This window comes from Cuculus canorus, chromosome 1 (assembly GCF_017976375.1).
Source record: "Cuculus canorus isolate bCucCan1 chromosome 1, bCucCan1.pri, whole genome shotgun sequence".
NCBI classification, from domain to species: domain Eukaryota; kingdom Metazoa; phylum Chordata; class Aves; order Cuculiformes; family Cuculidae; genus Cuculus; species Cuculus canorus.
The window spans coordinates 188,342,519-188,414,607 of NC_071401.1; the positions used below are offsets into that span (position 1 = coordinate 188,342,519).

The 72,089-nt window shown below is 38.4% G+C and overlaps 1 long non-coding RNA gene across 1 annotated transcript; it reads left to right on the forward strand.

Moving 5' to 3' along the window:
* The first annotated feature begins 48,040 nt into the window (after nucleotides 1-48,040).
* LOC128851014 (uncharacterized) lies at nucleotides 48,041-58,565 on the forward strand. The gene is made up of 3 exons (XR_008448303.1): nucleotides 48,041-48,215; nucleotides 56,561-56,696; nucleotides 58,323-58,565. It is a non-coding gene; the product is annotated as an uncharacterized LOC128851014 (long non-coding RNA).
* The last annotated feature ends 13,524 nt before the right edge of the window (nucleotides 58,566-72,089 follow it).

Consider the following 72,089-nt stretch of genomic DNA (forward strand, 5'->3'; position numbering starts at 1 on the left):
CTCAGTCCCTTCATCCCCCAGCCTATATTGATATAGGGGATTGTACCGACGTAGCTGCAGGACCTTGCATTTGGCTTTGTTGTACCTCATGAGTTTTACATGGGTCCACCTCTCAAACATGTCCAGGTCACTCTGGATGGCATCCCATCTGTCAGGCATGTCAAGCGCACCACTCTGCTTAGTGTAATTTGCAAACTTACTGAAGGTGCACTTGGTCCCACTGTCTATGTCATTGTGAAGATATTAAACTGAACCAAAATTTGATTCTTGGCATAAATTACCAAGTGTGATAATAATTTACTGTTATAAGGGACAGCCTTCTTCACATTTCTAAGAGTTTGTTTTCGCTGAAACTCAGATGAAAGAACAGTTCCTATAAAGGAGTTTAAAAGTATGGTTTACTGTTCCCCAGTCCAAATGTTTACGCAACAATCTGCATACAAGGATTGCCTATTCCTGCTGCCTCTGGCTCAAACGGTCTCTCTGTTTCTACCCCAAGTACATGGCAAGAGTATAGATCAGCTGACTGTGCTTGAATGAGCCCTGGGTCGGGCTAGAAGTAGCTGACTCACTGGATATTACTAACATTGACATTAACTTGTATCTCATAACTCCTGCTCTCTCATTCCAGCTTTGTCCAAGGAAGCAGAACTTGTGGAAAATATAAACTGGTATGTGAAAGTCCTACGGTTTAGCAGTGTAGTAAAGGTTTTGCAAAATCTGGCCAAGACTTCATACACAGGTGCTGCTATTTTAGCTAGGAGAAGAGCACAGCTGAACAATCTACGTACAAGTTTCTGACTTACATTTCTTCTTGGCTATACAGATTTGCAGTCAGAAGAAGGAAAAGCCACTTAATCTTAAGCAGATAAAAGAGATTATTCATGCTGTTAAATTATTTGCCCACTCGTTTGAGTGTGACTTCTTCACATATCGTATGTAAGAGTGCTTTCTGCAGAGCATCACATCTAAAGAATTTAAGTCATCTTTCAGTCAAGAGATACTAGAAAATTTTGTCTTTGGCACCTTTTAAGAAGGCCTAAAATTATCTGTGATGAATTTGGATGTAAGAAACAACAGATGTTTTGCCTCTGAACAACGAATTCTAGAGACAGCCCCATGCTGTGAATACCAAATCAGGTTTGATAGGTTAATGGAGGAAGGTTCATTTCCACTGAACTCACTGGAAACTGTGTGTGGACTTTTTTCTACAGACTACTAGATTTTTGATCAAAATGTACTGCAGTGGCCTATTTTCTCCATACAAACGCCTCATCTCCTCAATGTGATTCCCATTACAGGGACTGAATATTTTGCCATTATAATCTCTATATGCAGGTCCTCTCTAATGTACAGGACTGCTGCTGTTTCATCCATGGATTTCTCCTGTACTTAGTGGAACCAGGGTCCAAATGACAACCCTAGATATGTAACTCAGCCACCAGCTTTCACAACACTTTTCAGCTGCTTTCATACCCTTTAGACCAAACCACCATCTAAAAGCCTGATAATAACTTCATCATTTATCAATTTAATGAATTGAAAATCGTGGAAAAGCATTTAAACATGACAATGACAAAACAGGATTGGAGCATAGTAAAGTCTTTGTTCTTACAGAAATCACTTTGGCTTCTTTAAGTACCTGAAATATTTGAAACTGCAGCTTGGCTTTTTACCACACAAGCTAGCAGCCTTGTCATCTGCCCAGCACTGGCCTAATGCTGACTACAGGGGACAAATCCTGACTGACTCTTCACCAATGAATCATTGTTTCATTAGGGGATTTCCTCTGAGTTATCCCACTCCAAGCCATCATGAAAAGGACTTTCTATTCCTTCAATATTATAAAAAAGAATCAAGCCAAAATAGAATTAAATGATGCATAGTCACTACAGCATAGTAAGTCTTCCTGGTTCTTGAATATCAGTATCAGTTTTGCTAACTACAATACTTTCATTTATAGCTTTGGTCTTTTGTAAAGGAATAAAAGTATTTCAGAGCATTCAGTTAGTGTAATAGTTTTACAGGTCTTTTTAACCACTTCAGAAGTTGTCCGTTTATATAAGCTGCTAATTGTTCTCCCTTTAAGCAACAACACTGCTCTCAGAGGTGCGCTGTTAATCGATCCTGCTAAAGACATGAATATTTCCACTAAATGCCAATCTAGAAGAAGTAATTAGATCAACACTGGTAAGGGTGGCAGTCTGTTGCCAGGCAGAAGCAAGGCAAGAAATTACCGTGCTTATGTTAAAAACAATTAGGAATGAACAATGTCGACAGCAGGAACTGTGGCAAAGAGAGACAAGATGAATGTTGTGACTGATGTGCAGTATAAGGAAAGGTAAGGTCAGTGATTTTCAGATAAAAGGAAAGAAGAGCAAAAGGTAATCTGATGGAACAAACCACCTAGATTCCAAAAATCTCTAAAAAAACCCTTATGCACCACTAAGACGGAAGAATGTAGTGTTTTCAAATGCCTTTATTATTATTATAGATGGTAAATTATATGGGGAAGGTCTGTAGTTTATTATGCTTATATAATATTTAAAATAACATAGCTGCTGATGCTCTGCAATGTAATGCAGTACAGCTTGGAAACGTGTGGCATGTATTGATGGAATAACACACCTTTGCTAAAAAGCCTTCTATAAAGGCAATTTTCTAGTTCTGGCTAAGTAAAGGTTATTCAAGGCAACCCTAGCAGATCCTTTCTCACTCATGCCTCTGTCAGCCCAGGTTTCTCTGCATTTTTCTCTGCTGCAGAATAACAACATGCCCACTGAGAATTTGAATTGTTTTTCCTATGCGTGTGACTCCTAAACAATAAGGCAAGCTGAATGTTAGATTCTTGAAGTTTTCAAAAAAAATATTCAATTCTGGTTCTGTAAGTGTTGGCAGCTAACAACGTGACAAGAGCTCTACAGCACTGCTTATGCTGAATGCAGTGTCCCAGCATGATCTTAATGTGATGAATGGGACTATGTGCACTATAATGTAATATCTAATAGTAAAATCAAATGTTACATATATATAATCAAAATATATTACCTAACAATAGAGCATTAGGAGTTGGCTTTTGGCTTTGTTGTTAGAGTTCTTTTTTTTTTTTTTTTTCTCAAGGGAAGTGTCAGATTTGTTCATGTTTGAAAAGCTGATTTAGAATAAGAGGTCAGTTCATGCTGAATTTCCAAACAATAAAAAGCTAAAAGGATTGTAAACAACTAAAGGCCCAGGGTTAGCAAAAATGACTGGTTCCAGGGAAGCTAGTGTGCTGGCAGGAATCCATGAGTTACCTAACAGATGAATAATCCATAGCAGGGATGCCCAGCAGAGTAGAGCTGCTTGGAAAACTGTTGCATTATGAAAGCAAATTGGAAAATGGTTAGTAAACTGTAATTTGCTGACTTATGCTAAATGTAGTGCTCTCACAAAACAACAAATATTATCGCAGCGTTTGTGCAACCTGGGGTTTATTTTCCTACAATTTTAGCACAGAAGTTTTCATTTTGGTTTCTTACTTTTTACTATGCAAATACAAAGATGTTCTCACTCTGTCTGACACATCCAGCCTTCAAAAATGCAAAGGTCTGCCTCTTCTTTACAACCTTTCTTTTTTGTTTTTAATTGTAAAGAGCAGGAATAAACGCATACCCAAGTAAAAATGCATTTCCCAATTCATTCATAGATTCCAGTGAACAAAGTGTCTTGAACCTGATTTTCACTTTATATCAAAATGACAAAGTATCTGTCAAAAGTCTTTTAAAGGCTATCTCTACTTTATCAAGGACATGCAAAAGCCTTTAGCAAAACAGCAAAACAAGAAACAATATCTAATGCCAGCTCTTCTGCTGATGAAAATTGTTTTAAATTAGCAACTACTTATATTCCAAGTGATTTGTAATATGGTAGGTACTAGTAGTATATGTGACAAGACCTTTATTTCTTGACTGTCCAGAAGGAATTTCAGGCTGATTACCTAAGTGCAATAATCAACAATTGCAATTATTCAGAGATATTCTAGTCTCTGTGGTCTGGACACCCCTTGCAAGTCTTTCCTATAGAGTTTAGAGCATAATGAAAGTCTCCATGAGGCTCGGATGGCCATTCCTTAACCATCTGTCAACTTTCCTCTACCTTGCTTCAGGTGCTCCTACAAAAGAAAGATTCGTTTAGGAAGGATGCTGTGCCCATTAAGAAAGGGCAATGACATCTGGCTGCAAAGCAACAGGAAATTTTTTTTGTGTGTAACTCAGTTCTGACTATATGTAAGAAAACTATGACGTTCAGGAAAACTGCTGATTCAAATCACCAACCAGACATTTAATAATTCTAGTAAGTAGCGCTGAAGGTTAATACCACAGGGGATATTCAGGGACTCCTCTGATTGCTAATATGTTCATACTCACTTCCAAGTTTGTTACAGCTGGGATGTGTAACTTAGAGCAACTAAATTAAGTCTTGACTGATAAAACTGAAAATATAATGAAAAGAAATAGAAGTTGTTTTACATTTTTAAACGTTTCAGTCAAAGTATCTCCTTTATCTTCTATTTCTACATTAAACTCTCCAATATTGCACTTTTTAGGGAGTTTTTCTATTTTCCAATGTTCAAATCCTATGACTATACACAGGTAGCCTTCAAATCAGGCAACGTTTGGTCTTTATAATGTGAGCTCGCTAATTATGCTACAGAAACTGGTTTTCATTAAGAGTACATTCCAACTTATTAGCAGGGTAATCAAATGAAAAGTTACATCAAGTTTGTCCAACTTACTTTCAAACCACAGAAACAGCTTCCCAAATTATACTGCCGTCATCCCACAGTTCAGAACATTTGTTAATACAGTGATAAACAAATTGCAGCCGTGCTGCAGCACCCCTAGGTATGAACTAGGACGTCTGGGAGAGACATTGCCTCATATTCTATTTAGACAAAACCTTCTGTAATCAACAGCAACAGCTTCAGCTGTTTTGGTCAGAATAGATGCAATCATTTTAACCACACTTAGCCTGGATCAGATATTTGAGCTAGCTTTTAGTCAACAAACACAAGATTACATACTTAGCTAGTGTAAACTGAATTCAATGAAGCTACATCAGTTTATATCAGGTGGGGATTTAGCCTAAGCTTTTATTTTCTCTTAAATCAAAGTTTGACCAAAGGCAAACTGAAAACCTGGTCACATAGACTTGGAGCTTGTTGACATTCTTTGTAGGTCTTCTTTATTGTGACCACTATATTATCTAAATACGAGACAGAGCAAAATGCCTCTGTGTTTATTGACTGTACTTGCCAGCAGTGTGGCTGCACAGATACCAGGCTAGTGAGTCTGTCTGTCTATAGGCAAAACAACGTGTATCTTGCAATAACGTTCACACAGGGAAATAAAAGGGAAGTGAACATGGTATGCAATCCCATGACACAGTAGATGAGCTTTAAAAGATAAAGAAATTATGCTCATTTTCTTTGGAGAACAAAAGGTTATCAGTTTTGCAAATGGTATTATATAGAAGTTATTCAGTGAAGATAATTTGTTTATAGAGAGAGTCTTATTAAAACCTCAAAGGCAAAAAATATCTGGAGAGAGGGGACATTTCATTGTGACCAACATATTACTCAGTAAAAGCCAGAATGAAATATACAAATTCCCTCTAAAAATCACTGCAGCTGTTTACCAAAGCACACTGATATGTAGACGTACTCTCTGGTTGATACCAGCAAGAGATTACTGGCAGCCCACGTCACTATCATTAAGACAGGCCAGCTGAGCAGCCTAGAACAGCAACCAGGGGTGTGGTAATGTATTTTGGAGCAAAGTGGTTTAGTAACTGATGGTAGAAACTGAAAATGACGTTAAACCACATTTAATTAATCTGCCAATTTTGACAAAGCCATTACAACAAGAGTTTGACTGTGCCCTCGCCAAGGAGGAGTAGCAGTTTGATGCTTCTCCTTGTAACTTTCAATGGATTTGCTGACCTTGGGATCAGTGGCCACTCTCCAAACCATGAAAAAAAATCTGTCATCCCAGAGAAACAGGGTGAGAAAGTGTTACAGCTTTATTTTAGACTACAATAACCAAGGAAATAAGCAGGGAAAGAGTATCACACCTGTTCCCTGTTTGAGAAGAACGCAAACTTTGTATCCTTCCATCCTCAGCACTGTGAGCATAAAGGCATTTGCATTATGATAGTCAGTTTGATTATCTTTAAAGAGTATTCCAAGCTTAAAGTTCTTACACAGTGAAAAATTACCACTCTTGATTTTTTTTAATGAAAAAATGTGCTTTTAACCATAGTACTCTCCCACAGTGAAAATTGCCGACAGTACATTTTGGAATAGAACCACATTTTCACAGCATTTTTATCTATTTTCACACTTCGGTTTTCATGTCATTTTGGATTTTTCATTTGGTTTCTTTCAACTGTTTTGCATACACACATGCACAGGCTTGTGTGCATGCACACATGTCTATCGGGATCTTTAAGAAACTTTAGAAACTCCGTTAATCAGAGAAAGTAGCAGTATATGCTATGCCATGAAAACCTGAACTGGCATATGTTAGTGTTATTTAGGAAGCTGTTTTGAAAACAAAATTAACTTCAGAACAAGAATGAGAACTAGTGGTCTTAAAATCCTACAGATCAAGAATAAGAACTATTGGTCTTAAAATCCTCCACTCAGGTTAATTCAGTTCCAGTAGGGAGAAGCTCATACATGGCTTCAGTCCCTTTAACAGTAAAAATAGCCATTCCTTGTATAAGTCACATTTCAGTAGATTTAAATGAACTACAGACAGAAGACAAAAGCTTTGTCTTGTAAAACTCATTCGTTCAACATGAATGTTGTTTCATTAGTGCACCACGAATTTCTGTTGAAAGGTTTAAGAGACTCATACATGGGTCTTGTTTTTTTTCCTAAGAGACTCAAAGTATCTAATGATTCAATGTCTCCTGTCTTATCAGATGAATACTAGCATCACTCTTTACTACCTCTCCTCTCAGGAGCAGTTCTTCAGGGCAACACAGGTGCAGCACCATGTAATGCTCCGAAATTTCCATGCTGAATTTCTCTCTTGACCCCAATTCCTCTTGTGATAAGCTAGACAAGTTACCACAATAATGCAAATCAAGCATCATTCTCCTAAATTCTTCTCAAAGTGCGTGCACTGCAGAGCAAAGTTGGGTCCCACTAGCTCTGCTGCGAGATCTCAGGAAATCCTGTGATCTTCATTGCTGCAGAAAACTTCACTGATTTCTTCCTTATAACAGTTGAGGGGGTTGAATTATTGAACTGTCCTTGGGCAAGGACACCTACCCTGCTGACTACTCTGCCTGCCCCGGGCATAGAAACTGTGGTTCAAGTACTCACATGCAGCTCAAGAGCCAGTGAAGATACAGTCACTAGCCAGAACTGGTGTGTGGTATGAAGCCAAAGCATGCTTTTGTAGCAGGAATTTGAGAGAGAAAGAGCACCACAACCCTGTGTATTTCCCAGACTTATGTTTTGAGGACCTCAGGCAGCCCCTTGACCCATTACTTTTCTTGCACATGAGTTGTGCATGTAGCCTGTGTTTCAGCTGTCTCTTCTGTAACAGAGATAAACAGATTTCTGCAATTATGCCAAATGAAGAACGGACGGCATACCAACTAGATATAATACAATCCAATTTTCTGTCCCCAGCAAAACAGTACATTGCACCTCCCCACACACTTCAGCTGACATTAGGCAATATCACCTCAGTATTTGTAGTATTGCCTAGGAATTCCCTGTAGGCCAGAAATAGCACAGCAATGCTAGCTGCTTATCAAAAGAAAAGTGGTAAGGTTGGAAAGTCGACCTCTATTATAGAGAGCAGCAGATTGCGGTCTGCAAGCAGAGAGCCATGTGTCACCAGCACTCATCACATAGGTCTATAACAATACAAGCCCCAACACAAGGAGTTAAAAGAAGAGTCTAAGGACAGGCTGTTGCAGCTGCTTGCCCCCCCGCAATGTTTGCTGTCACAGACTGGACCAAGTGGTCACATGAACCGGACCATGGAAGGAATGTGTGATGCCTGGGACTTAGAAGTGTCACTTCATGTGACTCCCTCACAGATGGTGTTTGACAGTGGTTAACAGAGCCGTCTCCCTAACTGACCCCCGAGCACAAAGGTGTTCTCAGCAGATGCTATACTCAATCTGTTTTTCAGAGTGAATCTTTTGAATGTCTAAGGTGGTTGTTTGATGCTAAACAGCAGATATGCAGGCTGTGTTGAGGTCTGCTACAGGGAACCCCAAGCTACCACTAAGTGAGCTCATTAATTTAGTGAAGGCAACATTTTGGCCTTGAAATGCAGCATAACCGTGTTAGGAAGGTCTTGCACCAAAGTATATCAATCTGGTCAGACTATCATGGTCATAAAATCATGGAAAATAAGAACAGAATGGACCTCAAGAGGTCATTGAGCTCATCTCTCTGCCCACAGGCAGCATCAATTTTGTCCAAATAATAACTGATATTTTTCTACTCTATTTCTAAAAGTATTCAGTGATGGACATCCCATAACTTCCCTGAGCAATCTATTACACCATTAATCTATTCCTGATATCCTAAAAATTTCTTCAGCTTATTGTTTTTTGTCCCAGACATGACAGGCTTGGCAATGTTTATTTTCCAGTTTATTCCTTGATCTTCTATAGCAGGCTTTAATAAATTTGACAATGATTGTGTCCCACTAGCTTTCTCCAGAAAAGCACCACCACGTGCTTCAACTTCTCCCTCTATGCCAGACTCTTTTAGTCAACAATCTGGTCATTGTTGCCACTTTCTTCACGCTGTTTCTGGTTCCAAGGAGAGTTCTATGCAGACATGCCCTTAAGGTTTCTCTTAGGAAACATATCATGGATTTATTTACTCTGGTTTGAAGAAAGATAAGCAGAGGTGAGCTGGTGAGTGCTTGTCAAAAGTTTCCAGCTGGAGTACATAAAACTTATGATGCACTGTCACTGAGTTTTGTCTGCACTGTCTGCAGTTTTGTCAACTAATGCAATTTAAACGACCTGTGCAGGAGAATGACAGCTGCCACAAGGGATAGAGCTGAGACTACTCATCTGAGCACTTACGCAGATTCTCAGTAACACTTCATCATGAATAGCCTGCACTATCACATCTGTTTTCCTCCCAGACAACCAGTTTTAAGGCTCACTTGATGATGACCATAGAAGTGTCTGTCCCATCTATGCTAGGTCCATTCAGTGATACTGAACAGACAACTGTGCAGAATCTGTTTTGGAGATTAGATGTTTATTTGGGTTTCTTTTAATAATTTTCATCAACCATGTTCACAACTATTTCAAGGTTACCTTTTGATCACTGGAAACGATCCTGTTTCTTTAAGTTGGAGGAAAAGAACAACTAAGTGACTAAGTGACTAATTCTTTGTTCTGAAAACACCTCACGCAGCATCAAGTCAGAAGTGGTATTATGTGTTTTATAAGCCTGAGCTGGCCAAGCAAGGTAATCAGGTATGGATTATTCACAGTAAATCCCCAATTCAAAAGAATGGCAAATAATTTTTTTTAAGACTAGAAGGCACTTCTTAGCGTCTTTCTTATTTGACCAATGTACACATTCAGGACATATTCCAAGAAGGCAGACAGCTTGGACTGAGCCACATATACTCAAGAAGGAAGAAAGTCTCAGGAAAATGCCCACTTGTGTGTCTCACATTCATGTATGTGAGAATCACACTAGGTTTACTGCCTAGAAGATAAATCTTAGTGAGCACGGAAGTGGATGTTACATTTATCTACAAATGAATTTGCTTCATTAGAAACATTATTTAGATGAATGGATCAGAATTGTGTTATGTGTCAAGGTCAAATTCCTAGATTTACCTGGAGCAATAACTATAATTTATGTGATAGCAATACCACAATGCAGACCTAACAAAAAACTTCACAGTATCCTAACAGTACAGTCCTAAACACATGTATAACATTAGGGTCTGAGAATAATACATCTTGTCCTTAGAAAAAAATTCTTCCAATTCCATTCTTATCTCAACTTATCTCCTCTCCGTTAAAGGCATATCCAAACACTTTTTGCCACATTGTTATTTATGTTATAGTTAAACCCCTTAATATTTTCTTAAAAGGAGTGTTCTTGTTCAGTTCAGTATGTAGTCAGGTGACTTCTCTCAGAACGAATTGTTGTACATTGTAGCACAACTATCTAAATATTTGTGCTATTCTCACTTTTGATACTTGTTTCATTTCTTATGATTTATATATCTTCACTGAAAATATATGAAAAATTTCTGACAAAATCACTTGCTTCAACAGCATCTTTACAATGCTTTTGTTTTTCAGAAAATAAATTTACTTCAAATAAGCATACTGTTAAAGGTGAAAGCTCTACCTCTTGTCTCACTTTTTTTCTGAACTATTAATCACCTGTGAAATCATCTGATTTCAGACAGAGATATGACTAATTTAATAATCAACACCACTGAGAAATGGACTTGTGATAAAAAAATAATTCTTACTGGGGAAATAGTAAGTATAGATAAGTGAAAACTGTGCAATGATAAGGAAGACTAGAGAGAGAATAGCCTCCAGCAAGCATCATCCAGAGAGCAGCACATGAGTCCAGGCATGTTGTATGTCTGCAGGCACACAGCTTCTCAGCCCACACTGACTTTGTACTTAAACCAAGCTGTAAGAAGTGATCTGCTGTCTAGAGACCACCCCAAGTGGTATGCCAACTCTGCACACAATAAATACAGTTCTGTGATCAGCTTAAACATTGCAGTTCTTGAATAGTAGTTAACTCAGTAGTGCTCCTGTATTAGTTTGAAAAGCATCAGCAGGAAAATTAAAATTAAATTATCTAGTATCTCAGTGGTTCATAAGATGTGATCTGGAACCATGATGGGGTGTGAGGGAGCCTGTGGAGCGCTGTTAACCAGCAACAGTCACAAATTGGTTGATTAGAAGTGTGTCAGTAGATGTACAGAGTAAGAAACAAAGAGAGTTGGTCCAACAAGTGGAAATTATTGTCATAAGAATATGAAAAGCTTCTTCCAAAAACCCTTTTCACCTGTAGCAAGCATGTAAAACAAGAAATGGAATAGCTTTCCAAAATTTCTCCAAAGATTAGAAGCTTTGGTTTTGTTGTAACAAAAGCATGGGAACGAACATTTGTTTTCTTTCTATTTCTAGAGCTACCCTAATGCTTGGGAGGGAATGGAATAAAACCCATGTAAGACATCTGCAGTTGGTTTTGTTTCTGGTGGACATGAGTTCAAATTATGGTAGTTTGGATTTGAACGGAACAAATTACCATCTCTGTTTGAACAAATCTCTCTTCTCTTACACCAAAACGCATCCTTTCTATGTACATGATTGAGATGTCTAACCGTACTACAGAAAAATAAGCAGGCAGAGAATTTACTAGGCACATATTTTACAGCTAAAACAAAAATCTGCAGAAGGAAAAGTAATCTCATATTTTGAAGAAAGAAGTAAGGCATTTAAAAGAGGTAAAGGATTTAACTAGCCCCAAGATTTTTTTAAAAAATGTATAAGGCAAAGAAAGGGAGGTCAGTGTTAAAAGCTAATAATTGCCCTGCTGGTGTCAAAGATCTACCTTGCCTACCACTCTCACGATGGCCACTGAGGTTATGCCTCTAAGAGTGAATAAAAGAAGCCAAGGCTTGTGTTTTCAGCCTTGTAGACAAATGACATAGCACAACTTCTGTCAGAAGAGCTAAAATCTCTGGACTCGGGGCTCTGCTCTGGCTCCATTTAGTCTCCTAGAATAACTGTAGTCTAATGGATTGTTACAGAAAGAATATAGGAAATGGATCAATGGAAATGATCTTTTTTCTGATATAGAATCCCAGCCTCTGCAATTCATCACCATTGGGACTTCCTGAGCCAGAATCTCTAGCTAAAATTTAATAACAAACATGAACTCTTCTCTATGTCTTTTTCAGCTTTGTTGTATGAAAAGGTACTTTCTTTTATTTGTTTCAAGTCTGGTACCTAATAAATACATTGGTTACCTTCTTAATTCTTATGCTATAAGAAAAACTGAATAGTTCTTTTTTACTTATTTTTCTGTAGTTTTTTTTTTTTTACAGGTTTCATTGTTTCGCCTCAATCATCTTTTCCAGTCCTATCTATTTAATTTCTGCTTGTGTAGAAATTGTTCTGTAACACAGTGTATCCTTGTCACCCTTCTCTGTGCTCTCTGGTTCTAGTACAGCCTTTTAGAAACAGGTTACCCAGAACCACATTTATTGTTCATGTATGGGTGTACAATGAATTTAAATATCCATTTGACTTTTTGAATTCCTCATTCCTTCTGCAATAACTAATTTAATTGCCACTTTTTTCTAGCAGAAGACACAGCAACCAAACATTTCAGGGACTGAAAACCAAAGTTTTCAGGGACTTTAAGGTTGCTATCAAGAGCAGTAATAGCTAATTTAGAGTCTATCACTGTGAATGAACAGCAAAGGTTATTTTTTCTGAGTGCATGACTTTCCATCTATAGATATTGATTTCATCTGTCATTTCATTGCTCAATATCATGAGACTTTTCTGTCACTCCTCACATCCAGCTGATGCTTTCACTATCCTGATTAATTCTATATCATTACACAAAAAAATCACCTCTCATCTCACCACCTTTCCATAGCATTTATGAATCCAGATCCCTGGAGTGCTGACGGTCTCTTGCTGTGAAAAATGATTATTCACACAACTTTTTATTCCCTATCTTTCACCAAATAATCTGGAAGATTTACCCTTTTACTCCAAGGCAATTCAGTTTCATTAATGTTGTTTATCTCTCTTGTAAACATTTAAGATCATAACTTTGAATCAACATTATCCAAATAATGCTGACTCCTTCAGAGAATTGCCATAGTTTTGCAAAGTACAGCTTTCTGCTACAAAAGTTGTGTTGATTGTTGCCGAATGTATCATCTTTACTCTTTTGTCTACTAATTATTTGTTATTATAATGCCTATCAATTTTCCTGATACACACATCAGACTTACTGATCTGCCGGAGCAAGGAAGAGCCTTTTTTAACAGCTACTTGCCTTTTTGCCATTTTTCACTATTTTGGTATCAAGTTGCTACATATTAGTCTCTTCTATTATCAGATCGCACTTATACAACCCTCAGGTTTCTTACCTATAAAGAAAATCTGCGGTATAGGTAGCTCCTAAGTCTTTCCTATAATAACCACTAATATATATTAAAAAAAATTGTAATACTTCATCAGTGGGCTACTACTAGGTTATTTGTCTACTAGTCCTATTCACCAATGAACCCTACATTTATCATCTAAAATTTTTAAATACTGCTCTTGTTACATGTGTTTTAATGGATAGGGCATGTTCTCCAAGCTTCTAAGGTGGTGTAAAAATATAAGAATTTTACCCTTTTATCTAGCTATTCCTTATAACTAGTTTTCTAATTGTAATGAAATTTTATTATTTAATCATAAATATTGCATGAGTGTGGTGAGACATATTTGGTATGTTTTTATTTTACTGTTAGTGTGATTTTTTTCACACAAAGATGCGAAATTTGAGTATTCTCTGTCCACTGTTGCATGGTGTCTCTTGGGTATCTGTTATCTTGAATCAGATACTGTGCGTTAAATCACAAGATATAAATATAGAAATATCCTTATTTTGAAGTTCTTTTGACTAATAATTGCAGTGCGCAGTCAGTTACAGTGGTGTTTATAGTGAGTAAAATTTATCAAATGTGACTTTGAGTTTGTTTTTAATCCAAACACATCAATTGAGCTCTGCTTTGGATGTTGGTGTTCTTTATTAGAACTTGGTTTCTCTCTTCTTTAGTTCTCTGTCACTTAAATAGGAACAATAGCACATATTTGGATTGCATCGGTGTTAAGGAGACAAATATTATAAATTATGAGATGTAATTGGGAGACGCAACAATAACAGAATTCATGGAAGCACTCCATATAAAAAGATTTAAACTTTCAAAACCATCTGGTTTGTGCATATGGTGCCGTACTGAATATTGTACAATGATCAGCGTTAATATTCATAAGTTGTACCTCTACATCTTTGCTAATCTTCAGTATTTCAGTAATATGCAAGTTGTGTTAGCCTTTATTATAACATTGTGCGAATACTTACTATTATAGAAAAATAAACATACTAAGAATGGAAAAAAAGGCAAAAATACACACAAGATATACTGCATGTTTTGTTCATTCTGGTTTTTTTTCCATATCATGAATTTATGATGCACCCTTACCTGAACTGCTATGAAAGAATTTTTAATGGGTTGAATTTTGTAGCCATATTGGCAAAAGTTTGTATTGAGAAGCAATTTGCAGGAGGGGGGGCACTGCAGGTCATATCAGGAGAGGGATTTCAGGTGAAGTGATTTGTTTAGTAGACAGTGCAAATGGAAGACAGAAAAATTAATGAAGAGAAAACTGGATATGCAATCACTGGTGCGGCAGTGAGGATAAGAACGACTAAGCAGATGAAAAGAATGGTCACATAGGAAAAGGATGAACGCTGTGGCGACCTCAAGGCAAGGCACTGATTAGATGCACCAGTGAAGCATAAGCCATCGAGAAATGAAAGTGAATTGAGTGAAATGGAGGAGCCAGACAGACCACAATGATCTTTCCAGTGAGGTGAATTGGGGTAAAGCAGAAAGATCTCATCACCTGCCTCACTAGTGAACAGGGCTGAGAAGCCCGCGGTGACAAAGCAGTGGTTCATTGTAAGAGGCAGAAAGTTGCAGCTGTGAGGCTTAGATCTTGCAGAACCACCCTATACTCAGATGACCAACATAGCTATGAATCAGGTGATTTCATAAAATGTAAAAAATTATTGTCACGCAAAATCCATTATTGTATGTCCTGATGTGAAGTGAGCAATGTCATAACACAGTGAAGTATCTGATTTAGGAGACTAAATTAAAAACAAAAACTCTTTTATTATAAGAAGAGTGTAATGTAAGAATCAAACAAAAATGTGTCGTACTTCTGTATGTCAAAAAGGAACATCCAAAGGTAGTTTTTAGATGGTTCATCATTTCAATATCCTATTGCACAGGACTGGAGATAGTTTCATAATATACTGAATTAGGTTCCAACATCTACAAATTCTTTTGTCTTATTTTAATAACACACTGTAAGTTGCTGCTAAATCACAATTTTTATCAGTCATTAAGATGAAAGTGTTTTATGGGCAACAGGAAACGAATAAACATATAAGGAAAAGAGATGCTCCTGAGTTGTTCTTAGCATTCTTTAATAGTCTGAAAATAGTAGGCTTATGTTTGTAGTAAAAATCAGGTACTGTGTAAAATTTATTTGAATTCTTTAATCGTTCTCAGAAAGTGACTTAATATTTAGTTATAAGAAGTCTTGAATAATTTTTTGTTATATGTTTTCTCTCTCCTACCTTCTGAAGAAATATACCAGAGACATTAAAATCTCACCTCATTTCACAGAGCTACAATGTCAACAACTTCACCCGACCTATTTGTATAATTCCCTATTATTTTCAGTAAGATACATGGGCATTTGGAGACTGCATCTCATTCCAACAAACTCTGTTAATGCTAGTAGCTGGGAAAAAAGGGACACCTTGAGTAATAAGACTATAAAAAGTAGGATGGACAGATCTTCATGTGACAACAAGAGTTACAGGAAGGCGCAAATTCTGGTAAGAAAGTCCATGTTGAAGCTCTTGAGAAGCTGATGGGCAGGAGCTCAAGCCACAGATGCCAAAAACTGAAAATGGCCAATAAAGTTTCATGTCAGACAGCAGTGAGAGAAAGGAAATGAGCATATCAAAATGCTCCAGGAAAAACAAGAAATAGAAAACATGGGTTAAAATGGACAGGTGCCCCTTTGTTGAAACCAGAGAGAGTGAGCATACCTTCTTTTTTACTTCTTGGGGGAAATGATTTGCATTCTTCTGTTAGGTTTATTGGGAAACAGAAAAAACAGAGGGTGCAGCATCTCTGCCTCATCAGAACTGCCCAGTGAAATATGTGAATTCACAGGCACAGGGCAGAGTAGCAACTCTGATATTATGCAACTTCCTTTCCAGTAACACTGCTACCTCTAGTCTGTAACCCAGAAGTCACTTTAATAACAGCCTCATCTGTCTGATTTGACCTAAATCTACTTATAGTCAAAGGGAGTATTTTTTTCCCCTTTGGCTTTCTCTGTGGTCAACTACGTTACTTCCATAATAACAGTCTTTATCAAGATCCTGATTTTGATCCAGATTTTCTGCCACAGTCGTGCAGTTCTTGGCTTATGTGGGTTTATTTCACATCCTCAACATTAATTAAATGCAGAGGAGTGGTTTTTTTCACATTAATTTTCTTTTCTGAGATTTGTTCCTTTCTTTTTTTTTTTTCTCTGTAATTGCAGCAGGATTAACTGCATTGTTAGTGTTAGGGTTCTGAATACAAATAAGAGGGATTTTCCCTTTCTCTTTCCTGACTACATTTCTATTACTGCAATCACAAGTATTGTTAACAACATTAAAGCCCACAGCAGATGTGAACCAGGCTATAGTGAGAGAATATTTTGATTCCACAAAAAGGTTCCATGCTGAAACATAATGTTCTTGCTTCCCAGCTATTATGGGGCAAACTAGCATACATTTTTGAAAGTTAATTTCTAATTTTCTAGATGCCTGCTGACAATTTGTTTCCATCCTACGTTGATATAGTAAGCAATGAGATGAGATTTTGCAAAGATTACTACTGGGCTCATTATTATTGCACTAGTAGATGTGGAAAACAAAATACCAAAACTCAGCTGATGATGACATAGTTATACAACAAAACCTGCTGCCCAGAACTCAGAGCCTGAAACGGGACCCTAGAGGAGACCTGAAGCTTACACCTTACAACTTAAATAACTCCAACTTATCTTTTATGCTGTGGTCTTAGTTTTATTGCAAAATTCGATTTACGTTAAGAGCTGAAGGGCTACGCAGTCTTTAACCTCTCATTTCGCCCAGTGTTTGGAATACAATCAAGCTGGGAGTGACAACTGAAAACTACTGCCATCTGATGGCTGCAAGGGAACCCCTGCAAAACAAGCTGCCTGCAGGAAGGTGAAACCTACAAGGCAGTTATTGCCACTGCACAAACCAGTTCCCTTTCCAATGTGCACAGAGGAGGATATCAGCAAGTGGATGGTCAGAGCAGCTGAGCTTTCCTCGCAGCACAGGCACTGGACTGACAATCCTTATCGCCACATGCACCTTGTGTGGCATCTCCTCTCCTTGCTGCTCACTCCTTCAGCTATTATGCAGGCAAAGAATAAAACAGAGGCCTGGCTTTTCAACACCACAGGGAATTACAGAAATATTTGCACTTCTAGAGAGATTTTCCTTCACCTGTGGATACAAATAGAACTACTGGTTCGAGGACAGAAGAAAGGAGATTCTCTTTCCCTGGGAGATTTCCTACAAAATGTGGAGGTTGGCTCAGCCCCTCCTGTTGCTACAGGTGATTTACTACATATGGCCTAGAACTGTATTTGAATTTCAAGTTGACAAAGTCTTTGAAGTTTTATATCATATGTAGTATTTTGGTTCAACTACATTGCAGTTCTTATCCAGTCTTAACCTTTCACTCACCAGAAAATTCATCTGAAATGTATTTCAACCTTTCAAGGTTAACCATAACTAACCAGCAGCTAATAAAGACTAGGGAGAATTAAAATAAAAAGTGTTAGAAATCCATTCAAAATATGTAAAAATGCATGAAAGAATTGCATGAAATTTTATGCAAGGTTAAAGCATAAAAAGCATTCTGTAATATCTTCTCTACCACAAGTGGGTATATGCTAAGCATATTCAGTAGCTCTGAAATGCTGTTTCCTTTTCTGATTACAGAAGAGAGCTTTCTAGGGATGTCTATGGAATAATACAAGATGGTCTGAGAAGATGCCAAATTATAGTGGAAATTTGATTGTTCCCAGTGCGAGTAGAAGCACTTGAGATCCTAGTTGCTTAGAGAAACAGACATCAGATGCTGGCAGAAATGTTTTCTTTATTCCTTCAGATAATTCTGTAACCCTAGAGATTTTACTCTAGGCCAATCCTTTTAAACAACATTCAAACCTAACTGAGTCCAGGACCTCTGTGAAGGAGTATTTCCATGACCACAAGTAACCTATTTACTGTGTTTTGAGGAGATACTTCCCCACTTTCAGGCAGACCTGAGCCAGCTGAATGTATGCACACTCCTCAATCCACTGCAAAGCACACGGACACTGATGGGTCTTTTCCCAGTTTTGACAGCATGCTTTTAGCAAATTCTTAGTTATCTTATTAAAAGCATGGGTTTACAATAATGTTTTCCTTCATGTAGGACAAGAGACCCCGATTAATTAGAAGTGGTTGTGAAGGACACAAATATATTTATAGGAAGCAGTGGAAAATCTGAGAATAAAAACGTCTGATTTCCAGCTCAGTAAAATTTCTTTAACTGGAGCATTCTGTAATAAAAATTAACTTTCTAATTCTACATTTACCTACCACCACTCATTTCTCTCCTCACCCCAGGACGTACTCCATAACCTCAAACTTGGAAAAAAACTACAATAGATATCCAAATACATGAGCTAAAAGGCTAAAGGAAATTTAATGACAGTTGCTGGAAAAGAGGGAGAAAAGGCATGATCCTCACAAACAGTAGCATTAAACCTCTGATGAAGTAATTAATAACATTTTAAAAGCTCTCCCACTCACAGTACATTTGTTTCTGTAATTGTGATGCACTAGGAAATTCAGTGTTCAATTGCCCTGAAACTCATTCGCAATCCCTTGGTAGCAACTAAGTGTATCCCATACATTCCCAATGACAGAGAACATTTTTAACCTACATTTCCATATTAATCCGATAATGCTTCCATACTGTTTCAGCGAAAATGCTGCTTGCTCTGCAAGGTCGATCTCAAGAGAGCATCTCAGAAGTGACAACAACATAATGTACTCTCTGTCCCTTTGCCCCACTTCTCTTGTTCTCACCATTCCAGCATATCCAAACAAATGACTTGCTCAGTCCCAAGAATCAGAGACTGAATTATGCAAATTCCAGGGCTTTTTATTAAGTGTTTATAAAGTGAAGTTTATTAGGAAAAAACTTCTTCCAAGTGAATTATTATTGCTGAATTTGGTTTGTTTTGTTTTTTTTTTTATCCCTTGCAAGTTTTACCGGGATGATTTCTTTTTTATCAAGATTCTTCAGAACAGAAGGCAACAGGATACCTGTGGTTGCTGATCAGTGAAAACAGCCTTTTGAAGAGGTTTCTTACTGTTTTCAGAACTTCTACTAAGGAAGAAATCTTTACTTGGTTCTCTATTGAACCTGTGAGTTAATTTTAGAGCTGTTGTCCTGGAAGTCTCTCAATACTGGAGTTCATTTACAACAAATGTATAACTAAGAAAAAAAATCCCATTCTTCTTTGGGAATGTTGGGAATTACATTGTGCACTGAATGGATCCCCTAGCAGCATTTATATGACCTAGGACAGGAGAAGTCAGTGACTTTATCACTGAAAAGAGGACATGCCTAGGTTGCTGAACTATTACTCTGTGACCTGTATAATGGGAGAGGCATGGCACCAGAGAGTAGGCCAAATGCCTTTTTTTTTTCATTTAGAAAGCTTCAGCACTTCAGCATCTAGACAGTACTCATGATATCAGATAACTACTTTTCTTTAATATGCCTACCCCTCCAGGGCAGAAGTTCTCAATTCCTTGGTCCATGGAGTAAACTAAGACATGTCTCTGTTTTCAGCTCCTGGTGTTTTGTGCACACTGCTTCCTACCCCAGATTTCTAACTGTAGTATATATGTTTTGATTTATTTGCCTAATAGCCAAATTATTAAAACTTCTATTTGCTACTGTGCTGTACTATGTCTGCTCACAACTGTTTCATGCTCAGCTTCACTGGATGTTTTCTTTGGCTTTTAGTGAACCTCAGACAGACTGATGGGAGCCCTCAACTTTGGGAGCCCTCCAGGGACCGGGAAGGAGAGTAAGTGCTGAAAACCCTGGCCACTGCCCCAAAATCAATGCATTATATACTATAGTAGATAAATTCTGAATGTTTTCTTGTAAAGATTTTGTCACAGTATTTGTCTACTACAGTCAAAAAGCTATTCAGATAGATCATCTGCACGATATATGACGGGATGTCAAATAAGTGTGATAACAGATATTAGACTGTACCCAAAGACTCATTCCTTTCAGAAAAAAATATTTGTTTGTATATTGAACTACAAATTGTGAGATGAAAATATTTCTAGGGAGAAAAATATACTGTTCTTGTCACACAATCATGTACTATACCATGACTACCAAAGATGAGATACGTTATTCAGGTGTTCAGGTTCATTGAAAAAAGAGTCCACGAAAGGAAGAGTTGAAAACCTTTCACTGTTACTTATGCAAATAAGGAAAAGTCCATGTAAATGAAGTACTTCTTCTATACTTTCTTTTTTCTTTTCTTTTTTTTCTTTTTTTCTTTTCTATACTCTATATATCTACTCCTATGTATATAAATATAAATGAGAGCAGAATAAAGCACAAGAAATCACCTTCCCCAATTGAAGATGGTTTGGAAGGTCTGTGAGCTCTTTATCTTCTTTGCGTACACTCAAGATTTTAATGCCACAAGGCGTACATTAAACTAAGGATTCTTGTACATGCAATTATAACATTTTAAAGGTTTGTTCAGCAGCTGTCAAAAAAAAAGTATCAGCCACTCTGGGCAATTAAATTTCGTAGCTCCAAACAACAGAAGGAGCATTCTCCATTAGCACAAGCAGTAGGGAAGCAGATACTATCTGAACTTGGAAATTATTCTTGTTAATGGAAAACTGGGAGGCCATTGTCACTTGCCAAATAAAATTATTACTTATAAAATGAATATTAATTAATCTTATGTACTAGAAGGACAAAGAGTTGCTGAAACTGTAACTACTTTTCTTAGCTGTGTTGCGTATCTGAAAAATTATTTAGGTTTTCAGGAACAAGGACTTTCCTTTTGTCACTTTTTGTACCATTTTCAGTACAGCTGAGCTGTAGTACCTGTGGATAAGCCCTGACATCTATTATAGGATTGATTCTTTTCCTGATATAATGACAGAAAATCTAGTAGGGCTATTGTGTTTTCTCAGTTCTCATTTTCACAACAGAATAGGAACCTCAACTACCTCTTGGAAAATATCTCAGGCATACACAAAAGATATGACATGCACAGTCTGAGTCACAAGTAAGGTGACATCTTGAAATTAGAGGTACCATAAAAATAAATAAATGTAAAGGATCTCAGCCAGTGCTCAATGATGGGGTGGAGATGAGGAGAGGAGAGACAGAAGAAAGAAATAGGCGCAGAAGGGCTTTTCTAACTGGCTGCCCATAAATCATGAACGACAAAGTTCAGTAATGGCAAAAAACTACACAAGTAAGAACAACAGATGCCCCAAACCCAGAGTGATACTGGGAGTCTTGAGCTTCAAGAACTGCTCTGGAGAAGAGGATCTACACAGATGGGGCTGCTTAACACATTTATACTTTTTCCTCTAAAATTTTTCTTTAGCATTGTTGTTCATAGACTGAAACTATACCCTGCAATATATAAGGAGGAACCAGACTATCTAATGTTAATACACCTGTGTCTCCCCATTGCTTCTGCAAGAAACTAGGGTGTGTCTGCTCTGAGCAAAAAGAGCTTGGTTCACTCATCAGCCTCCTAACCTTAAATTCCAGAGCAATTCCAGGTCCTTAATCAGCTACCTATGGGACTTTATCTGAATATACCCCTTTGTTCCCACTCCTAGAACACCTTCAGATTAATGTGCTTTCAGTTAATACCCACAATGCACTCTGGCACCTCCTGCTCATGACCGGAGTAGAGGGAGAAACACTCTCTATTGTACTATTTCATATCTTAATCATACAATTGATACTTTTTTCCATCTGCCATGCTCTGGGCATAAAAATCAAGCCCAGAATACTTAATTTCTTACAAGAGAGTTCCTTTTTGTATTTCCTATATAATTTCAGGCTAATAAGTATTCTGCAAAACATACTGGTCTATTCTCTGTGTGCTGTCTTAGGATTTGCATACATAAGTCTTATCTCTGTTAATGGTGCTGGCGAGGATGGACGTAAATCCCCACACAGTGAGATGAAATAATGGGACTTTTAAGGCTTATTTGTTTCACACTGGAAAACATGTTATAGTTATTGTGATAATCCCTACAGTTCTGACTTGGTATTAAAGAAACAGATATTCTGTATATTGCAGTGTAACTTCATTTAATGATTACTGTAAAATCTGGAAAACCATTGTTATCAAAAAAATTATGTATTTTAAGTGCTTCTTATCCATTATAATGTATATTTTCACTGGTAATTATTACTCCCTTTTTACTGCATATATACAACATGCTTTTCTTTATATTATTTTTCACACAGTCTAGATACAGTGTATGCCATTTTAGGTTAATAAAATTAGATGCCTGTAAGTATTCTTCAGAGAAGCCAGTGACAATATTAATCATTCCTTCAAATTGTTCTTCCAGCCAAAGTAATGTTCTTCCAATAAAATGTACAAGATGTTCTTACTGAACATTTCATTAACTAGTTCCCTTAATGTTCTTTGGAGTATGTTTACTATGGCATCTGTGTATATATAAAATATTTAGAAATTTGGTTTAAATTCTTCATATGTTGTTCTTGATGTGTAGTTTTTCCATATTTTGTCACTGGTGCAAAGTCTTACATATATATATAATATATGATAGAAATGAAGCATTCTTTTGAATTTCTACTATAATCTTCCCATGTTTTTTTCTATTTGAGCAGCTGAAAAATGTGGGTCAAGGGTAAATCTTAGCCTAGTGGCAGTGAACAGTGAAAGCTGAACCTATCTGATCTAGTAGGTGTCAGTAATCACATGAGCTGAAATTGCTATGGATCAGATGTCAATACTATTTGAATATTTGGAGAATCAGTGAAGTTAACTTGCTGCTAGCTGATAAAAATTTCTTAACTACAGTGGTTAATTTTTAATTCAGGGAAGAGGTTTAAAGGTATAGCAAGTTATTAAACTCTGTTTTTCTTTTTAAAGTAAAAGACTTTACTGGTTTTCAGTTGCTGATGACAGCAAATCAATACCTTAGGGTATGTTCCTATATTCATGGATTGAGCAAATGCACTTTCTTGAACTTTAACCTGCAGGCTGCCTAACTTCACTAGGAAGTGTGGTTAATAGGGTTTAGGAAAAAAATTGCAGCATGAAAACATTTTCTTTTCTGAAAAACAGAGGGGTGTTACCCCTTGCCCTTCGTTAAGATAGTTGTTCAAATATTTAAGTTTCTGCATGGATTCAAAGAGCTTAACTAGGAGATGACTCAGTATCAAGTGTGCCCCCATCCATGTCACACCATCCCAAACAAATACATTTGCAGCACTCAGAAACAAAGGTAAATTTCAAAGTTATACTTTTGCAAAGATGTGAGCTCCAAACTGGGAAAAGTTTGGAGAAAAGGCCAGAGAATCTTCAAGAAGCAAGGAAAAAAAGCCAAACATTCAGTCAGAAAAAGTGCAGAGGATCTTTGCAATTGGGGGGGAGAAAGAAACATCTGAACTCAGTGCTAAAGGGAGAAGAGGGTGTCTCTCAGAGCACCATTTCTGCCAGTGCCTGGTGTTGGAAGGCACACAGCCACAGACGCACCCACAGGGCGCTTGTACCCCCGTCAGGCAGTTCTACTTGCCAGTTGTCCTCACATCTGTGACAACTCATCAGCAAGATGGGACATCTGCCCGAGTAGGTCACCCTGCATTTTCATAACTGGGGCAGGTCCCAGGGAAAAGGATGCTGCAGGTCTGAGATGCTGCAGGTTTTGGGGAATGCTGAGGGTTGTCCATGCTCACACCCTCCCACTGGAGTGCAGAAGTGTGGGACACCACCAGAAGCTTGGCTTGGTCAAAAAAACCCAGGAAAACAGGGAATTTTTCCAGATCAGGCAGGATTTAAGGAATTTACCCAAATGATCATGGAGTTTGGATGTGACATGAGTGCCTGTCTCATCAGGCAGGGTTGTTTGGAGCAACCTTGAGCGCTGTGCAGTATCCATTAAGGGAAGCTGCAGGAAGCAGGGAGGAAGAATCTAACATCAGTGCAGATAGGAACCAGCAGTGGTTGTGCTGTGGATTGTCATCTAGGATGTAAGTAAAGTGAAGGTAGTTCCGTTGTAAGGAGAGATTTCATAGGATTGGATTTAATCTGCATGATCTGATTTGCATAGGTGGTGAAATCCTGCTACTCTTTTTGGCTTCAATATTTAGATCAGGGATATTATATTATACTATATGACAAGCTATGGATTGAAAAAAAGAATTTGCACCAACCGTTTTCCAGAAGTCCCCTTTGATGCAAATGCTTATTTTGATACATCTACACACATACAAAAAAAAAAAATCTCCATAGAAACCTCATGAACCTTATGTCTCAAATAACTTCTTTAAAGGGCTTATCTTGAGAGTTATTGAGGACACTCAGCTCTCACTGCCTCCTAAAATAGCAGTAACTCTAGAAACGACAGTGCTATTTTCCTCTGTGCATTGACAAAAGTATAGCTATTCAGCTCAGATTAATGTAAAGACTTCAATATTTTAATAAACTGAAAAATGAATCCCTTTACATATCCAAATCTTCTTTAGTTTATTTAGTATATTTTTTCATCTGAGCATATTCTGATAATGCACAGGGGAACTGAAGCAATTTTCCACTGAATTAAACATCAGATATTGGTCTCAGACAGACAACTACTTCTCTGTAGTCAGTGGAATCAGGTACTTGCAGACAAATATTTATTTTGCCTGGTTCAGATACTTTCTTTACACAAACTATCAAGGAGGCCTCAGAGAGTAGCACAGATGAGATACCTAACTTCTGGATGACAAAAGTTGGGTGTTTCTTGTGTTAGTCATCTGTTAAAGCCATAGCCTCTGTGATCCTGGCTAAAACCAACAAGAGGCATCCAACTGATGCTGTCCAATTCCTATAAAAATCTAGTAAACAAAAGCTCTTTGTAAATGATGTGTAAAATAGTCTTCAAATGCCAGTAGTAAATACTTGCTGTGAGTAAATAGGTTTCTTTACAAATCTATATTATGAGATCTTTTCTTGATTGTGAGAAAATTAAGCAGCTTATTCAAATCTTTTGTATATCTTTGTTTACTGTTTGTGACTATACACTCCTGGAAATCAGCAGGAATTTAGGTGCTTCCTGACTACAAGGTAATCTAATACATAATGTAACACAGGATACAATGCTATGATGTATCAAAAAGTGAAGTGCTGAGCGCCTTTGATTCCTCTTGGCTTAAGTAGAGCACAACTGAATATTGATGGAGTTCTGAGTCCTCCAAGCCTCCAAGTTCTCGCAGGCCGTCCAGCACTCACATCTGGAGTGTTGCCTACATGAGAAATGACTGGAAATTCTGGGAAGGTATTTGTTTCTTTAGAGACTGAGAAGAACTGTCATCATAAAACTTTTATCTCTCCAAATGCCATATCATGCTTTGGCCATTAACTTTACAGCATCCCATGTTTCTCCTGCTATCATACTAAATACTATTAGCACAAAATGTCTTGATGAAATGCAATACCACTCACAGTAAGTTAAAACCAAAAACTTCAGTTGCCATTTTTAATTCTGTTAGTGAGTGCCCTCTGTTAATACTGAAACCAGGTGACTATCATCAAGCTCCTCAGCTACTCAGAGTTTAACCTTTCAAACAGAAGATTTTCCTTAGTCTGAGAGCAGACTGAGTAACTGAAGTCAAATCTCACAATGTAAACTGCTTGCACAGAGGGTAGACTGAACAAAAAGGGTGGTGTTTGCAGCACTGGAGAATTGGTACGAAAGAAAAGATAACCTGGGTTTTATTGGCTGGAACAGCTTCTCCCTGCATCTTGGAGACTGAGAATTGTTCTGGAGTACTGTGCCTGAAATAGTAAGCTGTACAATAAGTTCTGAAGAACCCTTAAGTGACTAGATTGGGTAATAAGCAACGTCCCCAATGCTTTGGGACAGCAGCCTGTATATCTGTGAGGCTCTGTGCCATGTAGATGTACTGGCAAAGGTCAGCTTTAGTTTTAGTTTTAGATCGGTGCTCCATATCCAGAACAATGTGCAAACATACCTAAAGGTTTACAAAAAGTTCACTGGACAAATGAGGTCATCTCGTCATGACCTTGCTCAAAGCAAAGCTAATTTCAAAGCTTTAAACAGGTTGTTCAGAGCTACATCTGGTGGATTTTTTTAAGAAGATCCTAAGGATGGAGATTATACAGACTCTCTGGACAGTGTGTTCCAGTGCATGATGACTCTTACCGTGAAATTTCCATTTTGAAATAATTAACTTATAAAAAGGAAGAAGAAAAAGTTTTCACTGGTCACCTCTACAAAATAAAACTTCCCCTTTGAATCAACTCCATTGCCTGCTCCTGAAAATCTATGCTATTTAATCCTGAAGCAGCTAAAAGCAATGTAATACGCAGTATCAAGGGATAAACAACAAGATTTGTAGATAGAATTAGGTACAGAGTTGAAGACTATATCAGATTTACTTCTGAGCAAGGATTTACCTTGGACTCAGTCCTGAAGTCATTACTCAGGAATGCTTTCCCTAGTGTCCCTAGTGACAAAGTCCCAAAACAACTAGTATCAAGCTGCCTGCAAGGCAAGCAGATCTGGTGTGCTCTGCTGCCATGAGCTCTAAGAAGAGAGAAATAAAACAGATGTCTGCTCAGAATTAGAGGGCACTGGAGAAGTAAGTTGGTGATGAGCATACGGGGGCTTACCCCCGTAATATCCAAGCTACATCAGAGCACATGATCATTTAACGCTGCCCTTATTTTAAAGGATGTAATAAAAGGTACTTTCAATTAGGTAGAGGTTATTTAAATTAACTTGTGATTTGATCATCTGAGAATTTCCAAGGATCTCATTGACAGGCCCATTTCAAGAAAGTATTGACTGCTGGCTGTTTGGAATTACCCAGCCCTTTATAGTTCTTGAGAGTTATACATGCAAAACCACTGTTCACTTTATTTACAAAGATGATTTAGTTTGTAAGCATAAGAATAGCCATCGGTTTGGAAAAAAATGGCTCTCTCTGTGTAGTAATGCCCTCTATGAGTAGCTTCAGGCATCATCTCCCACAAACAGCCATTCTTTTGACCCAGAGGATAGCCACTTTCCCTAATCACCCATAACTCCAGTTAATATGTAACATAACATGTGTAACAAGGGACGAAAGCATAGAGGGGAAAGGCCAGTTCTGCTTCAGAAAAGCTTTGATGATGCAGTTTCCACAACCTACTCTACTGTTTTGCTACTGTATATAAACATTAAATTTTACTTTCCAATTCTACTAAGACTGTGTTAAAGTTTGAATTACCAAGGCCAGAAAGAGCGTTGTTGTTAATGCTTTTTCTAGCCACATCAGTGTCTCATGTATGACTTTAAAAACTGAAAGCACTTCTTCTGCATCATCAAAAAAAAAAAGAAAATAACACATGCAGGAAAATGATGGGATAGGTAGACACCATTTTACTCAAATCAAAAGTGACTTTGGTGTAATACAACGGTTTATTTTTTCCCTTCCACCTTCTGGTTGTCTTTACCTTTTGCTAGATCACACACTGTGAAGGGTAGGAACTATGCGTTATATATTTATTTTCTACCTAACACAGCAGAAGCCAGGGGCCTCTAGGTACTACCACAAAATAGTACTGATAACTACTTTTTGGATATCAAGAAATGTGATGACAATAAAAACATTTTTAAATGTTTTACCATTCAGTTAGAATACGCATTTAGTAATCTCAGCAGAGCATGTTAGCTGAGGTTCAGTAACTCACTAAGCTGTAGTCACATGGGCTTTTTTGTGAGCTTAGAATGTGGACAGAGGTTGCTTGTGTCTGCCTGGAGCATGTACACAGATGTACCTGAGTCCTTTGTGGGTCTCAGTCTAAATTCTAAAACTTCACTGATAATGGATCTTTTTCAGCATGATTGATGAGTCAAAAAGTGTGTATGTTGCAGAGGGAGATAGCCATCAATGTGCAAGCAGTGTTATTTCATTCTGCTTTAGCATTAAAGGTTTCATTTGACCGGAACCCTTCAAGTTGAGTGGCTTTATTTCTGACAGTTTTGGAGGGCTCTCCTACTTTTTCAGGGCTACAAGCTCTGGTCAATCAGTAGCAGCAAAAGTGTCCATAACTGCAAATTGTAAACAAGACTAGCTACTGGCACTGCAAGAAGAATCTGGATCATTGAGCTTTATGCAGGGTTAGAAAAGGTGCAAAGTGCAGCTGGCACTACAACCATAGCTCTTCTGTTCCACCAGCTGCTTCCCACCAGCACTGCACATTGCTGCAATGTTAGTGCAGTGTTTTGGGATACTCCTCATGTTCCCAATGTTTTAAAGATGTAACTAAGGGCAGATTTACCTCAAGACCTTCAGAATACTCCGCTTTGAAACTGTGTGGTGCAATGAGTGATCTAAATTATGACCTCCTCTTACATTATTTTTCCCTCGATCTATGCTGGTTTAGATGCATCTGCTTCTGAGCAAGACTCCAGCAAGCAAAAGTCCAGAATATCAAATTTCTCAAAGCCACTCAAGGAAGATTTTTCTGCTTTATGTTAGTAGGACAATTTTAATATTTAAACCACTGATCACAGTCCATTCTTTCTTTGTCAGCTGTTTTTTTGATAAAGCTATCACACGAAATAGGCACAGAAGTTAGATCTTATTCCCAGCCTCATGGAAAGGGTTCACAGTAAATGCTGTTGTTTTTGCAAATTAAGCTTAGCACACCTACTGCGTTCCTGATCAGCCAGTCAGAGACATCAGACACGGATGTGGAAACAGCGCATCAACTGTGCTGGGAATTCCATTTCAGTATACTCACAATATACCATTGTCTTGAACTCATGCAATAAATCCCAGATTTAAAAATTGGTTTTCTATGAGCAAAAACTGTATGCAGTCTGTTGAAATCAGTTTGTGGTTTAGGACAAGGCATCGACACTCTCCTCTTTCCTTTTGTCATCATTGACATGTATATATTAAAGGAGTGAATAAAACTTTTCCTGACATATTCAAGATACACTTCTTAACAGGTCGCATCGTGCTTCCTACAGCCAGCGTCCATTGTCCTACCAGCCCGGCTCAGGCTCTGCCCAAGGTACCCAGTGTGCTGCAAAGCCAGTGAGCTCAGAACCCAGCACGATTTGGCCCTGCTACAACAAGGTGACCTGGCGAACAAGCAACCTGGCAGCTAGCATAGCATTTTGGAAACAGGTGGCAGCATGATCATGTCATTTCCTTTCCACCAGCAGCCTGGCAGCTGCCCTCTGGGCTAGACCAAAAGCTCTGGCCTCTAGCCAGCACAGGTTTGTGAGTTCCTGCTCTAAAGGTCAAATGCAGTTTTCACCAGAATAAGGATACTTCCTTCGCAAAAAAAAAAAAAAAAAAAAAAAAAAAAAAAAGGAAAGAAAGAAATAACAATAAAATTTAAAAGTAGTAAATGTGTGTCTCAAAGCAATTGGGCAGCTCTGTGTTAAAGGTCAAACTCCAGTTGCTGCAACCTGGTTGCTCTGCAGTCCCACAATACCAGTGAGCAGGCACTCAGCAGGAAAAGTCGGAAGGGTGATGTGCCTAACATTTGAGGAAACCACTAAGAAACCACCATATAGAACAACACGTTCCTGCAAAATCATTAATGGAGCTAAAAGTGTTATTACACAAGATATACCAGAAAATGTAACAAACTAGGAAGATTTCATCACATCCATACATGTAACTTGCAAATATTTGAACAGCACAGTTAAAATACCTATGTTAACATTTTAAAAATCAAGAATTCTACTTGCGTATGATCAAATAGACACAATCTCATCACATTGTTGTTTTAGGTAGTAAAATTGCCCCAAAAATTTTACCCTAAGATTCCATGGCTTTATTTTTTTACAGTTTTCCCTAAATTACTTGGTAAAGTTTTCTTTTCAGATTATGGTTTGCTTGTTTGTCTCTTTTTAATTTCTTCTAATATAGTTCAGCTATTTCAAACAGAACAAACACATTAAAAAATATCTGCTATTCTTTAAAAATTGTTCTAGCCTCTTTACTGAAATCCATGCCTCTGAGCAGAGTCCTCAGCACGATATAACCATCTTTGCGAGGGCATGGGTTTTTGTATGTAACAAACTGCCAATCCTATCTGATCTGTATTGTGTAATTATAAAATCTTGGTCCAATAGAGTCTTGAAATCTAAGAGCAGAATTCTCTGGAGATTTTTACTACAATAAACACTCTCTGTCCCCTCAAATTCCACAGATGCCTGTCAGAAAACAAGTGGGGCAAATATCTTATGAAATAATGGTGATTGTTCAGTGAAATAAAGGGCATCATTCACATTTGCAAAGGATTGCTTACGTGAGTTCAATTCTGACAGGCATTGGTATCTTCATATCTGCTTTCTAAAGGCAGCAGTTTAAATTTTTTAATTGCTATTAAGATTGCTTAGGTAATGTTTTTGTGCTGAGCCTAAATACAGCTATATCAAAAGTGAAAGGGTTATAATTACATTGCTTTATTCTGGGATATGAGAAGATACCTCAGCTAGTGCCACACAAGCTAGGTCTCAAACTGGAAGCCATGTAGCTGTACCAGCACTAATGCCGTACTGCCCACAGAATTATGCCAATGCAACTCTTCTGGGATTCACTCTTGTGTCAAGTCTCTACATGACGTTGACTGGACATAGTTAGACATAGCCAAAAATAACATCAAAACTGAAATATGATACTTGCAATAACAGGCAAAGGTACTGCAGGAAACATCTATACCTCAGCCTTTTAAATGTAAGAAAATCTGCTTATCTCAACAGAAAATATCATTATTTCCTAGGTGAAACTGTGCAAAGCTTGAAATTAGCTTTTGGAAGAAATAGGATTAGATCTTTTCAGGATGTATAAAATAAAACACAGTCTATAGAATAACCTTTTCCAGAATGCTGAATGCCTCCTAACACGAAGAGTTTAGATTGCAGATATAGATGTCAAATAATATAGAAATTGAAAGACTTCCCAAAAAGTGCCTAAAGCAAGCTGAATAACTTTCTATAATCAGTTAGATTATATTCCACCACTAGAAAAAGTGCGGTCAAGCCACATGACTACTGTCGTCCCAGTACATGAATGGATGAATGAACAAATGAATGAATGAGTGAGTGAATGAGTAAATCATTACAAGGTCTTTTACAAGTAGACTCAGCTTTATAATGAAGCCTGGAAACAGTCTGAGATTTCTTATGCATAAAATTATCATTAAAATGAAAAAGCAGCTGTCCAGATTCTTTTACAAGAAGATTTTTCCATGAACATTTACTTTTATATTTAAAATTAATTAACAAAGTCAAATCACTACGTGCTTTTATCAGCAGTAAAAGTGTCTGTAAATAAATGTGACAAAGCAAACCAAAACCTTTACCATTAAAATGTATTTGAAATCTTTTAATCAAAATTAAAGGTTTGACAGAAAACATATTAGGAGATGTCAGCTTTGTAGTTTAAAGTCTCTGTCTTAATGTAAAATAGGTATTTCAGATTTTACCTCTTCTTTTGCCATACCAGAATTGTGCAACTCTACCTTTCTGGATGACTTTCTTCAGCTTCATTCCACCTATGCTTTTGCTGTGAGTCATACATTACTCAAGACTGTAATAGCAATTAAGGCTTTGAGACATGACCTGACTCTTGAAATTAGTTGAAAGTAGTTGATAGACTTAGTAATGGTGCAATCCCATGAAACTATTTTCTTATTGTCCTGTCTACTTAATCATTATGAAGATCACATTTTTATATTACTAGGTATTTCAAGTGAAAGGCTTAGAAAATTCCAACATATTTACCAGTTAAATTGCCTGAATGAAATAAAAAGCTAATATTATTTACCTATTAATATTACAATTTAAAGTAACATCAGAGAAAACGTTACTCCTGGAGAGAGCAGAAATTGTGACAAATAGAAGACAACTTCTCCATACCAGTTTAAGAAATGTCCAGCTCACTATGCAACTGTAGTTCCATGAATGAGATGAACAGTGATCAATAACTGTTTGCTTCTGAAACATCAACTATATTTTGAAAGGAGACTTCTTAAAATCCTTAGTTTTAAAATATGTTTTCCCATTATTGTAATCATTGCTAGTTCTCATCTTCGTGTTCATTAAATGAAAAAAAAAAAAGCCAAAAAAAAATCACTTTTGGTCATTACTGTTTTTGTTCTGAGAACAAGGAAGTCTTATAGTTGTGAAAAAGGTCAAGGACCTCCTAAGTCTACAGCACCTAACACATCAAGTGACACTCCTGTAATCATAAGATTAAATCAAGTCACAGGATGTGTGCCCTACGGATACTGGTTAAACTGTTCTGGAGCTGAGTGGATCAGACTGGCATCCATTATGTTACTTGAAAGTGACTGAGCCACAAAGGTCAACAATGTTTCGAGGAAGCTGTTAATTGAAATCAACCAAATGAGACAACTCTCTTCCAGGAGGAAAATTTTGTCCAGCCCTGCTTTACCTTCAGGATATGTACCAGAACTGGCATTTAGGCGTTTTGACCAGAATTTTGCCTTTATTCAGCTTGCACAGCAAAAGCCACAGTTTGTGCATTTTAGCAAATATTCCCTGACCTTCAGAAAACTGCTGCATTTTTCCTATATATCTTCATTAGTCTTATTCAGGAAAAAAAGAATCAGGGTTACTTATAATAGCAAGATTTTACTTATTCCAAGTTTGTAAACTTGTAAATACAGAAACTGTCATGATCCTATCAGTTCTTGCAGATGAGGTTTGGATTAGGTCAATGCTTTCTCAGTACTTCCTAAGGAGGAACTCACTGCTAGTCATTTCCAGCATCGGCTTTAGAAGCTTTGCATTTGTAGGAGACACACAAGTGTTAATTCTCAAAGGGAATATAAAGTAGAAGCTGCTACCAGTTGCAGTAAATGTCTAGGCACTTTTTTTCCTCAGAAGAAATGAAAACTATCTTCATTTCTGGAAATATGCTAACTCAGTAAGCCCTATCCTCTTTTCCTACAAAGGAGAGCAGATTCCTAGAGCTGAGGCCCTTGGGAATGTTACAGGCAGACCCTATGTCTGAGCAATTTCCAGAAGAACACAATTGCAAATTCCCACATCATCACTAAGAAAGGATTAAAGCCTCGTGCATTTCCCCCCATACTATCACTGTGGGAGTTATATTTCAGTATTGAAGAAATGATCCCAGTCTAACGTAATCACATTAAGTGGCAAGTGGCTCAGTTAATGAATTTTTAGAAAGCACTTTGAAAACCCTTCTTGAAAGGTATGCCAATAACATGCTGCCCTTGTTGGAAAGGGTTGCATTGGCTGTTTCATGGTCCAGTTGTTGGCTCCTTGTGCCATTTCGGAGCCTAATCAGGCGAGGTGCATATTCTCCCTGTAGTTTCATTTCCACCAATAGACAGTTGGCAAAATGCTCAGCCAGATAGAGTATCCAAGAGGTTGTCCTGAATGTTCATGTCTTGGAAAGTGGGGAAATAACTTAGTTTGACTGCAGTTTTGGCAGGACCAGGTTCCTGGGAAGAAGTAGTAACTTCTGTTAGACCAATGAACATAATTGAGAAAAATGTATTACAACTTCATGTGCAGAATTTTTTTCTCTGTAGTCCTTATAAGGAAGAAATGGTTTTGTCCTTATTCAGAGTTGAACTGTGATTTTCTATTCTCCTGTGAGATTTCACTTCAAAATGTTGCTGCTTCAGAAAGAAATTGTACTTTAAAACTATAATAGTCTATTTGTGCTTTTTAAAATGTCTTCTGAAGTCCATAATTATTTCTGTGTCACAGTATTGCATGTTGTGACTTCCAGAAATTTGTACTTATGTATAGAACATTAACAAATAAATATTCTTCAAATAGCTTTCTTTAAAATATTTTTATAGAGCTTCTTGATATCTGGATGGTCCATCATGTAATGATAAATGTACAGGTAAATATAACCAGCAAAAGAGAGTGAGTATGTATCTCAGATATTTTAAAAGTAATTTTTAAGTTCCACATGGCAGATGCTACCTATGGATGTCTTACAAAAATACACTAACTCAAGCCAGCAGGTTTTTGCTATCAACTACCCACAGTATTGAATAAAGTGCTGCAACAAGAGCTCCTAGCAATTAGAACTTCCTGCTTATTAAAGTCCAGAAAACAAGTTTTTCAAATCAGTGACAAAAAGACTTTTGTTACCAACGTTCAGTATTTTCTCATGTTGTCACATTTCTGCATTGTTTTTCTTTTTTTGTGACCACAAAATGGTGGAAAATTTTGGCTCAATACCTGCAGCTGACAAGTTACACCAGAACAGCTGTTCTGGTAAATTAGCCATTAAAGTGAACATAACCCCATGAATGTAACATAAACATGGTTGCAGTAGTATATTGTCAATTGACTTCACTCCTGCCGAACATGAAGAGTCCAGCGATAGTGTCACTATGCCACACAACTGAGCAGATCCAGTGTATCATACTTTTTCTTTGTATCTTTTTTCTTTAGCTTGTTTCAAGCCTTACATGCCTCAGGATATAATGAAAAATCAGAGTTGTTCTTGTTTCTTCAAGAATGTTCTATTCAACTAGATAACAGGAAATGGTGACAGTGAATTGCTACTAAAACAAAACATTTTTTCCCCATCTTGTCCTTTAAGGCGAGGCATCTAAGTCCTTGATATTTCCATGTAATCTGAGTGCACCTTGGGCAGTTCATCCCCCTTCCTTTGTACATATGAAACAATAGGTTAGGAGAAAGAAGATGCAGCACAATGTTGGAGATAAAAAATACTGCCAGACTTCCAAAGATGAAATATCCATCAAATGAGAGCACTTTCCTCCTAATTACAACATCATCCCAGCACGAGTTCAGTGAAGAAGAAAAAATAGCAGTGTAAGTGAGGTTCATTATAAGTGATAACTTACTTAAGGAGAGCATACTGTGTGAGACACGTCTGTCACAGCCTCATACAAAGGCAGACTTCCAGCCTCTGTAATTACTTTCCAAGTGATTTTAGTTTTCTATAAATTTAGTCCCATATGAGTAGTAGGAGCCACTGTTCATCTGCTTATACTGCTACTTATTGATATCATGGCTCTGTCATCTCAGATGCTTCAGCAGGAACAGGCAGACTATCTTACAGGGAATTTGCCTACTTGCCATCTGGCATGGAGCATTACTGTACTTTACACTGTTGCACAGCTCAAGGATCTGTTTTTACCTTCATAACATTATGGGTATTGCCTATGACTATTTGTTTTTCATAAGTATTTGTCAGAAAGGTGAAGTTGTCAGTACATTTGTACTTTAGTTCCACTTCCCTAAATACTCCAGCGTAAGCTGTGTTTATTTATATGTTCCAAACCTACGGCATGGATTCCTTCAGAAGAACAACTTCATTATGGTTGGGCTTGAGGATCTGAAAGGTCTTTTCCAATCTAAACTATTCTGTTATTAACGATGAAGAAGATGCAACTTATTTTTAAATACTAACAGTCTTCCTAAATCCAAGGTCTGACAAGTGTGGGGGGCCTATTAAATATTTATATTAAACAATAGTCTTGAATGCTTTTTCTGTCATATATGTGGGTGAGGATTCTTGATGCTTCATATTTGATAGGACAGCAGAGTTTCCTTCTGAAAAGAAAACAAGCCACAGTTGCTGGAGAAATAGTTTCAATGGCTTTCAACAGCTATTTTCAGGAAACACCCAAAATAGTTTGGATAAAATGAATCGGAGAGACAGAAGCAGTTTAAGACATCTCCACTGCCAATTCTGCTGAGGGCATCCAAGAACCAAGGCTGTTCCCAGATTACTTTATTAATATTTCCGTTCTTGCTGTATGTCTGGGGACACAACTGGTAGCTTCTCTCTGAAAAATGCTTTATCAGTCTTCCTTGGAAAGCTGTGTTAAGGCTATGGTGGCCTGTGCAACAGAGGGAATATGAGAGCAGTGGATTAGCAGTGGTGCACAAAACCTAGGCAGAGCAAGGGTAAAATGCAGTTCATACACACACAGAACTCTGCTTAGGCTTAGCTATGGTCTAATGCATGTACACTGGCTAACAGCACAGATCCCAAGAACCTCTCTTTCCATAATTGCTACATCATTGTGACTTTATTTTAAAATATGGTCCTTATTTAAATAGTTATAGTAATATATTAGTATAATGAGTATACCTACATAATGTATTTGAGTGGTACGAGTAAATTTGCAACAAGTTGACTGGTGGATGTCTACAAAACTGAGCTCTGCCTTGAAAGGTGCACAGGAGAGACCCACAACGGGGAAGATACCTCTGGAAACAACTGAGAGAAGGGAATAGCTACCCACCCTTCAGCTCTTATTTCAGGAGCATTTACCATTCAACAGCATACCTTGTCAGTATGTCTCAAAAATTATATCTATGTGCATGTGACACTCACTGAACTACCACACACAAATATTCCTGGTCTGAACTGCTTTCAGGCGTTCTGCCACTAGCTTCTGCAGGCCTGCCCCGAGTGATCCTCACTCCAAATCACATGTTGGTCACTGCAATCATCTGAGTTAAAAAAAAAAAAAAAAGAATTCCAGAGTACAAACTGGAATGAATTCAAGCCTCATGTGACTATGTCCTGTTCACTGTATGCTTCATTGACTTTAGCACAGACACACTGTACTGACCACAGATATTTTGTAAATACCATCAGCAACATAATTTAAGTTTGCTCAGATGAGGGTAGAAGAATTTTTTACATTGATGGTACTTTTAATTTCCTTTTTTCTGGAAGCTAAAAAGATTAGCACATAATTTCCTGAGAACACAATGAGTCCTATTAAAAACAGTACACACAAAACATGAAGGTTACTTACTGACAAAAAAATCAGAACTTTATGTTTCATTAATTTAAGTAGTGTTTCAGCATGTGCAATTAACTATAAATTATTAGATAGAAGTAAATGGTCTCTTAGTGAAAGAATATTTTAATTCATTAATGAGAAATACACCATATTTCTTGGTTTGTATTCCTAACAATGGCTTTTCCCCCATATTTTTTTTCTTAAAATTCATCCAAATAAATATAAATCTCTCAGTCTCTTAGCTAGATTGCAAAACCGAAAGAGTTAGGAGGTAAAATGATTTTTATTGTAAGAGAAACAAACAAAAAGGAACAGCAAAATATAGTCACTCCTGGCAACGTAAATAATACCAGCAAAGTACATTGATCCAAAGTCCTTTCTGGTTTACATTCCTGTTAATGGAATTTTTCCAAGTTTACACTAATGTGGGTAAAGAGCAGAATTTGCTCCTTTCTGAGATTCCCTTTGTCTTTGGATCAGCTGCTGTCCTTTTTGAATATTTGGCCCCATTTTCCATACACTGGCATTTGAATGTTCAATAATTTCTGTGCAGCATGAGAGAGAAGTAATAAAATATGCTAATTTACTGTTCAGTCAGAGTGGATCATCAGTCATGCTGATTAGGTACATTGACTCCACCAGCATTAGCGAGATAAGGAGTATGAGACTCATCCAGTCAGTGTCAGCCATTAGAAAATCAAGCATCTGGTCTGAATAAGAGATTGCAATACAGCCAGTACGTACAGGCATCTTGAGGGGCTAAGTTGTTATACCTTTCCTAAAATCTTAGAAAGGAGTGAGTTTCCCTTTTGTTTCATTTGCATCTATCTTTTTTAGACTTTCTCCAGGGAAAATGATCCGAGTCTGTGATAAAATTTCCTTTTTAAATGGTTGTTCTTAGGTAACCCAAGTCCTACCTGCGGCATAACTATTGCTGCCTGAGTGCTTGGTGATATCAAGCCCTTACAGATTAGGTGAAGGCTTCAAATTCTCTGCCCATAGAAGTACATGGACTGAATCACTAAAAATAACTAAAAAGGGGCAAATGGGAATGGAAAATTACTGGGACACAAGCAGTACTTCAGGGTACAAATGGGTTGCTTATAAATAGAGCAGATCTTTACTCACATGTACAAACTGAACTGATTGCCAAATCTGTGGTCAGGAAGGCATTCTTCCCCACCTCCCCCAATATATTGGAAGAGATCTGAATATTTTTGTAGTCTTCCTCGGGCACACTGAGTCAGGCATCATCTGCTCTATCAAGTGGGCAGGTCCCCATGACCAGTACCAGATGATTCGAGGTAAGAGTGCAGACTGCTAAGCACGGCTCCTTTCACATCTTTCAATGTTAATGATTAGAGACTAACTTAAAGATGATGAAAGTAACACAAACTAGAAAATAAAAAAATGTTTTACAAATATGTTTTGTGTTCTGTTCTTAAAATGGTACATTGTTTCCACAAAGAACGTAGGCAAAGGCATGCGGAAGTTTCTTTGGTTCATAAATTTAATTAAACCACAGTTATGCCAATTTTTCTGACTAATTGGGAATAATAAGATGTTGGCAAGCCCTTTAAGCACTCCACTCTCAGAAATGTAACCCTTCACAGACCACATAATAATTATGCATTTTTACATCTTACACTCTTTATTTAGCAACACGAAAAAAGAAATCCGGAGATTTGCTTAAGTTGTCACAAGAATTACCCATAACAAAAGTAAATGTGACAAGGGAAAAAACACAGATACAGAGAGAAAAAGAGCAAGAAACTATTTTCTTCATTTACTGTCTCAGGAATAAATAAAAAATAATACTGAAGGCAGAAACATCTTTCAGAATTGTTATTCTTCCAGCTATCTCACATCCAGCTCCCTGGTCAGTGTGTTAACTTTCTCACTGATAGATCTACCAATGAAATAGCCTTTTCATCTCTGAACTTCTATCATCAAGTATTAAAAAGCTCTTAAAGAAAGAAAAAAAAATTGCATAGCTTTTCCATCATACGTTTCCAAATTTTAGTAGGGTTGATTAAAACTATGTGTCTTCATAACTGAAGGAAAATGCCAGTTTAACTTGTTATTTATCAGATTTTTCTGGATACTAATGGAAACAGCTGTCTTCAGAGTAAGCTAAGAACAAAGTAGTATTGTAAATCATGAGTCTATTCACTGTAGTTTCTCTGTTTTCAAGACTTAAGTTGTGTCTCCATGACAAACTGAAACCTTCTATCATTAGTAGATTAAACAGCAGGTTGCTGCTAAGCATTTTCTTTTAAGATTTTTACCACCACCTACTATCCCAAGGAGTTAAGAGTTAGTTTGGTATGCTATGGCCAGGCCCAGCTCTCAGATAATGCAAGTCACCTTACATTCATGAAAATGAATGGAACTCTGTACACAATTAAACATTTGGCCCTTAAAGAGCACAGCTGAAGAACTAAATCACTAATAAATGAGCTAAAACAGATGTACACAGACAGTTCTGCAGGTTCAAAGAGCAGTTCACGGTCTGCTTTAAAGTAGCATATGTCCTGGCATGAATGGGATAGGCTGTGCTAGGCTAGGCTAGAAGAATGTCCTGAATTATAGAATGACCTGAATTACAGAACGTCCTGAATTACAACATCTCCTTTTAAAAGGTGTATTATGCTCACTGACTGACACCCAGGTGACAGGACATTTACCACATACCTTCACACAATTTTCCTGATAGACACTTCCCAGCGCCTCCTTTAAAATTCCAGTGTTCAATACAAATAGGAAGGGATCTAAAATATTTTTGTGTTCTTTGACAGTTTTGAACCTTTTATTAGGTTTCCTTTACATTATTTGTCTCTGATAATAGATATTACATGATTCATTTTTGTTTTGCAAGTCTTTAGCCAGGACTTCTGGATAGATTATAGAGTATAGGTACAAAGGTTCAAAATTCACTCTTCCACAGGATGAGCTTAGAGGAGCGATGTGGGATTTGAGACCTTCTGTCATTGCAGTGCTGAATTTCCTGTTGATTAAATAGTAACTGAAATTATTTCACTGCATAGAATCTATAGTTCTTTTCAAAATAATGATGCCCAACTGTACCCATCCATTGATCAGGGCAAACAAGTAAAATGAAACTAAAATCAAAACACATGAAAAGCTTACAAGGTACGAATGTGCCACAAGTTAGGCACTATAATATTTTATCACTACAGTTTTTGCACTGTTTCTCATCATTCTCCTTTGCAACTCTCACCCTCCATTTGCTGTGCCAAGGCTGTGAATTGTCTGGCATGGGAGCTGGGTCTTTGTTCTGTTCTTTGCAGAGAGATCATATCAATAAATTGTAGGGTAGAATTTCACACTGTTCCCACTGCTGTCAATGGGCATTTTATATTGAACTCCCCATGAGAAGAATGTGAGTCATATAGTGCATTTCTGAAAAATCCCAGCCCTCCATGCATGAGGAGTAGTAAATCCAGTTTAGTTCCTTTTTCCTGTTCTGATCACTTGAACTGCTTTCAGCAGAGGAGCAAAGAAACTTTCACAACATAGTTTACAGCTGACTTTAGATTTCTCATTTTTAGGTGATAGTGCTTTTGCAAACTAACCCTGATACCAAAGTCCATTAAGCTGATTTTACACTACTATTCATTCTTGTGCTGTTCTGAGAAGGCTGTGAGATCTGGTGATCTTGGCAAGTCTTGGAAATAGAAGGTCAAAGTTCCAACAAACGAGAGGAATTGAGTCAATGAAAAAACATGACTAAACCATCTCGTCCTCCTGTGTCACAACCAGCTTCACTGTAACTCTGGGGAGAAAAGTTAGGGAACATGACTGTTTGGATTAAACTGCCCGATTCAAATATGTTGTTTTTTCCAATGTTAATGAGGGAAATCCCCTCACTGGTTTTGAAAACCTCAGACTCTTAAAAAAAATCGATTTACATTTTATATTTGGAATGTGTAGTGGGCTTTGTGGAGCTTTCATTGCAGGCTGTGTTCATTACAAGTGCAGGAACTTGGTGTTCACTACAAAACTCTTGTTTCATATACTGCCTTGTCCTTTCATAGTGCCCTTGCAAAAATGTCATCGTCAACGTGTTTTAATCATTATTAGAAACGGGCATGTGAAAACATAGTTAAATAGAACTTTAATTTTTAAAGGTGACCCTTGAGTCTTTTTTGCACACATTGTATTGGAGTAGGTGACTCAGGGGCATCACTCCCAGCTCATTTCAGCTTTCCCCAGTTGTCATGTAATTAGTTACCAGGAGGACAGTGGGAATGCTAATTCTGCCCCAGAAGTTGTGCTTTGTACACCTGCTCATTCAGAAAATATTTGGCTCATTTTTCAGGCAGACAAAATGCAAAAGTATCTGTTTGAGCTGGAAATCTCTGCAAAGCTGTGCTCTTTCCTGCAAATAAAGATTCAAGGCAGGCAAAGTCTGTGAATAATGGAGACCGAACAAGGACATAACTTTGCTTACAATGGAGGCAATATGAATCAGCAAAAGAACAGGCACCCACTTATGTTCAAGACTGATTTACACAAGCCTATAAATCATCCAAATGAGGAAAACTAGAAGTGGAAGTCAGGAATGCCACATGTGCTGTGACACATGGAGCATTATTTAAAGATCATCTTACAGAACAACTCCAAGTATCAGCACAGCCATCCAGAATAGGAAACTGAGTCAATTAGAGGGCCACTGAACTCATGCTTACAAATGCTGCAAATTACTCACCATCATACTGTGGTGATTATGGAGCTACTGAACTAGATTATTAGCAAGGTTTCCTGACTTAATCCTTCATTTACAAACTAATGTGTTTGTCTATTGTGAGCCTGGCCTTCCAGTCCTAGGGCAGCAATTAATGTTGCCTCCTTCAGAAACATTCAGTGGAGGTCAGAGCCCTGGGGGAGGCTTCAAAAATTTCCCTCTGCCTGGACACTGCTGCCACCCACAGTTTTAGAGGCAACTGATTACAAAGATGGATTTTTTTCAGCAGCTTTTAGAGATCTTACAAGTGTTGATCATTTTTCTCAGCATGATTGGTTCTCATGGTAGAATGCCTTGGGAGTCAAGCTTTTCAAACAGAGAATAAGCACACGAAAGTAACCTCCCCTGATCGTCATGCTTCTCATCGTGTGTGAGTCGAATCTAGCACCTCAACGAGAATTATGTTATATTTACAGAGATAACTGATATATAGACTATGAAAACTTCTTACGTAAGTTGCTATCATATTAACGAGGAAAGTGATATCTGGAAAAAAGCAGGCAATGGAGTTTATTTAACACAGATTCATATGTGTTATGGATGAATGGGAATTTTTCTGTACTCCCAGCACAGTTTCAAAGCAAAGCACACAAGTTCTGCTACTTGAATTCCAGTAAAGTTGTTTGAATTTGTGCCATTAGAACCTCGCTAAGTTTTCCAAGACTTTCTCTGTTTTCTTTAAAAGCTTTATAACGAACAGCATGAGATCTGTGTTTTGCGATATTTCAGCCTTCACAAGGAAATCAGTGATCTTTGTAAAGAGCTATTTATATCCATCAGAGAATAAGCACCTTATACAACCTGCAACCCATGGGTCACTGTTTGATACAGCAAATGCAGGCAGTCTCAGCTTGGAGCCTTCCTGCCTGAGAAAGAGGGAGGAGTATCTACTCCTGGAGGTCTGAACATGGGAGGAAGCTGGAGGAGGAGGTGTGCTCAGGCTCTCAAGGGAAGCTGCAAAGCCACACAGACCAGTGCCTAAGTGCTGTAATTTTGTACATAAAGTTGCATGTTATTTATTTTTCTTATTTTGTATTTTATGGTGTAAAGTTAAACCTGGAGGTGACCTCTTGCAAAAAGTGTCTGCAAGTGCAAAAAGTTTATCTTGCTGTTATTTGTTATTTGTCACTGCATTTTGGCTTCTGTTTTGCTTCTCTGAAGTGCAGGAGAAAATAATCTGAAGATAACGTGAATTTCTGAATGGCCTTAATAACTGTCACTTTTGTAATATTTTTTCTGTGTTACCTCTACCTTAATTTTAGTGTTATTATTTTTACTTCTAAGAAACTTTAAATATGGATGCTTTGGGTAACATTTTTGTAATATATAATTGTTTCACCTGTCCTTCAAGAGTCTAGGCTGAAAACATACATAACAATGAGTCTTGTGAATTCAATCAGATTTAAGATTCAGCTGGATTCTTTGATAGCTTGCGTGAGCATAGAGCTACCAACTGCGTTCTAGGGATCTGATCTTCTGAGTTTTTTTTAAGTTTTTTTTTTGATAAATGAGTAAAAAACTGTGAGGTACTGTTGCAGGACACTCAGCAGCATTAAAGAATACTTCACATTAATCATTTACCCTTCTGCCTGGACTTCGGCAAAAACATGTGTCAACCTACTGCCCTTTATTATTTACCATGTATCATGCTTTGCATAGAAGAAATGCAGATTATGCTGGAAGTAAAGAGACAAAAAAGTAGTCACCTTCCTTGAAATGGTCAGTCAGACTATTTTCCTTCCATAGAGTGAAAAATCCTGTTATGATGCTATGTGGAAAAGAGATTGTAACATTTTTTTTTAACTTTGTGTCTTTTTTTTAAACTGAACATATACCAGTGATTTAAAAATGAAGCATGCACGGAGGAAAAATAAAAAGCCCGGGGCCTTTAAGAAAACTGCTGTGTTTTGAGAAAACTAAATCAACATTTTTGGTTAATCTAACATACAAGGTATGTAAGCAATACAAGGAGTTCCATATATGCTTTTGCTTTGGAGTCTGTGGACACCACGCTGGTCGCTCACTGCACTTCTAATACTGTGCAGCAGCTGCTCTAACTCAGAGAACCTCACAGAGCATAAGAGTTGTATCCTGCTGCTGCAAAAGCACTCCTGAGCTAAAAGAAATGCAAGGAGAACTGAAGAGCAGTGTGGAATTCACTCAGTATTGGTGGGGAAAAGCAGCAATTTCTTTACATGGACTTTTTTCAATTTGTTTTCTGAATTTGGAACCAAATGAATATTTTTCTCATGTTTTCAGTGTACATTGCAGTCATGAGGACACATAGAAACTCTAAGTATACGAACTGGACTTTTGAAGGGGAATATTATATCTCATGAGATAAATGATATATGTTTGAATGCTGGCAACATGGAAACGGACACAGGATCTGTCTTAAAATTTATTTTAATTCCATTCAAGAATCGAGATACCATATTTTTGCTTGTATTTCTAACCTGAACCACTCATATTTTTTTCACAGAAGACGAAAAGCCAGGATTTAATGATATAATTTAGACTGATGGTTTCTTAATGTGACATTTGAGACTTTCATCACTTTTTTTCGCAAAACTACACACGCCTGTTCATTAAGGCTATTATTCAAATGATATAGCACTATGTCTGTACTAAATGAAAATGTTTATTTATCTGATTACCCATCAGAGTCATGTATCAGCATTAAGACCCTCATTTGTGAGAAACCAATTTACATAAGAAATTTCTTGTTTCATATCAAAGAAGACAAATCTTTTGTGCTCCTAGAAACTCTGTTTTAATTGGCAAAAGAAATTCTGCCAGAGTTCTTTGTGTTACTGGGTCTATATTTCCCAGATAAAAAATCAGCTCAAGACATTTATTTAAGACAAGATAGCTAAAAAAGATCAAAATAAACAGTGAAAGTTCATTCTGGAGAACAGAGAATGAAGAGCTCCTCTCTAGGCCAAGATTAAGCCAAGAAAGTACAACCTGGTGTTCTGGGGAATTTGTCTAAGAGTTAATTTAAATAATCTTGATTCTTGTTATGGAATTGTTATGTTGCTAAATGCTTCAATGTATAGCTAACATCGGATGATTTTCCAACACTTCTTCCCACCATTTTGGGAAAAGTTACAGCATAGAAATGTCATCAACAGGTGGATGAACTGCGGCTGAACTAAAGAGAATACCTAATGGAAAACCTGTTTTTCTCTGGGGAAGTACACACAAAACCGAAAATCCCCAAAGCAAGGAACAGAGAAGTTTTCTTTTATGGAAGAGGAGTGGGGGGGGGGTTGAGGGTACTGTTCAACAAAGAGAGGGAAAGACCACAGGAAAGAAAAGGATTCAATAAAAAAAGGCTTTATGTGGACAAGGGAACTTGGCCCAAGTTTACAGAACAACAAAAATAGGTAGAACAAGTGTTTGGATGCAAACTCATAGTTACACTTATCCTGCCGCAGCTACATTGGGAAATAGCAGTGGACAGAGGCTTCAGTACTCTTTGATTTTATCTCTCCAACAGAGTAAACAGTGTCAGACAATACTCTCAAGCACTGGAACTTTCTTCTCTACGTCTTGCTATGCTGCCAGAACGGTCCCTGGGATAGGACCCCTGCCAAACTGGAGACTCTCCTGGCATGAGAGGTGCCTGTTCTTTTTACTGTTATGACCCTGAGCCATGTTGGCTGCAAAGCCTAAGAAAAACACTAGAATTTATCATTGTACTGATAGAAATGTAGTCTTCCATTCTACAGACCTTTCATAGTCATATACCCTCCGTAGCCCCTCCCCAGTCTCCCTTCTATGTTGTTATGAGGAAGTATGCTCGTTTAACATGCCATGGCAATGGCACAGGAGATTTTCTCTAGCAAGCTCCTCTCATAAGCAGACAGGTCTTTGCCTCATTTTCAGTAGTAATTAAGTAGTATTAATAAAACATGCAAGGTGAATCAGAAACATGTTTTCACTGACTGTCTCTCTTGCCCCCTATGAGGGTGCCCTTGTAAAGCTTTCTGTGAAAGAGTTAGTCTAAAGATCTATTAGCACACCGAGACAGATGAATGCTGCTGAAAAGAAAGGCATTGGGGGCCAGTCTATGTTATTTATAGGTTGGAGACTGTCTTTTAATACTGCAGTTTGCTCTGTTTCATTCCACATAATTGTTTTGTTTGTGCACACTTTCAACATTCATGGTACACTTGAACACTTCTATGTAATTTTCAATTAAGAAATAAATGGCTTCCAGTAAAAGTATCCAAACAGTCATATCTATCCAAATATTCAAGCAACTTAACCTTTACACCCCAATGTATCAGGGTCCCCGTGTCCAGCTTCAGGAATAATGTGTTCTTGGTACATTACTGGAAGGCACCTCATTACACTCCAACATCACAGTGAACTCTGTTTATGGTCTTGTGTTCAGCTTCCCAAAGTGGCTCCCATTGGCCCATGGTAGCTTAGGAAAGTGCTGGTCCCTCCTTTCACCACCATTTCAACCACTGTCCAAAGTCTTAGGCTCTGCAAGGAGAATATACATGGTGGCTCACCAGCAGTGTTACTGTTCTTGTGACATATTACTTCCACATCTCACAGTGTACTGCATCAAAAGGTGTCAAAAGACATACATAGTCTTTTACCAACAAAAATGCAGAGTGAGGACACGCAGTGCTGATACAGATGGTTTGATCTGTGGTGCTCTTGCTACTCAGTTTTGTCATCGCAGATGATGAATCAGCGGAAGTATGGGTGCCAAATTCTGTAACACAGAGGAAGCTTGAGTTAAATTAAATTCAGTTCTCATAACACAAATTAGCTGGAAAACAATGACGGAGATCATCTGTTAAATTATTAGTCTGAATCACACCCCAAATTTGACAACAGTCAGTTTTAAAGGGACAAACGTTTTGTACCTTTGGGACTACTCACATTGGAGATAATGTAATGCTCTTCAGTTAATACTTGTTTCTCACAGCCTGCAGCCTGTTATCCAGATGACTAAATCACAAATGCATGCTCAAAACTCCAATTTAGACTTGGCTTGGCTGCCTCTGTACACGCTGTATCTGTCATGTTTAGCTACTGCTGATATTTTGCTATCAATACGAGTGAATCATCCTCTGAATCACTTCAGATTTTGTCTCAGAGCTCTTTTAAGAGCCATTATAATACTGTTATTCTGAATGTCAGCTCTCAATGAACTGAAAGGTCTGAAGTGAGTGGAAAGACTCACCAGCAGCTGGAAAGATTTCCAAATGTCATGTGGTAAATCAGCTTTTCACTACTCCTCTTCTTACTCTTTTTATCCTCCTTCATCTCTTTGCTTGTCCTGCCCAGAGTTAGAAGACTTTGGGATGGAGATTTCTCCAGTTAGAGAATCTGCAGACTATTATTGATGCCCACTCTATCACAGATATTGGCAATAAGTCTGAAACGTGAAGATAGATCGCACCCCAGCTGGAGCAGGCATCTTCATATTCTTTGAAAATACTTCCCTGAAAATTTAAAATATAAGCGTTTGCCATTTGAAAAGAAACTGAGGCCCTGGTCATGCAGCATTGCCTCCTGAATTTGAACCAATGTTTTAAGATCGTTTCTGACTACTAATGTCTCCATTCACCAGCCTTGACTTCTTACTAGTTTGTTTTTTTTTTCTGGAAGACTGGATGTTTTTCCAATGCTGTTCATAAAAGAGACACTTCGCATGGAAAGGTTAGATGACATGCTTAACAGAATAGGGTTTCATAAAAATATACATTTTTTCAGTAATTATATGTTTCAAATAAATGTATTGATTTCAATATTTTTTTCAAATTGAATAAAAACCATCAATATTGTAAAGTGATCCATTACTAGTACTAGTATTTGGTACAGCAAGAAGTTGTGGCTCATTTGGTTTCCAGACTGGAACAGTAAAGCTTTTAAAACACCAAAATTTCCTTTAGAATTAAAAATGCTTAATTTCAGCTACTTTCACGTAATAATACATTGATGGAACAAACCATCCTAGGGAAGCACCTTTTGTTTTATGCAGCATACACAAGAAATTTTGCCTGAAGTAACAATCCATGGCATAAATATCAAGACATCTCAAATTACAAGGCTGCCTTCAAAGGAAGTTAAAGTTTCTGGGATGGTTTTGCCCATATGGATTACGTACAAAGGCCTGCCAGGCCCACAGTGCTGAGTAGCAAACTGTAGCTCTCAGGGTTGCTGCTCCTTGTATGGGACTAGAGGACCCAGAGGGCATCCGGAGGGAAGCAGGCTGGTGCGCAGCTTGACCCACATTTGTCCCTCCTACTGTGATATATTCCACATCTCTGCCACTATCTGTGAGTTATCTTTTCAAATGTCCACCTACTCAGACCTCAGCAAGCAACAAGCAGAAAGAGCTCACCAGCTGGTAATGGTCTTTATCTCATCTGCAAATCTCTCAGTTTCTAAATTTCAATTTCTGCAAGCTTTATGCAGCTCATGCTAAGAGGTTTCACTGCCTTCTATCACTCTGCATTAACAGTGATAATAGTAATATTTAATCTTTGTAGAGTTCTTTCTGGCTTCACAATGCTTGACTAACATTAGCTGATCACATTATAATAGCTGGGCTGCTTATCATTCCTACTCTTTACAGTGCCATGAATAATCTGACAATTATTTCTTTAGCTCATATAAACAGCTTGTCCACTCTCCTGTCATTTTCTATTTTGCTTAAGCTATAAATATGTGATATTAACTGAAAGAATGAAGAAGTTGTCAAGCCTGCCCTAAACTAATGCATGTAATTATATTCATATGGTAGATCTGAGAGTGAATATAAGCAAACTCCACACATGTTCTTTTATTGTATTTTTACATCTATATCTGTAATTATGGGCATCTGCTAAGAAAAATATTGTTTAAGAATTAAAATGTGTGAACTAATTTGTCTGCAACACACTCATATTGATTATTTAAAAGCACTCTGTATTTATTGTTTCAAACATTAAGTAGTGATGTGCAATGCCAGTACCATACTGTAGTAATGTATACGCCCTAGCGGGCAGAGGCTGATTTAAGCAGCTTACAGTTCCATATTCAAATTTTGTGTTTCTTTGCTGAGAAGCACAAAATTTTGTGTGTTTCCCACACTTATATCAATAGATATATAACTTCTAGCCTCAGATAATCAGCAGAAGAATCAGGAAATAAGACTTGCAAACTTCTCACATTTTATCTAGGGTTAACTCTTCACAGAATCATAGAATGGTTTGGGTTGGGAAGGACCTTAAAGATCATCTAATTCATCTATTCATGTGGATTGATTAATCTGTAGAAAAGAAATAAATTTACTTCCATTTTTAGAAGTGAAATTAATTTCTTGGGCAAACAACTGTTCCTCTGTGCTCTCCTTTTTTAGTGGAATAGCATTATTGCAGTATCTCATGAGATATACTGTTTTGGATCATACTCTCAACTAGAGGTAAAGCAAGCTTTTTGCATCGATGGTACATTTTTGGGGGGTCCTGAGCTATGATTTATATTTTAAGATCTGATTGCTTTGAGCTTGCATCCACGGGCTCTGTACTTTACACACCTTGCATTATTAGTCCTGAGCCTTACCCAAGATAAAGACAAACTATACTACGCCTTTACTAGTTTCTGCAACAGAATCAGTTATCCCTGCCCCATATCCTAAGAGACAAGCAGATCCCATTATTATTCTTTTATTAATACAATTTTGTGCATGGTGCTTTATAAGGAAAAATGAGTTGCTGTTTCAAGAGATGTCATCCTATAAATTGGATATGGCACATAGAATGATAACAGTAAAATGTTTTCTGGAAAAATATACTTTAATAGATGAATTTACTGAAAGGTATTGTGACAAATTCCCTTCATGTTTATATCTTGTTTGTCGAAGATATATAATGCAAATGCAAAAGCTTTGGGACTGTGTTCAAAAAAGAACTAGACACATTCCTCTTGCAATCTCAGCTCTTCTGTATGTGCAGAGAGGACAGCACTTATTCTGAAGATGCTCTAGCACTGACAACAAAATTTATACTTAGCCACCAGAAGAGATATAATGAATAATGACTCATCTCAGCATGCACCGGAACACAGCCTTAATCCCAGTCCTACTGGGAGAAGGATAACAGTCATAATGGTCCCGTGTGTGATGTGAACATTTTTACAAAATTAAAGGTACTCCAAAAACACGAGCAAAGATTTCTCTTGCTTCAGTCTGTGAAAGAGCACCCTCCCTCTGCTCCATGTCAGGGCACTACCATAGGACAGAAAAACTTTTCCAGCCCTGAAGGTGCTCCCTGTGTATGCTCCCCTCAGCCACCCCAGTACCTCTGCCCCACCTACTGGTACAAACCCCTACTAGCAGGAGTCAAGGCAAGAAAAGATAACTTTTAATTTGAAAGGAAAACCTAATAGTTATTTATTGGGAAAAATTGCAGGTTTAGGTGTCCTACCTGTACACTGTTAATACGCTATACATGTGTATATATGGACAACAGAAAGTGCTAATTTTCTTGGGTATTCCTTTCCACGGTAAAGTCAGATATACTTTAATCCTTCAAGCCAGATTTGCATGAAGCAAAGTATTTCAGTTCTTGTCGTCACACAGCACAGGTCACTGTGGGAATGTTTTACTGAAAAGAAGTGATGACGTACCTAACCACTGTCACTGTGAGGTTTAGGAGAAAGCCACTGCCCAGGAACACCTGGAGGCTGTTAGCACCATGATCACATATGAATGCACAGTTGATTAAAGGAGAGATACTAGCAGTGTCAGAGAAGGTGACATCAAGAGGAATCAGTAGCACCCTTGCACTCATTTTGCCATTTTTTGCTGTAATAGACATCCACATGACAAGTCCTGCAAATCAGTGTAGACCCATCAAAAAAAAAAAAAAGCACAGGCTTTGCGGGATGCAGAAAGGCATGGCTGAGGAGCAGCTCCAGGCAGCACATCATGAGGATTCCTGCTCTATTTCTTCTGACAGATCTGGAAAAAATTCAGTCTGGGATTAACATGGCTGGAACATAACTAGGAGGAGTGTGTTTGTCTCTTGTCTGGAAGGTTTTCTGTGTATGAGACAGTTCTGCACGAATCATGCTGTTTCTTCAGGACTACCCTGTCTTGCTTTCCATGGTGTTCATAGAAATCTAAGTGTGATGGTAGTAAACAAAGGGAAGGCTGTGCCTCTGTCAGGAAATCTGGCTGCTCCCAGCCTGGAGAAGCTCTCGCTAATTGGCCATGTGCTTATTTTGTGCTCTTACATTGCCACCCTCCGACAACCTGGTGGATTAAAACATTGCCATTTGACAGACAGATGAAATTCAAGCAGGCTGTGTTCAAGAAGTAGGAGCCTGAATACAACACAGTGGAAATGCGTTGTTACTGCCATAGTTTGCCTTGAATTTAATATCTTTCAGATTCTTCAGTAAGCCTTCCTGGATATTTCACATATATTGCTGTAAAAGAAAGATTTGATGAAAAGCTGATTTGGGGATGAGTAGCAGAGAAGGAATTCATCTCAGTGCAAAACCCTAAAAAGATCTCTATGAGCGTTCTCTCCGCCTCCAGAGGAATTAGAGATGAAACAGTGTTATCCTGTGCATGCTCACATCAGTGGTTATACAGAATAGGTATTTGGGGGTTCCATTGAGGGTTCATGGAAGTAGAAGTAGCAAACTTTAAGATCAAAACACCCAAGTACATTGTGCACAAACACTGAATGTTAATCAGTGTACAAGAATAGCAGCCACTGCTGCATCATCGTGTTGAAATTAGCTCTTTCCCACATACTGGGGGACATATTCTGTCTTCCTGACCTACCTTCCCACCAAGAGCAAGCATGTGAAAATCAAACAACATTTGTAACTGTGTGAATGTCAAATTATACAACACCTAGAGGATGCGGAGCACAAAGTAAACACATATCTTTTCATCTAAAATGTGAAAGGTAATTTTACATAATTGTTACCTTCAAACAGAATTGCTTACTTGATAGAATAGTGCAGGAAGAATAATTGAAAAGTAAAAAATTATGTATAAGCTTTTGGAATAGATGGGATTATATATAGTGAGTAAGGCATTTTACTTGATACCTTAAGAGCATCTTAGTAGTAGAAGAAAGAAGTTAACAAACTCAAAAGAGCTCAGTAGAGGTTTATGAAAAGAGTTATGGGGAAAGAGCATGACATATAAGAAAAACTTGAAAAATATGATGAGACAATGCCCTGCACAATCTCCCCTTGTTCTGACATTAAGTCTTCTGTCTTCCAAGGTTTGACCAGATAACCTCCAGAAGTCCTTGACAACTAACAGTTTTCTGTGACTATGACATACTTTCACGGGCATATGGAGGCTGTCGTTCCACCTTGTGCATCTCACATTCGTTCTACAGTTTACATCCCACCCCTCTTCTCCTCTCAGACAAGAGTGGTGCTGCCGTGTAGCTCCCTGCTTCAGTATCGGGGACAAGAAGGAGCTTAAAATCTTTCAAAAAAAGATCTGCTGTGAATATGGAGTGCTGGTCACAGGATAGAGGGTTCCTTACTGCTTTTGTTAGATTGTTTTAACGAAATGAAAAGTTTAATGTGTAAAATGTCCTTCAGACTAGAAATGAGAAATTTGGTATCTTGGTTAGTGGTCACAGTAAAAGCCTGGATAAAAAGCCCACTTCAAAAGTGATATCTCTAATAATCTATTTCTTTTCAAGACAGGAAGATAGGACACACCAAATCTGCGACACATTACAACTTTCACTTCATAATGCATGTTACCTTAACTTGAAATAAATAAGATGTAGAAATTTGGCATTGTAGTGATAGTGGGTACAACTCTGAAATAAGTATTCTCTCCCCAAAATGTTGGGGGTTGGGTTTTGGTTTTGTTTGGGTTTTGTTTATGGGATTGGGGCAGGGGAGGTGGTATTATTATTATTATTATTATTATTATTATTATTATTAGTCTTCTGTGACTTCATTATATCTTTGGAAAGAACACCTGAAGCAACAAAAAAGCATTCCTGGACAGAGTTTGCATGAAACCTGCACATGAATGGATGGATACACTTAAAAGAAGACAAGCATGGAATATGATTGTGAGGCTCCAATTCTAGGAATTGGTACAGTCTACTAATAAAAAATAAATACACATGACTGCTAAAAGTACCTTGATTTCCTTTGATTATAAGAACAGATGTTTCTGTTTATTCAAGAGTATAATGACTAGATTTTTTACATTTTTTAATGCCATGTATTTAACTAGAGTTGAAAAAATTCTCAATGACTGTTCCATTTACTTACCCATCCAACATTATACTTGTTTCTAGAAATACTTGTATACCTGAAAGCTTTTTAAGCATATTGTGAGAAAAAGTAGGTGAGGAGGACTCTGAAATTAAAATCAGTTCTTGAAAGTAAGAAAGGTTTTGACTGAAATGCGAAATAAGTTTTACTGCTTGAGACATCTAGTCAAGGAATAAAATAACTCTTCTGATTAAGAATGATCAATGAATGAAAATATTCAAATAAATAATACAACAATTAAGGATAAATATATACAACATTTTTATGAGCAATTTTAAAGCAAAGTGAAAAATGCATTTGTCTGAAAATAGTTCAGGATTAGTATGAATGTTCTTAGTGACTATGTCAAGCATTAGAATATGGAATAATTATTCAGATGTTAAATCCAAGAAGGTGCTTATCTTCAGCATTAGCCTTGTTTATGGTTAAAATTCAGCATCTGATTTTCTGTCATCTGTAGCTAAAAACTGACATCCTCCTGCTACTAAATTCTAAAAAAATCTCAATTTATGAGATTTGCTGAAAGAGAAGACCATGCAGAGGATATCTCTGGTGTGGTAAACATGACTGGTGGATATCCAAGTGAAACTAGAGAGCATTATGCTAGATAGATAATCACAAATTAAGATCCTTTCTCTCTTGAATTGTCTACAGCTGACAAGACACAAAAAGAGATGACAAGATGAGTTTTGTTGTCTTCTCCTCTGAGTTAAGAATGAAGGGTCAAAGTTGAACGTTGGTAAACATGGTGGAAGGAAGGTGTTTGTCTTTGTTTCTGACTATCCAAACCTATTTTAACTGGGAATAAATTAAATTAATGGTTTGGCTGTGAAGGTAACTGACACCTGATCTTCCTGTCTTTACCTTGATTTACAATATTTTCTTCTTTTCTCCTCCTCTTGTCCTGTAGCGGGGGCGTGGGGCGTGAGAGAGTAGTTGAGTGGGTGTCTGACCCCAGGCCAAGGTCACGGCAATCAGAAGATGATGATATTATAAAAGAATATTAAGCAATAAAATATTAAGCTGGTCTAATCAGAACTGTGGAGCCACTGACTCACTCACTCAATTTTTTTCTGGGATTAGTCTTCAGTGATAAAGGAATTAATTCTAAGTATAATAAGTATAGCATTCTGGAGACATATAGGGGAAGAAAAAAGGTCTCCAGTTAAACAGCAAAATGATACTTGTAAATAGAATAGAAAAAGAAAAAGGTGCATGTCCGTTGTCATTATCGAAGTTGTTGTTTCCCGACAACCTGTGAGTTTAATTGCATAGATTTCATAATGTATTGACAAGGGAAGCAAGAACTATATTTGCAGTTTTCATCACGGAAAAAAAAAATGTATTTTTTTGGCTTTGCAAGTTGAAGTTGACTAATTTTGTTGCCTTTCTTAAGAAACACTCTGGTCCAGAAAGGATTCATCCTAGCAAAAAAAAAACAGTCTAAATTTCTCTTGCTTTGGAAAGCTATGAACATGAGAAAGAAGGAGGTTATAGTGGAAACTGTTTTGCAACTGTTACAGTGGCCTAAATGAATGCCTGCTCTTATGTGCAAAGATGTCCCAGCTGAATAATTCTACTTTAGAAAGTACCATTGTGCTTGAATCCCAGGCAGCTGAACAAAATGTCCTCAGTGTTTTCGTGGCAGACAGTGCATAGTCTCAGTATGTTGTTCTGAAACGGGAGAGAGTAGGTGTACCACCAGGGTGTTCACATGATTTCCTGTTTGGGGCGGTATTTGTCTGATGTTCATTTTAGCATTCTACTTAGGATAAATTTTCTTGCAAATTCTCCAAAGCACATAATTAAGGAAGGGGGTTAAATGGTTGATTTAATTAAGCTAAAAGCTCTATCGAGAGTGTGTGCCAGCTGCAAAAAAAAACATTTGGAAAAGGTTCAGTTTTATCCTTACTTTCCGGAGTGGGCACTCTTCCAGCCACTGAACCAAGAGGCAGGAAAAACTGCTTGAAAAGTCTTATCAAGTAATACACATTCTTCTTCCCCCACAACGATGTCTCCCAGATGCCTTGAAGCATGAGCTTTACGCACTTCCTACCTAGCCCCCAAAACTAGCAATCTTTTTGAGGATGTTAATAGCAGGAGCATTGTAATAGAATCTATACTATTCTAGCCAAGGCTGGAGGATTCCATCACTTTATGTCCTACACAAACACAACAAGGTCTTGTTCTACAAGAGCTACAATCCGCAAATGACGAGAACGAAATTAAGGTCTTAACTGAAGCAGAAAGTTTACAGAACAGGAAGGACAGATATATGTACTTCATTTCTATGTCGTATATCAACTCGGGAAAACAAGTGCAACTTTTCCCTTTAATGAGTGGAAGAGATTCATAGCCTACAGCTGCTACGATGTGTATGTGCCTTGTAGGTACAGGTAATTAGGGTTCCATACCATCTCTGTTTTACCTCACCATTACCAGTTTTTGAGTAGTACCCCAGCTGACCCATGTCCCATCTGGAAAATGCCTACACACTGCCATTTGCAACTTTCAAATGGCACAACTGAACAGGAACATGCAGCAGCATGGACAGGGGGCTTCAGGAGCTGGGATGGCTGTACTGACTTCACATAACCTGAGCAGACCTTCGTTTCTGTCCTCTGCCAGATGACTCAGTGTGATACTGGCATCAACGGTCCTCAGTATGAACCAATGGCACATGCAGAAGGAGAGGGAGGATTCAGAAGTAAACAAGTATTTAGGCAAGGGAACATTTTTAAAGTTCAAGATACTTTGCTTATACTGTATGTCAGTGGGAAAGGAGGACTAGACTGAGAAGTGAGACTTAAAGGAGAGTTTCCTTGAAAAAGGAATAGGAAAATTATGTCAAATCTGAGCAAATACGACAAAGCAACAAACTGTCAGACAGAAATGGAGGACCAGCAATTAACAGCTTTAAAAAAGACAAGTAGGCAGTTAAAAACCAGAAACAAGAAAACAAGCATTCAGAGAGGTAGACTGAGTTCACCTCCTGCTATTTTGTTCTTTCTCTAACTCCGGTATCCTTATTAATGGGATTACAACTAAACCAGTGTACTGAGGAACCCAGTGAGGAATGCCAGATCTCAGCTCCCTCTAGATGGAGACGTGCTCCATGTGGGTTGGATCACAAGGTTTATTTTGGGCAGGAGTTGTGCAGACTCATTTCCCATGAAAATATGGAAACTGCAGTCTGTGTGAAAATATTGGGAATCTATCTGAATGCACGAGTCTCTGTCCTGCAACATATTTTTCCATGAGAGACAGCAATCCAGCTCTGTATGTTTTAACAGTAGTTAAACAGCAGTTTAGTAGTTAACAGCAGTTTCTTCCTATGCATGCACATACTTTGAGGATAAAAGATGGAATGTGAGAGAGAATATGATTATTTCACATATAATGGTAAAATGTAATTCCTGTGGCCTCTTTAAATTGCAGGTACGAATTTGTGTGAGCTACATTTTACATCAGTTTGTGGTCCAAAATGGGCATTTTTAACTTTGGAAACCTTTAGCTAAAAAAACTGTGTTTCGACACCTGCTGGAACAATAGCAAGCTCAGATACAACGTACAGGTAAGTCTGGAAAATAAATGATTGATACAGGTCACAAGATAGATGGAGAGTATGTACCCACTCGCATTAGAATTGCCTGCCACAGAAAAATTACAAGGTTAAGATAGCAATAATGTGGTTTATGTTTCAAAAAGTTCTAGGAAAAGTTTTTTTATCCAGAATATTGCCTGAAAATCAATTTATTTTTTGACTGCATCTATATCCTCCTTACAGTACTCTTTATTAGTGAAGGCAAACCTGTTACACATCTCCCAGTAAAGGAAAAGAAGAGAAGTTAGTGGAAGAAGCAGCTGACAGCCCTGCCTCACATAACAGTCTTTAGAATCATTATTTTGCAGACTGAGTTCTACTGCTGTTCAGACAAGAGTTTGGAGCTGCCACAGCAGGCTTTACTGGCATGACAAAGGGGAGGAGAAATATGGTGCTTGCGCTGTCTGTAAAGTGGTTGCATAGCGATTCCTTTGATGATTGGGGTGATGATGTTGCTTAGAAACATCAAAAGAGTCTTTTAATTGAGAAATCAGTATTCCAGACAAAATGTGGCTAAAAGCTTGTGGTACTTCTACCTTCCCCAAACTTGTCTGGGAAGTCAGGGATAAAAACACCATTCAAAGTGAGAGAACTTCAGAACAGCAGTGCCAAACTTCCTGAATTAAAAAAAAAAAAAAAAAAAAAAACAAAAAAACCCCAAACCCCAAAAAATGGAAAGAGACTGAGTCATTCTCAGTGGGAAAGCTGGTGCAAACTTTGTGCCATGGTGGTGTGTTCAATATTTAAATGTTTTTACAAATATTTAAACAGTGCTCTTGTGAACTCCTACTTAAAAACTTGAATAACTTTCTTACACTGGTAATTCAGCAATTATCATTTCCCTGTGTTTAAACAGTGAGACTAATGTGATTTAAACCAACATGGTTTATTGGGTACAAAAGGAAAACACAATAAGACAGCAGGGAAATAAGACAGGTCAGGGAAAGAAGAATTAAATGGTGGCATGCAGGATTACCATTTCCTGCCAATTTCCTAATCCTTTCCGCACAGCCAAGGTAGCTAACTACTCTCTTCCCTTTTGTCATTGCACCGACACTTAGTTCATTGCCCACGTTGGCAGGATCTCCCATGGTATGGATAACTTTACTAGGTTCCATGGATGACATCGGTTGAAGTGATCCAGACTCAGTGATATACATTGGTGCATTGGCTGACCTGCAGCTGCTCTGCTGTTGGGGCTCTCGTCCATAGGTCGTTGCCCAGACCCTGAACTGCTGCCTACATCTCCCACCCACTCCTCCAAGGTTTCAGATGTTGTTCAGAGTAGAATTAAGTCGCTTATTAAATGCTCTGCCTACAAGAGAAACTTCCCTAGTCGAATGTTGTTTTCCTTTTCTTTCTTCTTTTACTTTTCTTCTGGCTTTTCCACAAAGCCATCTGCAGCAGGCAAGGGGACTCTCCCACCCAGGGTATGTTTTGCCTGTTTGCTTTCAAACATTAATGCCAACATCATATTCGCTTCAACACTAAAACTTCACAGCTTATTTTTAAACAGAAAATTTATAAACTGTTATGTAACTGATATGCAATAGAGGCCTGGTCCATCCTGTTAATTTCTTTTTTTTTTTTCAAAAGCAGATGCAGGCAGAGCATTCACTGGCTTGGCAGGAGCCTCCATACTTCTCCAGGCATTCTGGGCTGCTTTTCTCCTACTTCAATGTTGGATATTAAAAGTAAGGTCATTCTCTTTCACAGCTTCAGACAAACAGGTTTACAGCAATTTATAACAGCTTTAGTACCTGTGAGATGAAAAGATTATAGGTAGTAACGTATACAAGTAATTCCATGTATTCCTATGTGCTCTGTAAGTGACATAGATTAAGGCTGTCCACAGGCAGAAAAAATATATGGATGAAAGCTCACTCCACACAGCAGTGAACCCGGCTGAAGTAATCCATCATGTCCCTTGTTAAGTAGTTCTTAATATGAGAAAAAAAAAAAAATCCTTAGTTCTGGTAACGATTAGTACTTCTTAATCTCCTTTTCATGGTAAAGGCAAAAAATAAGGAGGCTTTGAAGTACTGCAGTAGTAAATAGTCTCATCTCCCCCAGACTGAAGCAGAGTAAACAGCAGGATTACAAGGGAGAAACAGAAAGTCCAGGTCTCCCTGGGCAGCTGACTTAACGGTTGTCTATGTGATTGTAGTTTCCAATACAGAATCAAAACAGTTTCTAGTAGCAACTGGTTGTAAACATTTGGGTTCCTGAAACTAATGAACTACTCTCCAGCTAGCAAACAATGGAGTCATCAAGTACTACAATTTTAGTCCCGTAAATATAACATCAGTGGATATCGGTGAGCCGCTTCAATCCAAACACCTCACACCAGACTAATGCTTTTCTTTAGAAAAAAAAAACACACACAGATGGGATTTGTTGTCAGAATAGGATCAGGACTGTAAATGAATGAGGTCATTCACAATAATGCTGCTGCTGTAGGAGCAGGTACTTGGCTAGTTGCTGGGAAGAGCATGTTGTTTTTTATCAGGTAAACACATAATGTTAATCTTCCTCTGTTTGCAAGGAAAGAGGACTCAGAACCACTTAGCGAGAGAGTCCTGTACTTTTCAAACCTGTAAGTGTAATATCTTTCTTTTTTACAATGAATTTGCATAATAGGCATAATTCTATTGCCAACGAGTGATAAATACAAATCTGCAGTGATACAGGACTGTTACTTCCACTCACTTCGTAAGCATTTTCTCAGGAATTTGAGTCTTGTTACACCTGGAAGCAGTGGAGCACAGTGAGGTGACATAACCTCCCAAGGAAAGGCATCTGGCCTTACCAGTGGCAAAAGCAGAGTCCCACATCTCCAGAGTCCTGAGGCACTGCTCCACCTATTTATCACATTACATTGTGGAAACCGTTTGGTAATTTACATCTAAAGATAATGGGAAGATGCAAGAATACCCGTTCTCAGAGGTTGGTTTTTTTCCTTAGGTAATGGTGTACTAAGAAAATTTCCTTTTGTCAAGTTAAATACGAAGGTAGAAAAGTGCCCTGTAGACAAGATTACAGCGAGGATTGTAACCAGCTTGAGAAGATCTATGTTCTGTGAGCCCAGGAGGGCATATATGTTTAAGATTCACCTCTCCATCCATCTCACCTTACCAGCTTTTCCCAGTTCTTAAATATATTCCATAAGCAGAAGGTCTTATTTTCAAACAGAAGGATTACATTAAAAACCAGACAAGTTTCATGCCTTTTATAAAAAAATCCTGTATTAATATGGGATACAAAAGTCCTCATCCCAAAGACCTTATGGTTAATTCTGATTCTGTGCTCAGACCGGTACTCTTCATTATCCCCTTCCTGGACAGATATTGTAATGGCATATCCACCTGTTGGCAGCTGCCTGTTTTGAAAATTAGCCCAATTATGCCTGTATTCACCTTACCTGGTTTAATGGATAAGTCAATGGAGAGCCAGGTGGTATAAGTGAGCAAACATTTTCCTCTGAAGTTGTGTGCCTCTCTCCCCACCAACTGTTGAGGGAGCCTGGGTGACTCTGCTTCTAACTTTGATGTCCCATACTGTACTCAGCTGTCGGTCAGATATACATTGGCCTAAGTACCCAATTGCATGGGTTTGATTCTGACCTCATCAGATTGTCCCACAGGTAACTTTAACAAAGCTACTTCTGAGCACATCAAGATTTTAAGGGAGGATGTTCAACATATTCAGGTTAACTGAGGAGATCTGTTTTAGCTAAGATTTCCAATGAGCAATATCTTTCTGCCTCGACAATTCCTTTCTCACAATGTACCTGGAGATTCAGCTATGATAAAAAGGTTTATTGGCTAGTAGCACCATGTACATCAAATGGTCTAAACTGAGAATGTCTGTTTGTGAAAGTTAGTCTGTCTGGGCTTTCTGGTGCAAAAGGCTATGCAAAAGATATTTTTTTCCAGGAGAGGCGGTGATGAACTCTTCCCAGGCCTCTTGGAAACTCACATAACATATTTCACTTGGGTGCAGCACATTCTCCCATCCCACTCCATATCTGGCTGGATCTGATGCAACCTGTCTTCACTCTTCCCCACTTCCAAATATGTCCAAGAGTGGACTGTGAGTGAATGCAGCTATCAGCCTTCTTTAACGGAAAACGAAGATTCATGAACAATCCTTTTTCTTCCAAAATTGTACAAGGACACACTATAAACCTGGCCATGCTTAGTGTTATGAACATCAAGGGAGAGCACAGGATTTTACTGCTGTCTTCAGGAGGAATAACAGTTAACCTCAGACTGAGAGGAAGACAAAGCCAGAGAGACACAAAATCAAGAACTCATTTAAGGAATGCCTGACAAAGAGATTGAAGGGAAGCTGAGAATAATAGTAAGTTCTCTCAAAAGACTTTTCTGTGACATAGGACCTTACCTGTCTGTAACTAATAATGCCAAAAGATTTACAGATCGCATATAAATTGTCCTTAGGATAAGGGCAGGGCCAGCTCCAGGCTTATCAGTATCTCGAGAAATTAGTACCTGCCACTTTGAGAGCCACAGGCTCTCGCTGGGAGACAAAAATAAAGGCAGAACAGACAGCTGTCAGGACAACACTAAATGTGGGACTCACTGCCTCCAGAGAGGACAGCCACCCTTATTTCCCACCACCAATCTTTGGCTGCCAAAACCTGCATGTCCTACCTAACCCCAGTGTGAGTCAATGGGGATTTTGAGGTCTGGCTGCCAGCACAGCATGTTTTTTGTTTTGCTGTCGTCTGGAACTTTGTCTGTTTCTGAAATTCCCTTTTCTGACCAAGCTTAATCTCAGCCTTGATGCTATGTAAGCTCTCTCAGTTGTGGTGCCCAGAAACACCGTACATATTTTTTTTTTAAGTAAAATGGATCTTAAGGCATTTGATTTCTTAAAGTGAAATCAGATCTTTCCTATTAGAAGTCATAGAAGTGAAAAGGAAGCTAAGTAAAAAACTCGGTTGTTTAGACCTGTAGATGAAAGTCATTCTGCACTGCTACACAATGTATGGTGGATCCATGTGCAAAATGAAAGTGATACTATTACATATTCTCAGAAACACATTTGAAGGGGCGGGCTGCCAAGGTGAGCAACTTGAACATAAAAACCAATTCATTCTCTGGTGTCAAGATTATTTAAACACCAGTTGGCAGAATTTGCTACTACCTAATATTAATTAGGAGCTTTAGTACAAAATAAACCATGTAGAGATTTCAGTGTCATCGCAATAAATAACAAACAGCAATTAATAAAACTTGCCAAAAAATGAGGAATTATCCTAAGAAAAAAGTTTAAAACACACAATTCCTTTTATGCAAGGAATTAAGCTCAACATCAGTAAATCATAAATACACCAAAATCAGCAATTTTGGTAGAATTATTCAGGAGGAATGTGGGAGTGCTTGCATAAAACTGCTGAGAGCAGGTGGCCCCTTCCTTTTTATCCTACTGCACACTATCCCATGCAGCAGGGTTCACTTGCTGCATAGGTGACATCTCCTGCACTGATTATCATATTCCAGTGGCTGAAAACAGCCAGCAAAATCCAGACATATCTTTGTCCATCTATCTCAGTCACAGCTAAAGTGTATAGCTTTTAATTTTTTTTCTACTGTAATAGAATGAAGAGGATGCCCTGAAAGATGATAAAACAGGATGTTAAATTTACTCAAAATATGACATGCATAAGGGCAATAATGCCATAATTCATTAAACATAAATTCAACAGTGATCTGTAAAGGTTGTTCCCTCAAGATATGTCCTATATATCATGTGTAAACCCTTAGTCAGCCTGTTCTGGAATCCCATCACTTTCTCATAGAGCGTCGGGAAAATTCAGATCTAGAGGGCACGTACATGGAGAAAGGAAAATTAAATGCTGAAGGGGGCATCAGTGAGGGATATCAATAGAAAACTCCCTTCCTTGGTGAAGGAAGCGGACTACTATCCCCTGTTAGTATTCCAAATAGGTAATGATGACTTACAGAGCAGAAAGCTGAAAGCTATCAAAAGAGACTTCAGGGCTTTAGGGAGGATGATGGAGGGCTCTGGAGCACAAGTGGTGTTTAGCTCTATCCCAATACTAAGGAATATGGAACGGGAGGTCAGGAACATACAGATGATTAATGCCTGGCTCCGAGCCTGGTGTGAGGAGAGAGGCTTTGGCTTCTTTGATCATGGGGTGACCCACCCACCCCCAGGTTTTCTTACTAGGGATGGGTCTTACTTTTCTCCAAGGGGGACTAAAGTTATCTCTAAAAATCTAGTTAGGCTCTTAAATAGAGCTTTAAACTAGATGTGAAGGGGGAAGGGGAGGAGACCAGGCTAGTTGGGAATGAGGCTGGAAGTGGGAAACCGGCGGCTGAGAAATGGTGTGCTGGAGAGGACCACCAGTACACCACAACAGGGCAAGTGAGGGCGAGTACAAGTGGGGACAGTAAGGATGAAACTGGGTCTGTGGAATTAGTTATTCCAAGGACCAGTCAATCGAGAATAAACTCTCTTCCCTTTATGAGGGCTGAAGGTTCATCAGCCCAGCTGAAGTGCATTTACACCAATGCACGCAGCATGGGCAATAAGAAGGATGAGCTGGAAGCTGTTGTAGGGCAAGGTGACTATGATGTCATTGCCATCACAGAAATGTGGTGGGATGACTCACATAACTGGACTACAGCTATGTTGGGATATAAACTCTTCAGGCGGGACAGGAAGGGTAGGAAAGGAGGAGGGGTAGCCGTCTATGTTAAAGAGTGCTTTGATACTCTTGAACTGGATTACGGTGAGGATGGGATCGAGTGCCTATGGGTTAAAATCAGAGGAGCCCACAAGAAGGGGGACTTTGTGATAGGAGTCTGTTACAGACCACCCAGCCAAGAAGAAGCAGCTGATGAGTTCTTCTATAAACAGCTGGGGACAGTCTCTAAATCTCTGCCTCTTGTCCTTGTGGGAGACTTTAACTTTCCGGATGTCTGCTGGGAGTACAATACAGCAGAAATGAAACAGTCTAGGAGGTTCCTGGAGTGCATCGAAGACAACTTCCTTGCACAACTGGTTAGCGAACCAACAAGGGAGGGTGCCTTCCTAGACCTGCTGTTTGTGAATAGAGAAGGTCTTGTTGGGGATTTGACGGTTGGAGGACGCCTGGGATTAAGCGATCATGAGATGATAGGGTTTTCAGTTCTAGGTGGGATTAAGAAGGGGGTTAGTGAAACAGTCACATTAAACTTCCAGAGGGCAGACTTTGGCCTGTTCAGAAGGCTGATTAGCAAAGTCCCGTGGGAAACAGTCCTTCAGGGCAAGGGAGCCCACGAGGGTTGGGTGCTCTTGAAAAATGAAATCCTAGCAGCTCAAGAGCAGGCCATCCCTGTGTTCCGGAAAAGGAGCCGGCGGGGGGAAAAGCCAGCTTGGTGGAGCAGGGTGATCTCAAGATGCGTCAATAAGAAAAAGAAGCTCTATGTGCTTTGGAGGAAAGGACAGGCATCTTGGGAGGACTACAGGGACGAAGTGAGATCGTGCAGGGAAAAAATCAGGAGGGCCAAGGCCCAACTAGAAATAAAACTCGCTAAGTCTGTGAAAAGACAACAAAAAGTCTTTCTACAAGTACATTAACAGGAAAAGGAGGACGAGGGAGAATATCCAGTCTCTATTGGATGCAGAAGGAATAACAGTGACAGGGGATAAGGACAAGGCTGAGATACTTAATGCCTTCTTCGCCTCAGTCTTTAATAGCAAAGAAAGTTGTTCCTTCTGTTTACAAATCCAAGAGTTAGAGGGGCAGATTGAGGCTCCCGTGATCCAAGAGGAGGCGGTTAGAGACTTGCTTGCCCAGCTAGACGCCCACAAGTCTATGGGGCCAGATGGGATCCACCTAAGAGTATTGAAGGAGCTGGCGGATGTCCTTTCCAAACCCCTATCCATCATCTTCCAGAGGTCCTGGCTGACTGGGGAAGTTCCACTAGACTGGAGGCTGGCTAATGTTGTGCCCATATACAAGAAGGGTTGCAGAGAGGATCCGGGGAACTACAGGCCTGTCAGTCTCACCTCAGTGCCAGGGAAAGTCATGGAACAGGTAATCTTGAGTGCTATCATGAAGCACACGCAAGAGAACCGGGTGATCAGGCCCAGTCAACATGGGTTTACAAAAGGCAGATCTTGCCAAACTAACCTGATCACCTTCTATGACAAAATCACTCAACTACTGGATGGGGGAAAGGCTGTGGATGTAGTCTTCTTGGACTTCAGTAAAGCCTTTGACACAGTTTCTCACAGCATTCTGCTTCAGAAACTGTCAGCCTCTGGCCTGGACAGGCGCACACTCTCCTGGGTTGAAAACTGGTTGGATGGCCGGGCCCAGAGAGTGGTGGTCAATGGAGTTAACTCCAGCTGGAGGCCAGTCACAAGTGGAGTTCCTCAGGGCTCAGTACTGGGTCCAGCTCTGTTCAATGTCTTTATCAATGACCTGGATGAAGGCATTGAGTGCACCCTCAGCAAGTTTGCAGATGACACTAAGCTGGGAGGAAGTGTCGATCTGCTGGAGGGTAGGGAGGCTCTGCAAAGGGATCTGAACAGGCTGGACTGCTGGGCCGAGACCAATGGGATGAGGTTTAACAAGGCCAAATGCCGGGTCCTGCACTCAGGGCACAACAACCCTATGCAGCGCTACAGACTGGGGGAAGAATGGCTGGAGAGCTGCACGGAAGAGAAGGACCTGGGGGTGCTGGTTGACAGCCAACTGAACATGAGCCAGCAGTGTGCCCAGGTGGCCAAGAAGGCCAATGGCATCTTGACTTGTATCAGAAATGGGGTCACCAGCAGGTCCAGGGAGGTTTTTCTCCCTCTGTACTCAGCACTGGTGAGACCACACCTCGAATACTGTGTTCAGTTCTGGGCCCCTCACCACAAGAAGGATGTTGAGGCTCTGGAGCGTGTCCAGAGAAGAGCAACAAAGCTGGTGAAGGGGCTGGAGAACAAGTCTTACGAGGAGCGGCTGAGAGAGCTGGGGTTGTTTAGCCTGGAGAAGAGGAGGCTGAGGGGAGACCTTATTACTCTCTACAACTACCTGAAAGGAGGTTGTGGAGAGGAGGGAGCTGGCCTCTTCTCCCAAGTGACAGGGGACAGGACAAGAGGGAATGGCCTGAAGCTCCGTCAGGGGAGGTTCAGGTCGGATATCAGAAAAAAATTCTTCACAGTAAGAGTCATTGGGTACTGGAACAGGCTGCCCAGGGAGGTAGTAGAGTCGCCTTCCCTGGAGGTGTTTAAGGAACGGGTGGATGAAGTGCTGAGGGACATGGTTTAGGGAGTGCTAGGAATGGTTGGACTCGATGATCCAATGGGTCCTTTCCAACCTTGTGATTCTGTGATTCTGTGAAGTTTGCTGCTAAATGTCATTCTGATACACAGAACAAACAGTAATAATGCATCTTACAACTTCATCAGAAATTTTCTGTCCTCTCATTTTCTGCTGTATTTTGCAGCAATAAATACTTTATTTGTAAGGTCTCAATGCCCTCATTTCTGTTTGTGTGTGTGTGTGTGTGTGTGTGTGTGTGTAGTTTTTATTGTTAATGTGAGATCAGTTCATAGGCAGAGTGGAGTGGTCACACAGCTGTGAGTACCAAAATGAATTCAAACCCTGCAGAAAATGTAGGGTACCCATTAATACCATGAAGGATGAGCCACGTTTACAGAATGGCAGAACATTGGGCTTCAACACTCATTTTTTAACTCACTGGAAAAGATACATAGCCTTGCTCACCAGCATATTCTTTGCGTGAAGACTCTGCACTGTGAAAAACATTATACGTATACATATACATATACATATACATATACATATATATCTATATCTATATCTATATATCTATATCTATATCTATATCTATATCTATATCTATATCTATATCTATATCTATATCTATATCTATATCTATATGTATGTGTGTATATATACATTTATGCACTACACATTCAGAAGAAACTTAGGTCATACTGATTTTATGTTACCTGTTATTGGATTATCCTCTGATTCAGTGCATTGGAGAGATTATAAAAAACACACTATTGTCAGGAATCCTGACAACTCTATCAGATTTAAATTATGGAACTATATGGAGGGTAAAACATTTACAATGGACACAGTGAAGCATTCAGAAATTTTGAATTATGTGACAGGATGTGGGGAAAGGTGTATGATCAGCAATTTATTTGGCTTCAGGTATATTGCCAGTCTCATCTTCTTTCAATACAGTGAAGAGTTAGTGTGGTTGTATTTCAAATCTTGTTTCAAAGCAGAAATTTCAAGGATTTTTTTGTCTAAGAACACACTTACAAATGTCCTGTTAGCTGTTTAGTTAACTCCTTGGAGTAATAGTTTGTTTTGTCACATAACCAAAATACTGAAAAAAATAATTACTAATTAATTTTGATAAGTAATAGTAACATGCTATCAGAAGCAGATTTTCCTATCATTTACTTAACTGGCATATCTTTTTCATCAGAAATGCACTATGAGATCTACTGTTACATTTTAACTTCTCTTAATTTCTCTGCACGAGAAATGTAATTCTGTGAAAAGCTGAGAAAGTTCTAACTCTGATGAAGATATTTCCCTCCCTCACCTTTTTTTTTTGACAGCCAAGTTTTTAAAGATCAACGACAGAGAGTTGGGCTCAATTATACCATCAGATAAGTAGTATATCTAAGACTCTCTAGTTAATTTATACACAAGAGATGTTAAATTGGTTCTTTTGTGTAACTTAACATGCACTGAAAGTTCTGCCATTGGGAAGAATGTCAATCAAATCAAGAAGATCCACACAGAAAGCAAGCACAGATGGTAGAGGATGAGTGCTGATTTTGGGAAACAGAGAAAGTAATATGAGATAGTTTTGCCCTACTAAGCAAACTACTTGGTCGGACTGTCACCATTTGATACGTAAGTAATTTTTTGTATTTGATATGTCCTTTAAAGGTGATGGGTTAAACACTGTTTCCTATTCAGCCACTCAGAAGCACTTAAATTATAAATAATTATGACAATTGTACACTTGCTCTCTGCAAAAGCAGAGGTAGCTCTTTCATGTCCTTCTTAGGGTAATGCTGCCAATAATCCTCAAAATCAGGAACATTAATTATTATTCAAGGAAAATACAGAATAAATTAATTTGAAGCGAGAAGTGCATTCTGTAAACAGTTTCTGCTTGTCTGAAATGTCACACAACTTTACGTTTTAGGGTTATAGATTTATGAATTTCTTCAGACACTGAATAAATTATTAAAAATCTCAAAATTTGATATAGATCACCATGTATGTGTGTGTATCTTGCATGCAAATACTCCACTATGAGTGAGATTAGAAAGAATTTAACTTTATAGTCCAATAAGTCTTTTTTCATTCTTTTCCTCTTTTTTCTGCAAATACTGCAGAAGAAAGCAAGTCTTAGGTTAAAGAAAAAACAAACAAACCTGGAGCCACATTATCTGATCTCTATTCCTAACTGCCATACTTTTTTTTTTTTTAATTATTTATACAGATTTTTCTCTGTGGTCGAAATTTCCTTTAAGCCATACTGGCTTTTTCTGTAAACCCCTCCTTTAAAGAGGTGTACCTTGTGAGGAGCATGTTGCAAAAGTGTGGAGCCATTCTCAGAACTCTAGGTGTAGGAAAAACAAATAATTATTATGAATAAGTGTATTGTGATGGATACTTCTTGAAAGTTCACATGTCCAGCGGAAAAAAAATATCTTTACTACTCCTGAAAACAGGAGATAATACATTTTCTAAGGCTCATAAGTTCTGCAGCAGGCAATAACACAATATTGGATCATGTTTTATTGGACGAAGGAGAGTTGGACATTAACCTAAGAACCCGTTGCTATTCAAGCAGAGATGACTATCATTTGGTGATATAAGTTCAATATTCTACTGAATATTCTAGTAGTCAATGATATGTATGCGCAGGGACTTCCACAGTATTGATTTCTAAAGCTGAAAGCACAATTGGAATCAATGAAGGAACTACAAACTTAGACTGATTTATATCAAAAAGACTATGAGTCTTTGAAGGACAATTGGCAATCATTCTACTAGTAGTAATAAATGTAGCATAGGACAAAAGACATCTTATACAGAGACATGGGAGTAATGTTAAAACATCAGTAGATATATCATATGTAAGAAAGGAAAAAAAGGAAAAAGTAAATTACTTCAAGATTACTTCTTGACATTTTGGAAAATTTTATGAAGTCAGTAAAAATAAGACAGTATTTTTACATTTACTCAGGGGTGTGCTCCGAACCCTGGGCTTCAAATGAGGGAATTTGGCCTCTTCAAAGAACTACTTGGAGTAATCAAATGGGTTAGGACTCTAGAAAGTGGGAGGGTCCAAGAGAGCTGGGCAATATTCAAGATCTTCTTCCTCCAGGCTGAAGACAGATGCATCCCTAGGAGTAAGAAGTTAAGCAAAGGAGACAGGAGACCTGCATGGATGGGCAAGGCACTTTGGAAAAACTCAGATGGAAGAAGGAAGTTTACAGAATGTGGAAAATGGCCACTTGGGATGAATATAGGAACACTGTCAGAGTGTGCAGGGATGCAATCAGGAAAGCTAAAGCCCACTTGAAATTAAATCTGGCAATGGACATCAAGGACAACAGGAAGGGCTTCTTCAAGCACATCAACACTAAGAGGAAGACTAGGGAAAAGGTTAGCCTACTGCTGAATGAGGTGGGTGCCCTGGTGATGGAGGATACACAGAAGACAGAGTTACAGAATGCCTTCTTTACATCAGTCTTTACTGCTAAGGCTGACCATCAGGAACCCCAGAGCCTGGGGGAAAGAGAGAAAGTCTGGAGAAAGAATTGTCTCTTGGATGTGGAGAATCTGGTCAGAGATCATTTAAGCAAACTGGATACCTATAAATCCTACGTATGCTGAGAGAGTTGACAGATGTTATTGCTAAGCCTCTCTCCATTATCTTCGAAAGATCATGAAAAACAGGAGAGGTGCCCGTGGACCAGAGAAAAACCAATGTCATTCCAGTCTTCACAAAGGGCAAGAAGGAGGACCTAGTAAACTACAGGCCAGTCAGCCACTCCTCTATCTCTGGAAAGATGTTGGAACAGCTTATCCTGGTTGTCATCTTCAAGCATCTGAAGGAAAGGACTGTTCTTGGGAGCAATTAACACAGATTCACCAAGGGGAAATAAAACTTGACCTATCTGATGGTCTTCTACGATGTCATAACTGGCTGGGTATATGAGGAGAGAGCAGTGGATGTTGTCTACTTTGACTTTAGCAAGACTTTTGACACTGTATCCTGTAACATCCTCTTAGGTTAGCTTAGAAATGTGTACTAAATGAGTGAATGGTGAGGAAAGGCTGAGAAATCTGGCTCTGTTTAGCCTGGAGAAGACTGAAAGGGGATCTTATCAATGCTTATCAATATCTAAAGGGTGGTTGTCAAGAGGATGGGGCCAGACTCTTTTCAGTGGTGACCAGCAACAGGACAAGGGGCAATGAGTACAAATTGGAACACAGGAAGTTCCACCTGAACATGAGGAAAAACTTCTTTACTGTGAGAGTGACACAGCACTGGAACAGGCTGTCCAGAAAGGTTGTGGAATCTCCTTCTCTGCAGAAATTTAAAACCTGCCTGGATATGTTCTTGTGCAACCTACTGTAGGTGAACCTGCAGGGGGTTTGGACTAGATGATCTCCAGGGGACCCTTCCAACATTTACCATACTGTGATTCTGTTAATCTGTGATTTATAAACAAATAATAGAAAGAATACAAATTATAGCTAGAGACTCAAATTATAGCTAGAAAATGTAACTGTGTTGATATTGTACCTTTGGATTTTTCTGATTTAATTGAATTATTACCTGGGCATTTGATTTAAAAAAAAAAAATCGCAGTAAATGGCACTAAAAAGGTGTATGTTTGAGAGACAAGACTATGATAGTTCTTTCTGACCTCCAATTCTATTAAACCACTCTGCTGTCTGCCCTACTCATTCTGGATTTCAGTCTTTCTTTAGGTCTTTCCTTCTTTCCTCTAAAGATAGTAGCAGTTGGGCTGTCTGAAGTACATCCAGCCAAAGACCAGGCAGAAATAGCATTGGATTCAACCTGTTTTCAGAAGCCCAAGTAGGTGGTGAAAAGAAAAATATAGAAAAAAAGAGACAGAAAGAAAAAACAAGTAAAAGCAACTGTAAAAATATTTTCCTCTTGAAAACTCTTTCAGCTAATTTACTTACATGTCATACTAGTAGATAAAATTTCTGACTGAAGTGTGGCTTTGAAGTTGACAGCATCTCTCCTATTTCTTTTTTTTCCCTAGCGGTATCAGAGACTTTGATTTGGAATGTAGACAACAAAGGTATAATCTTTCAGATTCAGATTAAAGAAAAACAAAAACACAGTTCTTGTCCTGTGAAGCTGGTAGATTGTCCAGGGCTTTGCTTTTGTATCATCCAGAGCTGGTCACCAGGGATACAAAATTATAAAACTCTAAATCCTACAGCCAATCAGTGTGTCATTTAAGGGGGTGTTGGTTTCACATGCTGAAGTGTGTGCACTAGTTTATAACAATGAAAAAAACTTTCTCTGTTTGCCATAAACTGAGCTGACTCAAGCAACTATAGTAAGGTGATTTAAAGTGGGTTTCTCTATGTGTGGCATCTTGCTGAACATCTGGTTCTAGTTAATCTCTTTTCTGAGGCTTTCGTGTACATTCTGTATTGAATCCGTATTTAATTTCAAAACAAGGCTGAGTATAAAGCTAGAAGTTCACCTGATTTTTACAAAGAAAAGAACCATAAAACAAATGTAATTTCACAGTTTGTACTTTGAGAATTAGGTGTTATCACATGGCAATTTTTGTCCTAAATCTGTTACTTGTGATTTTTGCTACAAATGCTCATTTAAGTATCCTTAGTAACTGTGCCCAAGGGTGCATTGAGGTCAGCATTCTCTGGGATCTTTTATGCAGCACATTGCACAAAGTAAGTTTTCATGTACTATGACTGCATGCAGCTTGTGTGTTTGATAGACTCAGCAACAAGCATTTTTATGGAATAAAGTTAAAGTGTAGTGATTTATTTCAGATTTTTATGCAATTAACTGCAATATATTCTTACGGAAAAATCGCATTATATATCACAGTTTAACATTTGATTTAGTCTTGTAAAATGCTAACATTAACATAAAGCACATATTCATCCGTACTTCAGCTGGCTTAAGCCAATTAAGCAACCAGAATATAACCTTTTTAACGTACAGTCGCATCCCACATCTGCATGTGCTGCCACGTGATTTTTAGTGGACTTCAGTATTAAAATACTTCAGCTCATCCAGACAG